This window comes from Papio anubis, chromosome 20 (assembly GCF_008728515.1).
Source record: "Papio anubis isolate 15944 chromosome 20, Panubis1.0, whole genome shotgun sequence".
Taxonomy (NCBI): Eukaryota; Metazoa; Chordata; class Mammalia; order Primates; family Cercopithecidae; genus Papio; species Papio anubis.
This window is the reverse complement of record NC_044995.1, coordinates 11606126-11676679: the sequence shown is the minus strand read 5'-3', so window position 1 is coordinate 11676679 and position 70554 is coordinate 11606126. Positions and strand designations below refer to the sequence as shown.

At 46.0% G+C, this 70554-nt stretch overlaps 4 protein-coding genes across 5 annotated transcripts; 3 read left to right on the top strand and 1 right to left on the bottom strand.

Annotated features, from left to right (window-relative positions):
- Window positions 1-707: 707 nt before the first annotated feature.
- On the top strand, window positions 708-7504 carry DUXA (double homeobox A). The gene is made up of 5 exons (XM_021931483.2): window positions 708-1195; window positions 2054-2165; window positions 3229-3374; window positions 5387-5492; window positions 6476-7504. The coding sequence occupies exons 1-5, from the start codon at window positions 1043-1045 to the stop codon at window positions 6544-6546; spliced, it is 588 nt and encodes a 195-aa protein (XP_021787175.2). The 5' UTR covers window positions 708-1042; the 3' UTR covers window positions 6547-7504.
- Window positions 7505-13087: 5583 nt separating this feature from the next.
- On the top strand, window positions 13088-23666 carry ZIM3 (zinc finger imprinted 3). Its single transcript, XM_021930463.2, has 4 exons — window positions 13088-13106; window positions 19673-19843; window positions 21164-21262; window positions 22043-23666. The coding sequence occupies exons 1-4, from the start codon at window positions 13088-13090 to the stop codon at window positions 23275-23277; spliced, it is 1524 nt and encodes a 507-aa protein (XP_021786155.2). The 3' UTR covers window positions 23278-23666.
- A 1889-nt stretch (window positions 23667-25555) lies between these two features.
- USP29 (ubiquitin specific peptidase 29) lies at window positions 25556-38244 on the bottom strand. Its single transcript, XM_009195438.3, has 3 exons — window positions 37689-38244; window positions 35711-35811; window positions 25556-28793 (listed from the first exon to the last, which is right to left on the bottom strand). Exon 3 carries the CDS (start codon window positions 28775-28777, stop codon window positions 26042-26044), a length of 2736 nt encoding a protein of 911 aa, XP_009193702.2. The 5' UTR covers window positions 28778-28793; window positions 35711-35811; window positions 37689-38244; the 3' UTR covers window positions 25556-26041.
- A 1305-nt stretch (window positions 38245-39549) lies between these two features.
- On the top strand, window positions 39550-45320 carry LOC103880220 (zinc finger protein 551-like). 2 transcript variants are annotated; one of them, XM_009195437.4, is made up of 2 exons: window positions 39550-39916; window positions 45008-45320. In XM_009195437.4, the coding sequence occupies exons 1-2, from the start codon at window positions 39668-39670 to the stop codon at window positions 45242-45244; spliced, it is 486 nt and encodes a 161-aa protein (XP_009193701.1). In that variant the 5' UTR covers window positions 39550-39667; the 3' UTR covers window positions 45245-45320. The 2 variants fall into 2 exon arrangements, 1 of the variants encoding a protein (XP_009193701.1); XR_641121.4 differs by lacking the exon at window positions 39550-39916 and adding an exon at window positions 40314-41070.
- Window positions 45321-70554: the final 25234 nt, after the last annotated feature.

Below are 70554 nucleotides of genomic sequence, written 5' to 3'. Positions count from 1 at the left end.
AGGCCAAGGCTGGGGGATCGCTTGAGCCCAGGAATTTGAGACCAGCCTGGACAATGTGGTGAAACTGTATCAAAAAGTGGAAAAATTAGCTGGGTGTGGAGGTGTGCACCTGCAGTCCCAGCTACTCCGGAGGCTAAGGTAGGAGGATCACCTGAGCCTGTGGAGGTGAAAGCTGCAGTGAGCCATGATTGCGCCACTGCACTCCAGCCTGGGCAACAGAGTGAGATCTGGCCTGAAAAAATAAAAATAAAAAAAAAATAAAATATATGCACCAAGGAATTTTGACCTGAAAAACTGAAAGGGGTTGAAATGGTCCATTGTATCACAAACTCTTCGTTTCTATGACTTCATCACTATGCCATATCACCTGCATTATTGACTTATATTGTTTCTAATCCATATGAACAGAACACATTGTTTTTCTTAAAAAAATTATTGGTATTTTCATGACATACACATTATTTTTTTGTTTTGTTTTGTTTTGCATGCTTTTGTTTTTGTTTTTGTTTTTTTGAGATGGAGTCTCGCTCTGTCACCCAGGCTGGAGTGCAATGGCATGATCTCAGCTCACTGCAACCTCCGCCTCACGGGTTCAAGCAATTCTCCTGCCTCCACCTTCTGAGTAGCTGGGATTACAGGCACATGCCATCACGACTGGCTAATTATTTGTATTTTTAGTATAGATGGCGTTTCACCATGTTGGCCAGGCCGGTCTCGAACTCCTGACCTCATGATCTGCCCACCTTGACCTCCCAAAGTGCTGGGATTACAGGTGCGAACCACCGCGCCCAGCTCACAATGGTTTTTAATGGTTTTACAAAACAGAGGATCCCTGACTTCTTAGGATGGCATTCAGATGAGCTCAAGAAGTTGAAAAATCGCCATCGTGTGTTCAAGAGCTCCACCATTGTACAAGGGCAGTTCTCCCCGAGTGGGTTCCCGTGGATTCGGGAAGAGGAAGTGAGAGACTAGCCTGAACCTGAAGTTCGAATATATAAATTAACCTATTACATGCTGCTTCTTTTATAATCTTCCTACAGAGATGGTAACAACAAATCACAGGCGCAGTCGCACCAAATTCACAGAAGATCAATTGAAAATCCTCATCAATACCTTCAATCAAAAGCCTTACCCAGGTTACGCTACCAAACAAAAACTTGCTTTAGAAATCAATACAGAAGAGTCCAGAATCCAGGTAAGTTTAAGTTCGGTATCTCCACGACTGGAAGTAGAAAGGCAGGAGGGAGAACCATTAACAGAGCCCGTACTATGTACCCATGTGCTGAGGGTTTGGTGGGGAGTCTCTCAACGGACCCTCAATAAACCCACAAAGGTGTTGGTTGATTGACCAGTTAATTTTTTTTTGTATTTTTAGTAGAGACGGAGTTTCACTATGTTGGCCAGGCTGATCTTGAACTCCTGACCTCATGATCTGCTTGCCTCAGCCTCCCAAAGTGCTGGGATTACAGGGATGAGCCACCGCGCCCAGCAGGCTAATCTTTTTTTTTTTTTTTTTTTTTTACTTTTTTGTTTTTAGTAGAGGTGATGTTGTCACACTATGTTGCCCTGGTTGTGAATGCCAAGTCTTGACCTAAGATTAGGTAGATGGGCCAGGCGTGGTAGGTCATGCTTATAATCCCAGTATTTTGGGAAGCCAAGACAGGTGGATCACCTGAGGTCAGGAGTTCGAGACCAGCCTGACCAACATGGAGAAACCCCATCTCTACTAAAAATACAAAAATTAGCCAGGCATGATGGCACACGCCTATAATCCCAGATCCTTGGGAGGCTGAAGCAGGAGAATACTTGAACTCAGGAGGTGGAGGTTGCAGTGAGCCAAGATCATGCCACTGCACTCCAGCCTGGGCCACAGAGTGAGACTCCATCCCCCAAAAAAAAAAAAAAAAAAAGAAGAAGACTTGGCAGAATGTGACAGAAGTGAGTAATAATCCTGGGCTTAGGCCCAATAAGAATTGCTCACTTTGGGAACAGGCAGTGATGTAGCTTAAATGACATTAACATGTAATTCTCTCCTTTTCTTTTCCTGACTTAGATTTGGTTTCAGAATCGAAGAGCTAGGCAGAGATTCCAGAAAAGACCAGAAGCTGACACTTTAGAGTCAAGCCAGAGCCAGGGGCAAGATCAACCTGGTGTAGAGTTTCAAAGTAAATAAGCATCTCAGTTCTGTTCCCCAGCAGAGCTTCTCTATGGTGAAGCCAACTGCTACTTTGAAAAAAGAATGTCTCTTCCCTGACGACCTCCTATTCAGGGTCTTATGGTGGCAAAGGGTTCATCGTACCCTAGAAGTTCTCCCCTGCCCTCTTCCCAGGCCTTCTGAGTGTTTCTCTTGTCTATTTTCTATTTATTTATTTATTTATTTATTTATTTTTTTTTTTTTTTTTGAGACGGAGTCTCGCTCTGTCGCCCAGGCTGGAGTGCAGTGGCTGGATCTCGGCTCACTGCAAGCTCCGCCTCCCGGGTTCACGCCATTCTCCTGCCTCAGCCTCCCGAGTAGCTGGGACTACAGGCGCCTGCCACCTCGCCCGGCTAGTTTTTTGTATTTTTTAGTAGAGACGGGGTTTCACCGTGTTAGCCAGGATGGTCTCGATCTCCTGACCTCGTGATCCGCCCGTCTCGGCCTCCCAAAGTGCTGGGATTACAGGCTTGAGCCACCGCGTCCGGCCTCTATTTATTTATTATTTATTTTATTATTATTATTTTTTGAGACGGAGCCTCACTCTGTCACCCAGGCTGGAGTGCAATGGCTTGATCTTGGCTCCCTGCAACCTCTGCGTCCCGGGTTCAAGCAATTCTCCCGCCTCTGCTTCCCAGGTAGCTGGGATTTACAGGCAGGCGCCACCACGCCCAGCTAATTTTTGTATTTTTAGTAGAGACGAGGTTTTGCCATAATGGTCAGGCTGGTCTCGAACTCCTGACCTCGTGATCTGCCCCCTTCAGCCTCTCAAAGTGCTGGGATTACAGGCGTGAGCCACTGCGCCCGGCCTCTTGCCTACTTTCTACTCGAGTCCAGAAGTCTAGACATATCATCCCGTGTCTCCTCTAGAACTTTCCACCTAGAAGGAACCTGGGACAAGACCCTCTCAGGAGGAGTCAGTGGGATCGAAATTGGATGGAGAGTGACAAGTTTGGGTTGTGTGTTTGAATATGTGAACGGACTCTTGAAATATTCCTTGACCGCCTCCCTCAATCTTTCCATGCCTTCCCTAGGTAGAGAAGCCAGACGGTGTCGTACCACCTACAGCACCTCTCAATTACACACTCTCATCAAGGCGTTTGTGAAAAACCCATACCCTGGGATTGACTCCAGAGAAGAACTTGCTAAAGAAATCGGTGTTCCAGAGTCAAGAGTCCAAGTGAGTGATAAGCGTGGCTGTCCCATCTCCTAGGGATATAGGTATACAGGAAGGGAAGCCACGTGGGCCTCCGGCAGTTCCTCATCATGCGGGGCACAGTTCAGGGTCTTTCACAGCTGGCTGTTCCCTGTCTGCTGGCTTCTACCCCCAGGTGCCCACAGGACTCAATCTCACATCCCCTTCTGGTATTTTCTGTCTGTCCTGAGCAATGTTGTATTCCTTGGGCCCCGAACAGTGCGCGGCACGTGACACTCAGTGAGAATTTGTTGAGTTAGTGAATATTAGTTAACATGGCATAAAGCCAGGCATTTGGCTAAAGCCTTTTTTTTTTTTTTTTTCCACGAGATGGGTACTCACCCTATTACCCAGGCTGGAGTGCAGTGGCGACATCTTGCCTCACTGCTGCCTAGACCTCCTGGGTTCAAGTGGTTTTTGTGCTTCGGCTGCCTGAGTAGCTAGGATTACAGGTGTGTGTCACCACGCCCGGCTAATAATTTTTGTATTTTTAGTAGAGACAGGGTTTCGCCAAGTTGCCCAGGCTGATCTTGAACTCCTGGCCTCAGGTGATCCACCCTCCTTGGCTTCCCAAAGTGCTGGGATTACAGGGTTGAGCCACCGTGCCCAGCCTATTTGACTAAAGTCTTTATGTCTACCATATCCTTTAGATCTTCTAATTATGGCCTGAGGTTAGAATTATGAGATCCAGGCTGGGCGCGGTGGCTCACGTCTGTAATCCCAGCACTTTGGGAGGCTGAGATGGGCAGATCACCTGAGATCAGGAGTTCAATACCAGCCTGGTCAACATGGTGAAACCCCGTCTCTACAAAAATACAAAAATTAGCCGGGCATGGTGGCGCACGCCTGTAGTCCCAGCTACTTGGCAGGCTGAGGGAGGAGAATCACTTGAACCCAGGAGGTGGAGGTTGCAGTGAGTAGAGACTGCGCCACTGCACTCCATCCTGGGCAACAGAGCAAGACTCCATCTTGGAAAAAAATAATTACGAGGTCCACTTTAGACATTTAACATTTAGCTCAGAGAAATGTACCAATCTGTCCGAGGATTCATTCTTGACACATCTTAAAAAGGAATAAAATTGTCAGCCTGCTGTGTAGGGTGTGTGTGCGTTTAAACCAGTGCTGCCTCCTGTAAGCAGGACATGAATGCACATTAGTGGTTCTGATGGTTCTTTCCTTTTACCTCCCTCATCTTATTTTCATTTTTCATTCTCCCCTTTCATTTTGCATTATTTGGAGCATCTACTATGTGCTCAGTACTGTACTAGGTAGTGATTGCTGTGGTTTGAATGTTTGTCTCCTCCAAAACCAATGTTGAAACTTAACTGCCATTGTAACACTATTAAGAGTTGTGGCTGGGCGCAGTGGCTCACACCTGTAATCCCAGCACTTTGGGAGGCCGAGGCGGGTGGATCACCTGAGGTCAGGAGTTCGAGACCAGCCTGACCAATATGGAGATACCCAGTCTCTACTAAAAATACAAAAATATAGCTGGGCATGGTGCTGCATGCCTGTAATCCCAGCTACTCGGGAGGCTAAGGCAGGAGAATTGCTTGAACTCGGGAGGTGGAGGTTGTGGTGAGCAGAGATCACGCCACTGCACTCCAGCCTGGGTGACCGAGAGAGACTCAAAAAAAGAAAAAGAAAAACAGTGTATATACATATATAATATATATAATAATATATATAATATACACACACACACATATATATATATCTTGGGTTGGGCACAGTCAAGTGTGCCTCTAGTCCCAGCTACTTGGGAAGATTGCTTGAGCCCAGAAGTTCAAGATCAGCCTGGAACACATGGTGAAACCTCATCTCTACAAAAAGTTTAAAAATTAGCCTAGTGTGATGATACACACCTGTAGCACTAGCTACTCTGAGACAGACCGCTGTCTCAAAAAAAAAAAAGAAAGAAAGAAAAGAGAAGAAAGCAATCATGAGTTTTACACAACATCCTTTGTTTAAATTGTTTCTTTGTCTTACCCACTTAGATTTGGTTCCAAAATCGAAGATCTAGATTACTTCTCCAGAGAAAAAGGGAACCTGTGGCTTCCTTAGAACAAGAAGAGCAGGACAAGATTCCTGAGGGACTGCAAGGTAACTAGCCTGTTGTTCAAATGCAGTTAACAAGCAGAGCCCTTGGATGTCCGGTACCGTGGGATTGATTGCTCACAGTCCCCAAAGACTCTTCCCAGGTCTGTGGACCTTCTTAATAATCCACTGCCCACTTCTCTCTTTTAAGATGTCTTGCGCTTCTGTTGCTCAGGTGGCGTCTGCTTCATTAAAGTTTCGCCCCGAAATTACGCTATTTTCCACTGCCTGGAGTAGTTGGACTACAGGCTCGGCCAAGGCGCCAAGCGCATTTTAGCAGAGGACGGGAGCCACGATCTGATCTCCTGATCTGTGATCCACCCGCCGCCTGCGTTGGGATATAGGCTGAGCCACTACCGCCTCCACTGCCCATCACTTTCCAACTGGAGTCCAGCAACCCCACGGATACAAATTCTGTTCACCGATGTATCCACAGTGCCTGGTGCAAAGTAGACGCTCAATCCACTTCTGTTGAAGGTGTGATTGAGTGAGCGGAGGAATGAATCCTCCGGTGTGGTCTGCCAGGGACAGCAGGGGCATGGCTTTCTCAGGAGGTAGTAGGTTCCATATCGGATTGAAAAGGTGGGGGCTGGGCGCAGTGGCTCACGCCTGTAATCCCAGCACTTTGGGACTCAAGGTGGGCGGACCACGAGGTCAGGAGATCGAGACCATCCTGGCTAACACGGTGAAACCCCGTCTCTACTAAAAATACAAAAATTTAGCCAGGTGAGGTGGCGGGCACCTGTAGTCCCAGCTACTTGGGAGGCTGAGGCAGGAGAATGGTGTGAACCCGGGAGGCGGAGCTTGCAGTGAGCTGAGATCGCACCACTGCACTCTAGCCTGGGCGACACAGCAAGACTCTGTCTCAAAAAAAAAAAAAAAAAAAGAAAAAGAAAAGAAAAAAGAAAAGGTGGGAAAAGGTTGACTTCCACGTTTGTGAATATAAGCTGACCTCTTATATTCTTTCCCCTATCTTTTTTCCGCCTTAGGTACAGACGATACACAAAATGGCACCAACTTCAGTAACGACTCTCGTTTCTCTGGAGCCAGAACGTGGTGAACATAGTCAAGTTCAGCGTACTCGATATTACCCATTGGGCCCCAAATCTCCCTCACACTCTTCCTGGGAATCTGTCCTTCTGTTGAAACTGCGACCTAAGCCTTCTGAAGATGGTAAAGGACTTGGCCCGATGTGGTGGCTCACACTTGGAATCCCAGTACTTTGGGAGGCCAAGGCAGGAAGATTGCTTGAGCCCAGGAGTTTGAAACCGGCCTGGACAGCATATAGGAAGACTCTGTCTCTATTATTAAAAAAGAAACAAAAGAAATGAAAAGGACTGTAGGAGGCAGAGACAGGTACAGGAGGTACCACACTACCCTGTCGACACAGCCTAGATCCAGAGTTTAGCAGACCTTGAGACAATGAAAATAAACTTGGTAATCATCTTTTTTCAATCATCACAGTAATTATTGATTTAGACAAAAATCACTTGACGTCGGAACCTTAAAGTGACACTGCTCTGTCTGTGGAGTAGTCGTTCTTTTATTCCTTTATTTTCTAACAAATTTACTTTCACTTAAAAAAAAAAAAAACACCTTAAAGTTCGAGGAAGAATGAGATATATACCTCATCTCAAAGAATCTACTCACACACACTTATTCATTGCAAAAGGAAAATCAGTAATACGGCAGCGGAGAAATATGGCCAACTCCACCTTAACCGCATGACTGAAAGTCACAGTAATGGCACAAACCAACGTGAGCGGCTTCCTGATATGATACAGGAAGAAGGCCACAGTCTCTTCTGCATGTTACTGACAAACAGTGGGTGAGCTGAAACTCATAATTAGGCAAAGTCAAGCAAACACAAACTCGGGATGACGGACTGCAAAGTAACATCCATGTACTCTTCAACAACGGATTGATCAGGGCTACTCTGGAGGCTGAGGCGGGAGGATTGCTTGAGGCCAGGAGTTCCAGATCAGCCGGGGCAACATGATGAGACCCTATCTCTACAAACAAGTTTTTAAAAAATGAGCCAGATGTGGTAGTGTGCGTCTGTAGTCTCAGCTACTCAGGAGCCTGAGGCAGGAGAATGGTTTGAACACAGGAGATTGAGGCTGCAGTGAGCTATGATCGTGCTACTGCACTCTGGCCTGGGTGACACAGCAAGTTCCTGTTTCCAAACAATGACAACAACAACAGCAAAACAAAAAACAAACAACAAATGGATAGAATAATGACAATAAACATGGAGAAAAAGTAGGCTGACTCAGGAAATACTTAGAAAGTACAGTCATACTTTGCCGGGCACGGAGGCTCACGCCTGTAATCCCAGTACTTTGGGAGGCAGGTGGATCATGAGGTTAGGAGATTGAGACCATCCTGGCTAACATGGTGAAACCCCGTCTCTACTAACAATATTTTAAAAATTAGCCGGGTGTGGTGGTGGGTGCCTGTAGTCCCAGCTACTCGGGAGGCTGAGGCAGGAGAACGGCGGGAACCCGGGAGGTGGAGGTTGCAGTGAGCTGAGATCGCGCCACTGCACTCCAGCCTGGGCCACAGAGTGAGACTCCGTCTCAAAAAAAAAAAAAAAAAAATTAAAAAAAAGTACAGCCATACCTCAAAGACATTGTGGATTGGGTTCCAGACCACCACAATAAAGCAAATATTGCTATAAAGCGAGTCACACAAATTGTTTTGTTTCCTTATGAGTATAAAGTTACATTGGCCGGGTGTGGTGGCTCATGCCTATAATCCCAGTACTTTAGGACATAGAAGGGGGAGGATCACTTGAGCCTAGGAGTTGTGAGGTCAACCTGGGCAATATGGGGATATCCTGTCTCTACTTAAAAAACTAAGCTACATTTACACTACACTGTAGTCTAATAAAGTGTGAAATGGCTTATATCTAGGAAACAAGGTACATACCTTAATTTTAAAATACCCCATGCCGGCTGGGTGCCGTGGCTCATGCCTGTACTCCAAGCACTTTGGGAGGCTGAGGCAGGTGGATTGCTTGAGCTCAACCTGGACAACATGGCGAAACCCCGTCTCTAAAATAAAACGAAAACAAAAAAGCTTGATGCCCTTATTTGTAGCTCAATTATTTTTTAAAAAGAAAATATATAAAAATACTTTATTGCTAAAAATACTAATTATCTTAGCTTTCAGGGAGTCATAATCTTTTTGCTGGTGAAGAGTTGCCTCGATGTGGTTGGCTGCTGGCTGATAAGGGTGGTGGCTGCTAAATATTGAAGTGGTTGTAACCATTTCTTAAAACAACAATGAAATTTGCCACAGTAACTGACCCTTCCTTTCACGAAAGATTTCTCTGTAGCATGCGATGTTGTTTGATAGCATTTTACCCACCGTAGAACTTCTTTCAAAATTGGAGCCAATCCTCTCAAACCCTGCCACTGCTTTTTTAACTTCCTGCATCAATATTGTCTTAGGACAATTCAGGCCCCTGAATTGTCTTAGGAATTTTCTTTGCTAAGCATTTGTGAAGACACTGGGATGAAGGTTGGGTTAAAATTTTGAATTTGAAGTAGGCCAGGCATGGTGACTCAGGCATGTAATCCCAGAGTTTGGGGAGGCCCTGGCAGGAGTATTGCTTGAGGCTAAGAGTTCAAGACCAGCCTGGGCAACATGGCCAGACTCCATCTCGACAAACAAATTTTTCAAAAAAATTTGCCAGGTGAAGTGGCACATGCCTGTGGTCTCAGCTACTTGGGAGCTGAGGTGGGAGGATTGCTTGAATCCAGGAGGTCGAGGCTGCAATGAGCCGTGATTGCACCACTGCACTCCAGCCTGGGTGACAAAGAGAAACCCTGTCTCAAAAAAAAAAAAAAAAAAAAAGACTTTGAAGGAAAGTGACTTACCGGGAAAGAATGTGAAGAAAACATTGGCGGCCAATGCTGTGGTTCACACCTGTAATCTCAGCACTTTGGGAGGCCGAGGCGCTTGGATCATCTGAGGTCAGGAGTTTGAGACCAGCCTGGCCAACATGGTGAAACCCCATCTCTACTAAAAATACAAAAGATTAGCCGGGCGTGTTGGCGCATGTCATTAATCCCAGCTACTTGGGAGGCTGAGGCAGGAGAATCGCTTGAATTCTCCGGGAAACAGAGCTTGCAGTGAGCCAAGATCACGCCATTGCACTCCAGCCTGGGTGACAGAGCGAGATTCTGTCAAAAAAAAAAAAAGAAAAAAAAAGAAAAAGAAAAAAACGTGGGTAGTTTGGCTAGAGCATAATAGATTTTCTGGTTTTTAAAAGTTTGAATTGCAATGAAGAAGCTCTGTTGTACTGCTTTTGCAATTTTCAGTAGCAAATATGCACATAGAGAAAAAATAAAATTGACACATTTGAGTACCGTTAAAAAAACACTTTATTTGCTTATCCATAGAAGCAATTCCTCATCTGTTCAAGTGTTTTTGTTTTTTTTTTTTAAATTTTAATATTTTCACAGAAGCTGGTCTTTCTTTTTCTTTTTTTTTTTTTTTGAGACAGAGTCTCGCACTGTTGCCCAGGCTGGAGCGCAGTGGCACGATCTCGGCTCACTGCAAGCTCCGCCTCCCGGGTTCACACCATTCTCCTGCCTCAGCCTCCCGGGTAGCTGGGACTACAGGCACCTGCCACCTCGCCTGGCTAATTTTTTTTTTTTTTTTTTTGAGACGGAGTCTCGCTCTGTCACCCAGGCTGGAGTGCAGTGGCCGGATCTCAGCTCACTGCAAGCTCCGCCTCCCAGGTTCACGCCATTCTCCTGCCTCAGCCTCCCGAGTAGCTGGGACTACAGGCGCCCGCCACCTCGCCCGGCTAGTTTTTTGTATTTTTTTAGTAGAGACGGGGTTTCACCGTGTCAGCCAGGATGGTCTCGATCTCCTGACCTCGTGATCCGCCCGTCTCGGCCTCCCAAAGTGCTGGGATTACAGGCTTGAGCCACCGCGCCCGGCCTCGCCTGGCTAATTTTTATATTTTTAGTAGAGAGGGGGTTTCACCGTGTTAGGCAGGATGGTCTCCATCTCCTGACCTTGTGATCCGCCTGCCTCAACGAGGTCTTTAATTTAAAAAAGACTGACCTCGTGATTCTCCTCCCTCGGCCTCCCAAAGTGCTGGGATTACCTGGCCGATACATTTTCAAAGAGCAATGATGTTTTGTGTTTGTGTGGTCTTTCGCTTTTTTCTTATTTTTCTATTGTTGTGTTTAGGTTTGATGAGCAGTAACATATTTTTATTATTTATTTATTTACTTACTTATTGTGTTTGCAGGCTGAACATCTGGGATCTGAAGAGCAGTAATGCTTTGAAGGGAATCTTTTTTTTTTTTTTTTTTGGTCTGAGAAGTAGTTCTCAACAGTGGACTTAAAATATTCAAAATCATACTGTAAACAAATGTGCTATCACCCAGGCTTTGTTGTTCCATTTACAGAGCACAGATAGAGTAGATTTAACATAATTCTTTTCTTTGTTTGTTTTTTTGAGACACAGTCTCACTCTGTCACCCGGGCTGGAATGCAGTGGTGTGATCTTGATCTTGGCTCACTGCAGCCTCCACCTCCCAGGGTTAAGTGATTCTCTTGCCTCAGTCTCCTGAGTATCTGGGCCTACAGGCATGGGCCACCATGCTCAGCTAATTTTTTTGGTATTTTTAGTAGAGATGGGGTTTCACCATGTTGGCCAGGCTGACCTGGAACTCCTGACCTCAAGTGATCTGCCAGCCTTGGCCTCCCAAATTGCTGGGATTAGAGGTGTGAGCCACCACACTCGGCCAGCGCAATTCTTAGAGGCTTTAAAATCTTTTAAATGGTAAGTGAGCATTGGGTTAAACTCAGTCACCAGCTGCATTAATTTCATGTAAAAGAATCATCCTGTCCTTGGAAGCTTTGAGGCCAGGCATTGACTTCTCTCTACCTATAAAAATCCTAGATGGAATCGCCTTCTAATAGAAGGCTTTTTCATCTACATTGAAAATCTGCTTTGAGCCAACTGCAGTGGCTCATGCCTGTAATACCAGCATTTTGGGAGGCTGAGATGGGAGGATTACTTGGGGCCAGGAGTTTGAGACCAGCCTGGCAACATAGTGAGACCTTGTCTCTAAAAAAAATTTAAAAAAAGGCCAGCACAGTGGCTCAGAAAAAAAAAAAAAAGATGTAAATCACTCCACCCCTTTCAGTTCACCCTCAGGCTTGCTCTGTCCCTCAGGCTGGAATGCAGAGGTAAGATCCTTGCTCACTGCATCCTTGACCTCTTGGGCTCAATTGATCCTCCCACCTCAGCCTCCCAAGTATCTGGGACTACAGAAGTCCACCACGGTCGCTGGGATTCAGGTGTGAAGCACCAGGCTGGCTGGGTCATTTTATTTTTCTTTTTTCTTTTCGTTTTTTTCTTTTTTTGAGACGGAGTCTCCCTCTGTCACCCAGGCTGGAGTGCAGTGGCATGATCTCGGCTTACTGCAACCTCCACATTTTGGGTTCAAGCGATTCTCTGGCCTCAGCCTCTTGAGTAGCTGAGTAGCTGGGACTATGGGTGTGCACCACCACGCCTGGCTAAATTTTGTATTTTTAGTAGAGACAGGATTTCACCCTGTTGGCCAGGCTAGTCTCAAACTCCTGACCCCAGGTGATCTGCCTGCCTCAGCCTCCCAAAGTGCTGGGACTACAGGCTTGAGCCACCGCACACTGCCAAGGGTCATTTGCTAATACGATCTTTGGATACCTCTTCTCCTGGGAGGAGGTCTAGTCTGGTGCATCCTGTCCCATGAAGTCTGGTTTAATCTCTCAGAATTCAGCTGGACACTCAATTTTGGAACATCTCCATGTCTGCAGGCAAGGGCAGGTAGCCTGTGTTTAAGTTCAACACCCAGACTAGGGTGGGGCTGGATTGGCATGTTGATCTCATTTTGAGAGTATTAGTACCACTGAAGAGATTTTGCCGGTTGGAGATTGGAGCCTGAATAGTTTCTGCCGGGTGGAGAGCGCTTTAAGACATTATTCCACCTCCGTTGGCCCTATTTCTTTTTTCTTTTCCTTTCTTTTTTGTTTGAAACGGAGTCTTGCTCTGTTGCCTGGGCTGGAGTGCAGTGGCATGATCTTGGTTCACTGTAGCCTCCGTCTCCCAGGTTCAAGCGATTCTCCTGCCTCAGCCTCCCAAGTAGCTGGGATTACTGGCACGTGCCAACATGACCAGCTAATTTTTGTATTTTTAGTAGAGACAGGGTTTCCCAATGTCAGCCAGGCTGGTCTTGAACTCCTGTCCTCCCAAAGTGCTGGGATTACAGGCATGAGCCACCGTGCCCAGGCAATTTTTTGTTGTTTTAATGTATTTTCATCCTCTGACCTTTGGATAATGTTTTCCATGCTTTCTATTTCAAAGTTAAGATAAAAAATTTTCACTTGTAGGAACTTAAAAAAATTTCCATTGGAAACAGATTGGGCAGATTGGAAAATTAAGCTTTCACAATCACAATTTTTGTGAGAGTTCATTTGGTCTTGGAGAAGTCGAGGTAAGAATTGGGAATTGAAAATTCGACGTGGCCTGATAGGACCAGGTGGGGCTTTTGATAGGAAGTGAGTGTTTTGGGTTGTTTCTTGACCGGATTATGATGCGGAATACAGTGGGTAGGGGGCCAATTAAGTTTTAGTCATTCGTCTAGCTTTTCAGTATACATGTGTTGATCCTCCACGGGGCCTTCTGTGCACTGCTCTGACGAGGCGTTCCACCGGGTCAACTGCCTACCGGGAGCTCTCTCAGGATCCGCATCGCTCAAGCTGGCCAGAGTCCCCCGAAGGGATGCTCTACTGGGCAGGCACTTAAGAGCTCTTACGACACGAGTCTGCCGACGCTCCCGGCCGAATAAAAAACCTCTTCCTTCTTTAAGCCGGTGTCTGAGGAGTTTTATCTACGGCTGGTCCTGCTACACATGCCTTTTCATTTTCAGTCCCTTTCAGAATAAAAGACCACAGGCATCAGAAATCAATCAACTTGCTAATTTATGCCAGATTCCAGTGGAGGTAAGCTGATTTTGTTTCTCCCTGAAAAAGCCAAATGTCTGGGTTTTGTTTCTTTCTTTTTCTTTTTCTTTTTTTTTTTTTGCATTTTTACTTAGTTTCATTTTTCTACCTCTCCTAGTTGCTGGAATAAGCCAAATGTTTTACATTGGTACGTTAGATTTTTTTTTTTTTTTTGAGATGGAGTCTCGCTCTGTCACCCAGGCTGGAGTGTAGTGGCGTGATCTCGGCTCACTGCAACCTACACCTCCCAGGTCCAAGCGATTCTCCTGCCTCAGCCTCCCAAGTAGCTGGGATTACAGGCGCCCGCCACCACACCCAGCTAATTTTGTGTATTTTTGGTAGAGTTGGGGTTTCACCATGTTGGCCAGGCTGGTCTTGAACTCCTGACCTCAGGTGATCCACCCACCTCGGCCTCCCAAAGCGCTGGGATTATAGGCGTGAGCCACTGTGCCCGGCCTAGATTTTTTTTTTAATTGTCATATTCAGAAGTGATGCTACCAGGACACCCAAAATTATTTTCGTGGTCCTCCAACCCTCAGCATTATTGGTGGCCCACAGCTACTTCTGAAAACTTTTTTTATTGACAAATAATAATTGTGTTTATTTATGGGGTACAATGTGATGTTTTGATGCATGTTTACATTGGGGGATGATTAAATCAAGCTAATTAGTCTTTTTGTGGTGAAACCATTTACAATTTACTTTTTTAAAAGTATATATATTTTTTGTTTTTTTATATATATGTATAAAAGTATATATATTTTTGAAAGAATATATATAGTTTTTTGTTCCTCAAACTTTAATAAACATTAAAGTTGTGCCCGGCAAGTTCACTCTTTTTTAAAACATATTTACTTATTTAAAACTTTATTCCTGGCTGGGTGTGGTGGGTCATGCATGTAATCCCAGGATTTGGGGAGGCTGAGGGAGGGGGGTTGCTTGAGCCCAGGAGTTTGAGACCAGCTTGGGCGACATAGCAAGATCCCTTCTCTACAAAAAATAAAAAGTTAGCTGATGTGGTAGCATGCGCCCATAGTCTTAGCTATTCAGGAGGCCGAGGTAGGAGGATTGCTTCAGCTGGGGATTTTTACACTGCTGTGAGCCGGGATCACACCACTGCACTCCAGCCTGGGTGACAGAATGAGACCCTGCCTCAGTAAAATAAAATAAAAAATAAAAACTTTATTATTTGGCCGGGCACGGTGGCTCAAGCCTGTAATCCCAGCACTTTGGGAGGCCGAAACGGGCAGATCACGAGGTCAGGAGATCGAGACCACCCTGGCTAACCCAGTGAAACCCGGTCTCTACTAAAAAATACAAAAAAACTAGCCGGGCGAGGTGGCGGTCGCCTGTAGTCCCAGCTACTCGGGAGGCTGAGGCAGGAGAATGGTGTAAACCCGGGAGGCGGAGCTTGCAGTGAGCTGAGATCCGGCCACTGCACTCCAGCCTGGGTGACAGAGCGAGACTCCGTCTCAAAAAAAAAAAAAAAAAATTTATTATTTAAACAGAGACAGGGGTTTCACTATGTTGCATAGGCTGGTCTCAAACTTCTGGGCTTGGCCGGGCGCGGTGGTTCACGCCTATAATCCCAGCACTTTGGGAGGCTGAGGTGGGTGGATCACTTGAGGTCAGGAGTCTAAGACAAGCCTGAACAACGTGGTGAAACCCTGTCTCTACTAAAAATGCAAAAATTAGTTGGGCATGGTGGTGCGTGCCTGTAATCCCAGCTACATGGGAGGTTGAGTCAGGGGAATCCCTTGAACCCGGGTGGCAGAGGTTGCAGTGAGCCCAGACTATGCCACTGCTCTCCAGCCTGGGTGACAGAGCAAAACTTGATCTAAAAAAAAAAAAAAAAGTAACTCCTGGGCTCAAGTGATCCTCCCACGTTGGCCTTCCAAAGTGCTGGGATTATAGGTGTGAGCTACCACGCCTGGCCCAAATCTACTCTTTTAGCAAACAATTACCAATGATCCAGCTATCTCACTTACGGCAAAGCTGAAGGGCTGTCTGCATCCCGTGTTCACTGCGGTGTTATTCATCATGACCACAGCTGCGTCAGGATTCACAGCTTCTGCTCTCAGCCTTCCTCACTGTGCTCTAGCTGATCTGATGCTTGCTACATCGTCTTTGCACAGGCTTGTTTTGTTTTGTTTTGTCTTTTGTTTTGTTTTGTTTAGCTTGAGTCTTGCTCTGTTGCCCAGGCTGGAGTGCAGTGGCACGATCTTGGCTCACTGCAACCTCCGCCTCCTGGGTTCAAGTGATTCTCTTGCCTCAGCCTCCTGAGTAGCTGGGATTACATGCTGGCACCACCAGGCCCGGCTCATTTTTGTATTTTTAGTAGAGATGGGGTTTCATCATGTTGGCTAGGCTGGTCTTGAACTTCTGACCTCAGTCGATCTGCCCGCCTTGGCCTCCCAAATTGCTGGGATTACAGGCGTGAGCCACCACACCTGGTGACAATTTTTTAAAATTTTAAATTAAATTTTCTTTTTTGTAGACATGGGGTCTCACTATGTTGCCCAGGCTGATCTCAAACTCCTAGGCTCAACCAATCCTCCCATCCAGCTGGGATTACAGGTTCGAACCACTGTGCCCAGCCCTGTTTTTTTTTTTATTTCAATAGTTTTTGGGGTATAGGTCGTTTTTAGTGACATGGATGAGTTTTTTTTTGTAGTGAATTCTGAGATTTTCACGCACCCATTACCTGAGCAGTGTACTGTGTACTCAGTATGATATATTTTAATAATATAACTTATTAATGTTGGAAATTCTAAGCAATTTCATTGATAAATAGTCCTGCCTCCTCACCACCTTGCCCTCCAAAAACTTTTGTACGTATAAATTTTAAATAACTGCCTGTATTCAGAGGCAGTTGATTAAATATTCAAATAACTGTTCCTACCTACTATCGTTGTTTTTTGCTTGTGTATGAAAAATCCCCAGACATTGAAAAGGGAGAGAACGGACATTTCAAGGTGTTAAACGTGCTGCGTGTCAGTGAAATCTATGTCAGTGTTACGTTTTCAGTGTTTCTATTTGCCTCACTTTTAGGAGTGATCAGAAAAGATTAAGATCTTTTTTTGCTGTTGTTTATCTGTTTTTCCATTCATTTCTCATAGTGTCTGCTTTATCATTTTGCCATTATCTGGAAGCAAAACCATGTATGACTGATAGATTTTCCTTAAGGATTTCACCTTTTGTCATTATGTTGTACTTAAAAAACACAAAACTCATGCATTTTTTCTTCCTACACTTGATCTTAGCCAAAAGACAGAGAAGTGACTGAAGTCTGTTTTTTTCCGATAATCATATTGTGACTTCTACTTTTTTCTCTGCATTTTTACAGTGTTAGCTGATAATTTTAATATTAACTCAATTTATATTATTTTGTGTGGTTCTATTATATACCACAATACAGTTGTGCTTTACTTTTGCATACTACTGGAGAATACTTTTTTTTTTTTTTTTTTTGAGTTGAAGTCTTGCTTTGTTGCCCAGGCTGAAGTGCAGTGACTCAATCTCAGCTCACGGCAACCTCTGCCTTCCGGGTTCAAGTGGTTCTCCTGCCTCAGCCTCCCGAGTAGCAGGGATCACAGGCGTGTGCCACCACACACAGCTAATTTTTGTATTTTTAGCAGAGACGGGGTTTCTCCATATTGGCCAGGCTGATCTCGAACTTCTGACCTCAGGTGATCCGCCTGCCTCGGCCTCCCAAAGTGCTGGGATGACAGGCGTGAGCCACCACACCTGCCTATGGAGACATTTTTGATTGTCACAACTGGGTGTTTGCCTGTTTACTACTGGCATTTAGTGGGTGTAGGTCAGGATTACTGCTCGACATCCTGCAGTGAACGAGACAGCACCTCACAACAGAATAATCTGGTTCAATATTCCAATAGCCCAGAAGTCGAGAAGCCCTTGCTTATATCAATTGATAATATCTTCCCTTTGATTCCTAAAGTTATAAATTTGTCTTTTTAAAAATATTCTCCCTCCCTCCCTCCCTCCCTCCCTCCCTTCCTTCCTTCCTTCCTTCCTTCCTTCCTTCCTTCTTCCTTCCTTCCTTCCTTCTCTCCCTCCCTCCCTCCCTTCCTTCCTTTCTCTCTCTCTCTCTCTCTCTTTTTTTGAGGTCTCGATACGTAGCCCAGGCTTGTCTTGAACTCCTGGCCTCAAGCAATCCTCTCAGTGTCCCAAAGTGCTGGAGTTTCAGATATGAGTTGATGTGCCCAATATTTGCTTCTATTTTTTAAAAAATAAATTAATAAGTGAAGATGTAGTTAGCCTGGGTGTGGAGCATTCTACATTGGGTGATCCCCAAGTTCCAAAGCAATTCTGCTGTTTCATGGTTCTTTTCTATTTTCCCTCAGATCTGCCTTCCCAAGACTTTACTGACTGGTAAAGAACAGGAAATGAGCAATTCCCAGGTGAGTTTTTCAAACAAATCTAAATGCTCATAATGAACAAACATATGACCCATGGTCCTGTTGCTCAGAATTAACCTCCGCGAACCTTTTGGCATATTTTCCTCCTTCCTTCCATACTTTTATTAAAAGGTAACACACACTCTACTTCCTCCTTTCCTATCAAAGCTAAAACATTTCAAGTAAAGCTCAAGGCCGGGCACGGTTGCTCGCACCTATAATCCAGCATTTTGGGAGGCCGAGGCAGGTGGATCGCTTGAGTTCAGGAGTTTGAAACCAGCCTGGGCAACATGGTGAGATCCCATCTCTACGAAAACTTAGCTGGGTGTGGTGGCATACACCTATAGGCTCAGCTGCGCTAGAGGCCAAGGTGGGAAAATCCCTTGAACCTGGGAGGTCGAGGCTGCAGTGGGCCATGATCGTGCCACTGCACTCGAGCCTAGGCAACAGAGTGAGACCCTGTCTCAAAAACAAACAAACAAACAAACAAACAAAAATCTTGGTTAGAGAAACACCAGGGGTTTGGTCTAGGTCTTGCTACTGGCTGCACAGAAAGGTATTGACTGAGACAATAGGTATTGCCAAGGAAGAAGCTTTAATCAGCTGCCCTAGCTGAAGAAATGGGAGCTCAGGCTCAAATCCATCTCCCAGACTCACTAAAACTAGGGGTTTATACAGCACAGAAGAAATGTAACAATGTGGCCAGGCGCGGTGGCTCACACCTGTAATCCCAGCACTTTGGGAAGCTGAGGCAGACAGATCACAAGGTCAGGAGATTGAGACCATCCTGGCTAACACAGTGAAACCCCATCTCTACTAGCCACCACATCTGGCTAGTTTTTGTATTTTTAGTAGAGATGGGGTTTCACCATGTTGGTCAGGCTGGTCTTGAACTCTTGACCTCAGGTGATCTGCCTGACTTGGCCTCCCAAAATGCTGGGATTACAGGCGTGAGCCACTGTGCCCAGCCTATATTTAAAAAATAATTTCTAATAGAGGCAGGATGTTTTAAGAAAAATAGAAAAAAAAATAAAAATAAAAATTTCTTTTTTTCTTTTTTTTTTTGAGACGGAGTTTTGCTCTTGTCGCCCAGGCTGGAGTGCAGTGGCGTGATCTTGGCTCACTGCAACCTCCCTCTCCTGTGTCAAGCGATTCTTCTGCCTCAGTCTCCTGAGTAGCTGGGATTACAGGTGCACCCCACCACGCCTGGCTATTTTTTTTGTATTTTTAGTAGAGACAGGGTTTCTTCATGTTGGCCAGGCTAGTTCAAACTCCTGACCTCAGGTGATCACTCTCCTCAGCCTCCCAAAGTGTAAGGATTACAGGTGTGAGCCACCACACCTGGCCAAAATAAAATTTTCTTTGAGATTGGGGTTTCACTATGTTGCCCAGATAGCCTCAAACTCCTGGTCTCAAGCAATCCTCCTGCCTTGGCCTTCCAAAATGTTGGGGTGACAGGTGTGATCATATGACACCATACTCGGCCTCTGGCTTACTCTAAGTAAAAGATGACAACGTGGATTAACGAACGGTGGAGAAGATGGAAACTAATGGCTGGGTTTGAGATTCAGGAAGTAAAATTGGTGGGACTAGAGGGTAGGGAAAGATGGCAGTGTCATGAGTAGGTCTAAGGTTTATGGCTCATTGGCAAGATCCTCTGGGCACAATTTATTTTTGTCCAGAGTAGAGAGAATTATGGGCATGCTTAAAGCTTGGTTCAGCAGAAATAAGTTTCTGTATCCCCCGCCGCAGGATTCAATGGCATTTTTATACCGATTGGGAATCTGTTGTTACAGGGAAGAGTGACCTTCGAGGATGTCACTGTGAACTTCACCAAGGGGGAGTGGCAGCGGCTGAATCCCGAACAGAGAAACTTGTACAGGGATGTGATGCTGGAGAATTACAGCAACCTTGTCTTTGTGGGTAAGGACGGCTTCCCGGGCAGGGGGACTCAAAACCTAAAGTGTGAAACACACAGACACCCCATGGCGGGCCGAATAGGGTTGGCACAGAGGTGCTCCTCACTTTGCATATATTTTTGTCGAGCCGGGACTAGGGTGAGGCAAGTGAAATGTACCAAGTGCTGCATTTAAGGAGCCCCCATCCTCAGGGTCGTGCAAGTGCCCGGAGAATGAGTGAGGGTCTCTGTAAGTTTTGTGGGCTGGATGCCCCACCCATCACCCTACCCTGGTCTTGATTTTTGGAAAAGCTTTATCCTCCAAGAAGAAAAATCATTTCCTTCCTTCCTTCCCCCACTCCCTCCTTTCTTTCTTTTCCTTCCTTCCTTCCTTCCTTCCTTCCTTCCTTCCTTCCTTCCTTCCTTCCTTCCTTCCTTCCTTCCTTCCTTCCTTCCTTCCTTTTTCCCTCCCTCCCTCCATCCCTCTCTCCCTTCCTCTCTCTTTCTTTCTCTCCTTTCTCCCAATGCAGTCTGGCTCTGTCACTGAGGCTGGAGTGCAGTGGTGCAATCATAGGTCACTAGTATTTTTTTCTTTATTTTATTTTTGGAGACAAGAGTCTCACCCTGTCGCCCAGGATGGAGTGCAGTGGTGTGATCTCTGCTCACTGCAACTTTTGCCTCCCAGGTTCAAGTGATTTTCCTGCCTTAGCCTCCCAAGTAGCTGGGATTACAGGCGCACACCACCATGCCTGGCTAATTTTTGTATTTTTTGCACAGATGGGGTTTCTCCATGTTGGTCAGGCTAGTCTCGAACTCCTGACCTCAGATGATCTTCCCGCCTCAGCCTCCCGAAGTTCTGGGATTACAGGCACGAGCCACTGTGCCTGGCGTCACTGCAACATTGACTTGGGGACCTGGGCTCAAGCCATCCTCTCACCCCAGCCTCCTGAATAGCTGAGACCACAGACGTGCACCACCACACGTGGCTTTGGTTTTGTAGAGACTGGGTCTTGCTATCTTCATGTAACACGTAACATGTTGGTCTCAAATTCATGCGCTCAAGCAATTCTCCTGTCTCTGCCTCCCAAAGTGCTGGGATTACAGGCATGAACCACCATGCCCAGCCCAGAAAAAGCATTCTTTGTTTAGTTTGACTGCTTGTGTGCATTCCCTCAAACTGTCCATCCACACAACTCCCCCCAACCAATGGCACCTACCTGCACACTGACACACAAATGCTCACACTCACAAATATTCACACATGTATACGCAAGCACTCGTATACACTCACACACTTGCACAAACAACTCACACATCCACAAACACCAAGGTATCTTCCATCACAGGACGAGAGGAAACCACCAAACCCGACGTGATCTTGAGGTTGGAGCAAGGAAAGGAGCTATGGTTGGTGGAAGAGGAAGTGCTGGGAAGTGGCCGTCCAGGTAGGTGACCAGAGCACTGTGTGTCAGTGTTGCATGGAAGCCAATTCAGTGTTTCTAAATGATGAAGTGATTTGGCAGCAAGCAGGGCCGGCTGTGACTTCCTAGGAGTGCTGGAAGAAATCTCCAGATATTTTTCTCCACTCAGAAATGTTCTTTACATTCTTCTCTGAGTTTTCCTTTGCAGGCAAACTTTCTTTTTTTCTTTTCTTGAGACCGAGTCTCACTCTGTCGCCCAGGCTGGAGTGCAGTGGCGCGATCTGGGCTCACTGCAACCTCCGCCTCCTGGGTTCAAACGATTCTCCTGCCTCAGCCTCCTGAGTGGCTGGGATTACAGGCGTGTGCCACCACGCTTGGCTAATCTTTTGTATTTTTAGTAGAGACGGGGTTTCGCCATGTTGGTCAGGCTGGTCTCGAACTCTTGACCTCAGGCGATCCACTCACCTTGGCCTCCCAAAGTGCTGGGATTACAGGTGTGAGCCACCACGCCTGGCCTGGCAAACTCTCTTTCTTAATCTCCCTCTCCAAGGTATCCCTGGGCTCTCACCTGCTCCCCGTGCACTAGGTCTACGTTGCTCAGTCCTTTACTGATAGACATGTGATAGCTTCGTGTAACATTAGTTCACCTAGAACTCTAACAGAGCTGACATTAACTTTGGTTTCTCATAGGCATTAGGTTTGAAGCCAGAATGATCACCACAATAGATTGTTTATGGCATTTTATTCCAAGCATGTGAGTGGAACGTTTTACACGGGACATTTTTTTTTTGTATTCCATTTTAGAAAAAAACAGGGACGTTGGAGGACAGCTTTGGAAGCCCCAGGACGTGAAAGAGAGTCTCGCAAGAGAAGTCCCATCAATCAATAAGGAAATGCTGACTACGCAGAAAGCCGTAGAACCTACCGGATCTAAGAAAATACTTCGACTGGGCATAGATAATGTTTCTTCCAGACTCAGATTCCTCGAATGTGACCCGTTTGAAAGGCATTTGAACCACAATTTACATTTGAAAAGCTATGTACACAATGATTCTCACAACGATAATGGATACAGAAAATTAGTTGGTAAGAATCCATCCAAATTTGTAGGAAACCAGCTTAAATGTGATGCCTGCAGAAAGTTATTCGGTTCAGAGTCGCGCCTTCAGAGTCATCTGAGGCAGCATGCCGGTCAGAAATCCTTTGAATGTCGTCGCTGTGGAAGAGCGTTCGGGAAGAAGTGGAAGCTTGATAAACATCAGAAAACGCATGCAGAGGCCAGGCCCTATAAATGTGAGAAATGTGGAAACGCCTACAAGCAGAAGTCAAATCTCCTTCAACATCAGAAGGTGCACACTAAAGAGAAACCCTATCAATGTAAGACATGTGGAAAAGCCTTTTCTTGGAAATCATCCTGCATTAATCATGAGAAAATTCATAATGCCGAGAAATCCTATCAGTGTCATGAATGTAAGAAATCCTTCAGGCAGAATTCAACCCTCCTTCAACATAAAAAAGTTCACACTGGACAAAAACCCTTTCAATGTCCGGACTGTGGAAAGGCTTTCATTTACAAGTCAGATCTTGTGAAACACCAGAGAACACACACGGGAGAGAAACCCTACAAATGTAGCGTATGTGAGAAGGCCTTTTCCCAGAAATCCAATGTCATCGATCATGAGAAAATTCACACTGGGAAGAGAGCTTACGAGTGTGATCTATGTGGAAATACCTTCATCCAGAAGAAAAACCTCATTCAACATAAAAAAATCCATACTGGGGAAAAGCCCTATGAGTGTAATAGATGTGGAAAAGCCTTTCTTCAGAAGTCAAACCTTCACACCCATCAGAAAACTCACAGCGGAGAGAGGACCTACAGATGTAGTGAATGTGGAAAAACCTTCAACCGGAAATTAAACCTTAGTTTGCATAAAAAAACCCATACTGGACAAAAACCTTATGAATGTTCCGAATGCGGTAAAGCCTTCGCTGACAAGTCATACCTTGTTAGGCACCAGAAAAGAATTCACTCCAGATAGGAGCCCCGTGCACTTGAAAACATGGTTGCCAGGAATTGTCACCCCAGAATTCATGTGGAAATGGCCTGTGATTTGGAGGCTGTTTTTGAAGGTAGCGAGGCTTTATTATGCACAGTGTCCTTTGAACACCGATTTGGAATACTCACTCAGCAAATATTTATGAAGTATAAATATTTACTCAATGCCTTCTGTGTACCAGGGACTCTTAAACACTGAAGATGTAGCAATAAACCAAATGTGCTAAAAAGCCTTTATGGAGTTTTTTTCCAGTGAATAGTGACCAGTGGTATCCATATCTTTAAAAACGTTTAAAAGACTGTACTTTTGGCCAGGCCTGGTGGCTCAAATGCCTGTAATCCCAGTACTTTGGGAGACTGAGGTGGGCGAATCACCTGAGGTCAGGAGTTCAACACCAGCATGACCAACATGGTGAAACCCCGTTTCTACTAAAAATACAAAAATAGCCGGGCATGGTTGTGGGCACCTGTAATCCCAGCTACTCGGGAGGCTGAGATAGGAGAATCGCTTGAACCTGGGAGGCAGAGGTTGCAGTGAGCCGAGATTGCACCCTTGCACTCCTGCCTGGGCCACCGTGTCTGGCCTACATTTCTTTTTTCATAGTACGTTCCTTCTTTTCCTCTTAAATGCTACAAATAATGTATTTTTTAAAAACCTCATACGTGTGTTTCTGGTTGCTCTTCTCTTCTTTCCCACACCTACTCTGCCTAATTTTTTGCCCCGTTCATTATATATCACCAGGCTCTTCTTATCTCTTTGTACACACAAAACCCTCTCAACTTCCATTTATCTACTCACATGGCCATTTTAAAAAATCGTTCTTTACTCCTTGCTGAATTCAGTCTAATACATCACCCACTGATACTGGGTACATCATAGGCTCTTTAAGGCTTGGCCACTGGGAAATGGACATTTATGGGGATAGGTTTATCATCTTATTCATATTAATAACATGAGCAACATCTTACAGTGCTTTTGAATTCACAAAAATCACATGGATTTTAATATACCGCATTTTTCATATAACCCTGATGTTATGCCCTGAAATTATTGGAAAATGGTAAATACAGTTGATTGCTGCATAGCAAATTTTACTAGTAACCAGTCGCAAACACATGTGGAAGCCAGCCAATGTATTGGTGAGGTTATTATTTTCATAACTTTACAAAGGAAAACTATTCCCCCCTGCTTTCTTTTTGTGTCCTGACTGAAAATCATGGAGTGCTTTGACCACTCTCACCAGCCAAGCTGCAGGTTTTTCCCAGAAGGCTTGAATCCAAACCAGAGCCTAAAACAATCCCAGGCACTGATAGAGGTATTTAGGTTTAGGTTGCTGCCCAAAACACTAAAAGAAACTGGTCCCCGCCCTCGACCAAATTCCTTATAAACTTATATAAACCCCATACCCTGACGGTCTCACGGCAGCAGACACACCAAGGTAGACCATCCTCCACCTTTTTTTTTTAGACAGGGTCTTTGTCACCCAGGCTGGAGTGCGATCATAGTTCACTGCAGCCTTGAACTCCCGGACTCGAGTGATCCTCCCACCTCGGCCTCCTGAGTAGCTGAGACATGCCTGGCAAATTTATTTATTTATTTTGAAATGGAGTTTTGCTTTTGTTGCCCCGGCTGAAGTGCAGTGGCGTGATCTCAGCTCACTGCAACCTCCATCTCCTGGGTTCCAGTGATTCTCCTGCCTCAGCCTCCCGAGTAGCTGGGACTACAGGTGCCCGCCACCATGCCCAGCTAATTTTCTATTTTTAGTAGAGATGGGGTTTCACCATGTTGGTCAGGCTGGTCTCGAACTCCTGGCCTCCGGTGATCCGCCTGCCTTGGTTTCCCAAAGTGCTGGGATTACAGGTGTGAGCCACTGTGCCTGGCTGCTAAATTACCTTTTGCAGAGACAGGGTCTTGATATATTGCCCAGGCTGACTTTGAACTCGTCTGCTCAAGCAGTCCTTCCACCTTGGCCTCCCAAAGTGCTGGGATGACAGGCATGAGTGACAGTGCCCAGCCAGTTGGCCATGCTTTTTCTCTCACTGTCCGCCTGAGGATATGCTGCAGCACTCTCTAAGTTCCCCTCATAAATGCTCCGGACAGATCCCTCTGGCGTTTAATGCTTCTTTCTTTGGAATCGCAACTGGCCTGATCTCAGAATGGTTTTGGGCACTCTCTTGTTGGAATTTCCCTGCTGCCACTTTTGGAGTGACTCTTATCTAGTCTTAGGTTCAGTGGGACAAAATAAAGGGAACGCAAAAAATTCAGTGAAAATCATTTATCTAACATAAACAATCCATATCAACAGTAGCAAAATACACCAAGATACTCCACACATTACCAGTGTTCTTCCAACTCTCATGAGCACTAGCATCTCCATCCGATTGCTGGCTCACACCTCCTGTTTCTGCGTCAGTTGGTCCGGAGGGGAACCCAAGAATGTGCTTTTCTAATCAGTCCCTAGCTGCTGCTGTTGCCGGTGGGAGAACAACATTTTGAAAACCATTGTGTCAACACATGAAGAGCACCATTCTAATCTTGTGGGGAAAATATGCATATGCACCTGAGTTCTGGGATTTAGGTGTCTGAAGCAGTTAAAATAGATAGACCCCAAAATGAGTGTTTTTCATTGAGCTTTCATCCTGAGATACTTGTTCCTTCATTCTGAGTGAAGTACAGGATTCTTCTTGCAAGGATGAAGTGAGGCCGAGTGAGTTTGCCAAGCAGCTCTGTACAAAGAGTCGTCTTCTTATTCCCCCTGAGGGATCACTCCTGCCTGTGTGCTAAGTAGCCGAGAGTTCTCTGCCTTTCTTAACAGCTCCTCAAAAACCCCATTGTGCATGTAGAAGAAGATATACCCAGAGTGAAGCCTTGCCTCCTGCATTTTGGTCTCTGAGATTTCTGATACACGTAGATCGTTGTATGTGAACCAGGCCTGCTTCTGAAAGTCATACACATCGCTGATGTAATGACCTGAATTTGGGGAGCTCCCAATGTGGCTGACAACACTGATGAGTCTGTAGGCCTGGAGAGGATCCCCTATCTTCACGTTTCTTGTCAGTTCCTTGGTTTCACCTCTTGTGTTCTCTGTATCTAAAATGTTTTTGTTTCCTGGGTTATCACAACCCAATGCCTCGAGGTGGTTCAGGTCAGCCTGCTGAAGTCTTAATTCTGTAGACTGATTGGGGGTCTCCTCTGCATGTTCCTGGGCATCCAGTTTCCTAACAGCTGGAGGTGGTGCCTGCTGAAGAAATTCCTCTATGATGCTTTCCTCAAAACACTGCTGGAACTGTGCAGTCATTCCTTGAGATCCTTCTGGAATCCTGTTTTCTTTACACTCATAAAAGCCATTGGTAGACTCCATGACACTGTCAAAATCGAACTCTACGAATGTATTGGTTTTCTCATACTTCTGAAGTTCTGGATGTTGAGGCACTTCTTGAAGATGAAGCTCGACAAGCCTTGTGTCTGGGCTGCTGATCGGCTTCCCTCCATCTTCACAGATCACAGGAAGAGAAATGTCTTCCTGGTCCATCGGTGAGTCAGCCACTGGAAGCTCCTGTTCACTTATTGCCCTATCTCTAAAGTGGACCAATTCTGACTCTAGTGCAGAACCATTTTCCAGGTCTCCCTGATGCTGCTCTTGGCTTTCTTCTCCACAGTCTCTCTGGGATCTTTGTAGGTCGGCATTCTTCTCTGGTTCAACGGGTAGAACCAGGGAATCACTGGATTCTGAGGTCAGCTTCATTGATGGTGTCAATAGGCTGGTGATCTCAGAAATCATCTGAGAGACTTCCAGGACTTCACATTTCCCAACAGGTGCATTACTGCTCAAGGGAAGAGGTGGTTTGGTGCTTTCATTGCAATAAGAAGATAAGCTTAAATATTTGGGAATATAAACTTGCTCGTTATTCTTCACCAGCAACCAAGCATTGTTGAAGCTATAGCGTTTCAGATGAACGATAAAGACCCTGGAGAGCCTACTAAATGTATGCCTTGCAACACAACTCTTGTGCTTACACATCTCACAGTTATATTCAAGCTCTTCTTCTCCAAAGAAAAGATCTAAAGAATTCTGAATGGACAAAGGAAGTGGTTTTGTTTCTTGGTGCAGGTTGATGGAGAGATAATTGTTAGGTTCTACCTTGAGAACAGCATGACCACAGGCTTTACAGATAATGGAGAGCTGCAATTCAAACTCAAAATTAGCAACAACAGGACAAACAAACACTTTGGTGGCAGCACTACCAACATGCATTTGTGGAGATGAATTTTCATCCCCGCATTTTTTCCCAGTATTCAAAATGGCATTTAAGTTTTCCATGTCTTCTTTCAGCTGGTCTAAACACTGACCTAAAAACTCATGCGCATCATTCTGCATGTTGCCAGAAAATATTTCTGCAACTGCTGAAATGACTTTTTTAACATTCCCAAGTAATTCTCTCTTGATCTCTGTACTACAGAAATCTTTCAAAGCAAGCAGCTGGGTCAAGGTCATAATAAGAGCCTCAAAGGGAATATATTCCCATGGGACATCTTGAGTGAGTAAGTCATCAGCAAAAGACGGAATTGCAAACAGCGATTGTAAAATTGCATTCATGTAACAGGTGTTTCCCAAATTGGGGAACCCTTGCTGCAGTTGCTCTGAATGAGAGTCAAGAGGCACCTGGGCTTCGTTGCATCTCGGGTCATCCTGGCTGTGCGCTGGTTCTAACGGAAATGTCAAACCATTTTTGGCATCGAGAGTCTGGGTTGCAAGAACAGTCTCATCTAGGTTAGGATGCCCATTAGAGTTGGTCTTGAATGAAGGCCCGAGTTTCAAATCGCTAGCTTTTTCTAAATCCTCTAAACTTGATGGGTTCTTCCTATTGCTTTGTATGTATTTCAAGGAATCTGTCTTATATTTCTTGTTTGGTACAGGGTTATGTTCCTTCAGAATGTCCTCATTCATCTGTAGACCAGATGCTAGTGGGTTTTTCTCCTTCCCACCTTGATTTTCTAATAACCCTTTTTTCACATGTGTTGGTGATTTTGACATAAACAAAGGCATCTTCTGATAACTTGGCTTGTTACAAATGCTGTAAAATGAAGTTTTGTCAATTTCCTTCAGCACATTCCTGCTTTCAAACACACTCCAGTCATCATCAGGTTTCATGGGTTGCTGAAATTTGTTTTGATGGATTATGTCCAGGAACATATTCAACTGTTTAGCATCTCTGTAGGATAATTTGTCAATAAACAAGAACACATTGTTTTTCAAAGTTAAACGCAGGTGACTTTGTCTTTTTTTACAATGTCTAAGGACCACACTTCTAATGTTATTACTCAACTGAAAAATTCTTACAAATTTTCCAGATTTGAAAGTGACCACCAGTTTAATTTCCTTTTTTCTTTGCACTGTTTCAATGAGAGCTTCTTTCAACTTAGTCATCCCAGTCCTCTGGCTCCAAATCTGGATGAATCCACGTACCTTTAGAGATATCATCCTTTCTTTATGTAACCTAAAGAAGAAAAGCACACATGCATTTTAACCAAAAATATATTAACAGTTATATTTTATGAAAAACCTCATCCACATGTAATAATGATTTATTTTTCGTCTTCTTATGCTCTAAGTAAAACACTCTTTTGGGGAACTGCTCGTATTCTGAAGCTACGCCAGTTCTGTAGAAGACATAGACTGAGGGCACACACTCTTTCAAGGGAGCTGTTAGACGAGAAAGAAGATACAAATGGCCAACAGAGACATGAAAAGGTGTTCAACATCACTGCTCATCGAGAAAATACAAATTTGGTTGGACATGGTGGCTCATGCCTGTAATCCTAGCACTCTGGGAGGCCAAGGTGGAAGGATCACTTGAGGCCAGAAGTTCAAAACCAGCATGGCAACACAGGGAGACCTCATCGCTACATAAATTTTTTTAAATTTAAAAAAGGGGAGGGGCCAAGATGGCCAAATAGGAACAGCTCCGGTCTGCAGCTCCCAGCAAGACCAACGCAGAAGGGGGGTGACTTCTGCATTTCCAACTGCGGTACCCAGTTCATCTCACTGGGACTGGTTAGGCAGTGGGTGCAACCCACAGAGGGTGAGCAGAAGCAGGGTGGGGCATTGCCTCACCTGGGACTTGCAAGGAGCCGGGGACCTCCCTCCCCCAGCCAAGGGAAGCCGTGAGGAACTGTGCTACTTGGCCCGGATACTACGCTTTTCCCACAGTTTTTGCAATCTGCAGATCAGGAGATTCCCTGTGTACCTACACCACCAGGGCCCTGGGTTTCAAGCACAAAACTGGCCAGTTGTTTGGGCAGACACCGAGCTAGCTGCAGGAGTTTTTTTTTTTTTTTGTACCCCAGTGGTGCCTGAAACTCCAGTGAGACAGAACCATTCACTCCCCTGGAAAGGGGACTGAAGCCAGGGGTCCAAGTGGTCTCACTCAGCAGGTCCCACTCCCACAGAGCCCAGCAAGCTAAGAACCGCTGGCTTGAAACTCTCACTGCCAGTGCAGCAGTCTGAAGTTGACCTGGAATGATGGAGCTTGGTTGGGGGAGGGGCATCCGTGATTATTGAGGCTTTAGTAGACACTTTTCCCTGGACAGTACTAAGGAGGGTGAGAGGTTTGGACTGGGCAAAATTCACCACAGCGTGGCAAAGCAGCTGTGGCCAGACTGCTTCTCTAGATTCCTACTCACTGGGTGGGGCATCTCTGAAGGAAGGGTAACAGTCCCAGTCAGGGGCTTACAGATAAAATCCCCATCTCCCTGGGATAGAGCAGCTGGGGGACGCGGTGGCTGTGGGCACACAGCTTTAGCAGATTTAATCTTTCCTGCCTGCTGGCTCTGAAGAGAGCAGCTGATCCTGATAAGAGGGATTTCCCAGCACAACAGCTCTGCTAAGGGACAGGCTGCCTCCTCAAGAGGGGCCCTGATGCCCGTGCCTCCTAACTGGGAAGACACCTCCCAACAGGGGTTGACAGACACCTCACACAGGAGAGCTCTGGCTGGCATCAGGCTGGTGCCCCTCTGGGACAAAGCTTCCAGAGGAAGGAACAGGCAGCAATCTTTGCTGTTCTGCAGCCTCCACTGGTGATGCCCAAGTGAACAGAGTCTGGAGTGGACCCCCAGCAAACTGCAGCAGACCTGCAGAAGAGGGGCCTGACTGTTAGAAGAGAAACTAACAAACAGAAAGCAACAACATCATGAACAAAAAAGACCCCCACACAATAACCCCATCCAAAGGTCATCAGCCTCAAAGATCAAAGGTAGATAAATCCATGACGATGAGGAAAAACCAGCACAAAAACGCTGAAAAATCCAAAAAACAGAATGTGTCTTCTCCAAATGATCGCCAATTCCTCTCCAAGGAGGGCACAAAACTGGACGGAGAATGAGATTGACGAATTGACAGAAGTAGGCTTCAGAAGGTGGGTAATAACAAACTCCTCTGAGCTAAAGGAGCATGTTCTAACCCAATGCAAGGAAGCTAAGAACCTTGATAAAATGCTACAGGAATTGTTAATTAGAATAACCAGTTTAGAGAGGAACATAAATGACCTGATGGAGCTGAAAAACACAGCAAGAGAACTTCGTGAAGCATACACAAGTATCAATAGCCAAATCGATCAAGTGGAAGAAAGGATATCAGAGACTGAAGATCAACTTAATGAAATAAAGCATGAAGACAAGACTAGAGAAAAAAAAATGAAAAGGAATGAACAAAGGCTCCAAGAAATATGGGACTACGTGAAAAGACCAAACCTACGATTGACTGGTGTACCTGAAAGTGACGGGGAGAATGGAACCAAGTTGGAAAACACACTTCAGGATGTTATCCAGGAGAACTTCCCCAACATAGCAAGACAGGCCAACATTCAAATTCAGGAAATATAGAGAATATCACAAAGATACTCCTTGAGAAGAGCAACCGTAAGACACATAATCATCAGATTCTCCAAGGTTGAAACAAAGGAAAAAAATGTTAAGAGCAGCCAGAGAGAAAGGTCAGGTTTCCTACAAAGGGAAGCCCATCAGATTAATAGTGGATTGCTGCAGAAACCCTACAAGCCAGAAGAGAGTGGGGGCCAATATTCAACATTCTTAAATAATTTTCAACCCTGAATTTCATATCCAGCCAAACTAAGCTTCATTTTTTTTTTTTTTTTTTTAAACCGAGCCTTACTCCGTCTTGCTCTGTCGCCCAGGCTGGAGTGCAGTGGCGCGATCTCGGCTCACTGCAAGCTCCGCCTCCCGGGTTCACGCCATTCTCCTGCCTCAGCCTCCTGAGTAGCTGGGACTACAGGCGCCCGCCACCGCGCCCGGCTAATTTTTTGTATTTTTAGTAGAGACGGGGTTTCACCGTGGTCTCGATCTCCTGACCTTGTGATCCGCCCGCCTCGGCCTCCCAAAGTGCTGGGATTACAGGCGTGAGCCACCGCGCCCGGCCCCAAACTAAGCTTCATAAGTGAAGAAGAAATAAAATCCTCTACAGACAAGCAAATGCTGAGGGATTTTGTCACCACCAGGCCTGCCTTACAAGAGCTCCTGGAGGAAGCACTAAATATGGAAAGGAAAGCCGGTAGCAGCCACTGCAAAAACACATCAAAATATAAAGACCAATGGGACAGAAGAAACTGCATCAACTAATGTGCAAAATAACCAGCTAGCATCACGACGACAGGATCAAATTCACACATAACAATCTTAACCTTAAATGTAAATGGGCTAAATGCCTCCAATTAAAAGATACACACTGGCAAATTGGATAAAGAGTCAGGACTCATTGGTGTGCTATATTCAGGAGATCTGTCTCATGTGCAAAGACACACATAGGCTCAAAATAAAGGGATGGAAGAATATTTGCCAAGCAAATGGAAAGCAAAAAAAAAAAAGAAAGAAAAAAAAAAAAAAAAGAGGAGGGGCTGCAATCCTTGTCTCTGATAAAACAGACTTTAAACCAACCAAGATAAAAAAGACAGAGGGGCATTACATAATGGTAAAGGGATCAATGCAACAAGAAGAGCTAACTATCCTAAATATATATGCACCCAATACAGGAGTATCCAGATTCATACAGCAAGTTCTCAGGGACCTACAAAGAGGCTTAGACTCCCACACAATAATAGTGGGAGACTTTAACATCCCACTGTCAATAATAGACAGATCAATGAGACAGAAAATTAGCCAGGATATTCAGGACTTAAACTCAGCTCTGGACCAAGCGGATCTAATAGACATCTACATAACTCTCCACCCCAAATCAACAGAATATACATTCTTCTCAGCACCTCATAGCACTGATTCTAAAATCTACCACATAATTGGAAGTAAAACACCCCTCAGCAAATGCAAAAGAACGGAAGTCATAACAAACAAGCTCTAGGCTGGGTGCGGTGGCTCACGCCTGTAATCCTAGCACTTTGGGAGGCCAAGGCTGGGGGATCACGAGGTCAGGAGATCGAGACCATCCTGGCCAACATGGTGAAACCATCTCTACTAAAAATATACAAAAAATTAGCTGGGCGTGGTGGCGGGCACCAGTAGTCCCAGCTACTCGGGAGGCTGAGGCAGGAGAATGGCGTGAACCCGGGAGGCGGAGCTTGCAGTGAACCGAAATCGTGCCACTACACTCCAGCCTGGGGGACAGAGTGAGACTGTTTCACAAGAAAAAAAAAAAATTAGTTAATTAAAAAATAAAAGCTCTCAGACCACAGTGCAATCAAATTAGAACTCAGGATTAAGAAACTCACTAACCCACACAACTACACGGAAATGAACAACCTGACCCTGAATGACTACTGGGTAAATAACGAAATTAAGGCAAAAATAAAGAAGTTCTGTCTGGAAGTGGTGGCTCATGCCTGTAATCCCAGCACTTTGGGAGGCTGGGGCAGGTGGATCACTTGAGGTCAGGAGTTCAAGACTAGCCTGGCCAATATGGTGAAACCCCGTCTCCACTAAAAACACAAAAATTAGCCAGGTGTGGTGGTGCAGGCCTGTAATCCCAGCTACTCTGGAGCCTGAGGCAGGAGGATCACTTGAACCTGGGGGGCGGAGCTTGTAGTGAGCCACGATTGTGCTACTGCACTCCTGCCTGAGTGACAGAGTGAAACTCTGTCTCAGAAAAAAAAAAAAAAAAAAGGAAAAATAAAAATAAAGAAATAAAGAAATTCTTTGAAACCAATGAGAACAAAAGGACAACATACCAGAATCTCTGAGACACATTTAAAGCAGTGTTAAGAGGGACATTTATAGCACTAAATGCCCATATCAGAAAGCTGGAAAGATCTGAATCAACACCCTAACATCACAACTGAAAGCACTAGGGAAGCAAGAGCAAACAAATTCAAAAGCTAGCAGAAGGCAAGAAATAACTAAGATCAGAGCAGAACTGAAGGAGATGGAGACACGAAAACCCTTCAAAAAAATCAATGAATCCAGGAGCTGGATTTTTGAAAAGATTAACAAAATAGACGGTTAGCCAGCCTAATAAAGAAGAAAAGAGAGAAGAATCAAATAGACAATAAAAAATGATAAAGGGGATATCACCACTGATGCCACAGAAATACAAACTACCATCAGAGAATACTACAAACACCTCTGCACAAATAAACTAGAAAATCTAGAAGAAATGGATAAATTCCTGGACACATGTACCCTCCCAAGACTAAATCACGAAGAAGCCGAACCCCTGAACAGACCAATAACAAGTTCTGAAATTGAGGCAGTAATTAATAGCCTAACAACCAAAAAAAGCCCAGGACCAGATGGACTGACAGCCGAATTCTACCAGAGGTACAAAGAGGAGCTGGTACCATTCCTTCTGAAACTATTCCAAACAATAGAAATATAGGGACTCCTCCCTAACTCATTTTATGAGGCCAGGATCATCCTGATACCAAAATCTGACAGAGACACAACAAAATAAGACAATTTCAGGCCAATATCCCTGATAAACATCAATGCAAAAATCCTCAATAAAATACTGGCAAACAGAATCCAGCAGCACATCAAAAAGCTTATCCACCATGATCAAGTCAGCTTCATCCCTGGGATGCAAGGCTGCTTCAACATAAGCAAATCAATAAATGTAATCCAGCATATAAACAGAACTAATGACAAAAACCATATGATTATCTCAATAGATGCAGAAAAGGCCTTCCATAAAATTCAACATCGTTTCATGCTAAAAACTTTCAATAAACTGGGAATTGACGGAACATATCCCAAAATAATAAGAGCTATTTGTAACAAACCCATAGCCAATACCATACTGAATGGGCAAAAACTGGAAGCATTCCCTTTGAAAACCTGCACAAGGGCGGGCACAGTGGCTCACACCTGTAATCCCAGCACTTTAGGAGGCTGAGGTGGGCAGATCACCTGAGGTCAGGAGTTCAAGACCAGCCTGGCCAACATGGTGAAACCGCGTCTCTTCTAAAAAGTACAAAAAGTTAGCCAGGTGTGGTGGCAGGCACCTGTAATATCAGCTACTTGAGGCTGAGGCAGGATAACTGCTTGAACCCCAGAGGCGGAGGTTGCAGTGAGCTGAGATCACGCCACTGCACTCCAGCCTGGGCAACAAGAGTGGAAACTCCGTATCAAAAAGGAAAATGAAAATTAAAACCATACCTGATGAGTTATCATTCGCTGTCATATTTGGACTGGAGTGGATTGCAGAAGTTGGAAAACATGAAGGAAAACTGGAATACTATTAGGAAGAATTGATGGGGCAGAGAGTAAATGCTGGATATGCAACCAGTAGTGTCAACACAGGGAGTACGGGCCGGGTGTGGTGGCTCATGCCTGTAATCCCAGCACTTTGGGAGGTCGAGGCAGACAGATCACCTGAGGTCAGGAGTTTGAGACCAGCCTGGCCAACATGGTGAAACCTGGTCTCTACTAAAAATACAAAAATTAGCCGGGCATGGTGGTGGGCGCCTATAGTGCCAGTTACTTGGGAGGCTGAGGCAGGAGAATTGCTTGAACCCTGGAGGTGGAGGTTGCAGTGAGCCAAGATCTCGCCACTGCACTCCAGCCGGGGCAACAGAGTGAGACTCTGTCTCAAGAAAACACAAAACACACACACACACACACACACACACACAAAACAGGGAGTAAGGAAAGGCAGTAAGATGGCGAGTTGTTGTGCTAGCTAATTAGCAAAACTGAGGTGGGGAGAGAGACAGAGAAAGGGAAATATGAAGAGTGAAAAAAAAAAACATGGAGGGAAAGATATCTCAAAACACAAACAGAGATTTCAGAAAAAACAAAAAATATCTCTGTTAATTTGCTCCCTCCCCTTACTCATTTGCCTATTTCTCTCCAGGCAATCAGGAATGCCTACTTGCTTCTAACGTTCCAATTTCAGGAAAAGCAGTGAAATCCCAATGAAACCAACAGAAAAAATTGCCCTTTGCCTACTCACAGTTGTTTCCGAAGAAACTTGAGTCAATTTACGGAAGTTTAAGCTTTGGAGAGCTGTCCATGGTCACACTGCAGGCAGAGCCCTGACTGCCACGGCTGTTACTAGAAAGAAAGAAAAAGGTCAGAGTCCTGAAACTGAGCTTTATTTAAAAAGTCTGCACATAGTCCCAACCATCTTTCGTGTTAATTTATTGCATTATATCTTAGAAACTGGGAAAACCAACCTTCCTCCAAAATCCTTTACGTTAATTCAATCTGGGAGAAAACCTGGTGTGTTAATGGGATTATCTCTAGATGCATTCCTAAAAGCGCCCCTCCCCAATTACACAGATTAGATTAGTATATCAACCAACCTCACATTCATTGGTTTTCTTGGAACTCTGCCATAACCAGACTTTCTAACATTTGTTGCCTGATAAACCCTATGCTTTATGGGTCTCTACCTTAAAGACTAGTTCTGACTTTGCTCACCTAGAACTTTAAGCATCTTTATTTTTTCCTTGTTACAAAGAGGCACTACAGAGAGGATGCACAGAGATCACACATTGTACATTCCAATTTCCAGGATTCCAAGCCTGGCTTCACCACTTACTGCTTTTATAATATGAAAGCTGAAACTCAACCCTCCTGAGTCTTAGTTTCACATAAGTGAAAATGGGGCAGCAATAATAACAGCGACTTCTTAGGATAAGCCATTGGGCTAAAATGGCTCAAAATCATGTCTGCACATAAGTAATTACCATAATTGTCAACATCATATTCCTATTGCTAATTCTAAGAATATATTAAACTACAGGGATGCCTCATATGGAGAAAATTAAGTCTCCATCATGGGAGGAAAGGGAGTTTAGTGACATTTATTACAGGTTTATTGTTTGTTGTACTATATCAGTCTGTATGATTTATATGCCTTAATACAATTTAATTCTGCAAGTGACCATATGATATTCAATTTTATTACATTTAACATAGTAAGAAAACTGAGGTCCAAATACATTATTAATACATTAAGGGACTTTTAGGAGTCAATTCAGCTAAAGAAACAGGGATGTGCAGTTAGAAATGGCTGCAGTTGATGGGTGTCCACATTTCTTCAATGTAGGGCATGAACTATACTATGCCAAACCCAGCAAACTGTGTGGGAAGCAGAAAATCTTCCATGATTATAATTAATGTGTCCTCCGTTTCCCGAGAGATCCTAACATAATATCTAGAGTGTGAAGAAAAGTCCCTCTATTTCATCCTGTTGCGGCTGATAAATTAGTGCCTCTTTAGGGAAACTTCACCCTCACTGGACCTTAAATTTAATGAAAGGAGGAATCACAAAAATTAGAGTGATCTCTAATTTTAACTCAGCTTTTCCCTGAGCTGAGTTCAAAAGACAGATAGCCTTCATCATTTTCTTTTTTTTTTTTTTTTTTTTTTTGAGTCGGAGTCTCGCTGTGTCGCCCAGGCTGGAGTGCAGTGGCCGGATCTCAGCTCACTGCAAGCTCCGCCTCCCGGATTCACGCCATTCTCCTGCCTCAGCCTCCCGAGTAGCTGGGACTACAGGCACCCACCACCTCGCCCGGCTAGTTTTTTGTATTTTTTAGTAGAGACGGGGTTTCACCGTGTTAGCCAGGATGGTCTCGATCTCCTGACTTCGTGATCCGCCCGTCTCGGCCTCCCAAAGTGCTGGGATTACAGGCTTGAGCCACCGCGCCCGGCCGCCTTCATCATTTTCATTTTGAATGCATGCTCTTTTCTGAAGATGCCAGTATCCAATGCCACAGACAACAGAAAACTATCCCTCAAAATAAAAACCTGGAATCAGGATTTTCTAATTTACAATTCAGCCTCATAAAGGGTAGGAGATGAAATTCCCCTCATCACAGTATCTGACGATATCTTTAGGGCATTAAGTTTAGAAAAACCCTCCTTCCAACACACATACACACACATCCCATCACCCAAACAAGCAAACCTTGAATGAAACTTACAGTTCGGAGAGCTGTTCTGGGTGAGAGTGGACGATAATTCTTTTTTCAGAAATGAGATCTTGCTATGTTGCCCAGGGTGGTCCCAAACTCCTGGCCTCAAGAGATCCTCCAGCCTCAGCCTTCCAAAGTGCCTGGATTAGACTCCATAGTGCCTGGATGAGAATGGATGAAAGTTGAGTCTGACAGGGATTACGATGTTCCAACCTTTTATTCCCAGGTGGCTCCACCCATATCATGGGTTTTTCCAGGACATACGTTTCTTGATTAACTCATCTCTGTGTAAGAGTTTAAAACATTTGTCTAGAAAAGGCTAGCTAGGTCTACTATATTTCTAGACATTCTACTACATTTCTAGACAAATGTTTTAAACTTTATTTATTTCAATTTGTAAGTTAAAACTTTTATTTAGAAATCATTGCAAATATACATAAGAATTACAAGAGTAGTAGAAATAACTCATATTCCCTTCACCCAAATTTACCAATTGTGTATATTTTGCCACATCTGTCTTTCTCTCTCCCTCTTTTGATGTTTTTTCTATCTATCTATCTATCTATCTATCTATCTATCTATCTACCTATCTATCTATTTTTTAATAAAGACGAGGTCTTGCTATGTTGCCCAGGTCTGGAACTCCTGACCTCCAGTAATCCACCCCTCTGGGCCTCCCAAAGTGCTGGGATTATAGGCGTGAGCCACCGTGCCCAGTTAGATGTTCAAGTCCCTTATATAAAATGATATTCTTTTACTCCAATTAATGTTTACCTGTTTTCCTTGTAGTAACCATCCTTTTTGTTTTATATATATATATGAGTATGTATATATTAAACATATATATATCTCCTACATTTTCAACACGTGTAACAGATGTGGATAGTTTCAAAAAGATCATTTTACGTTCTAGTGGTTACCCTGCTTGACCAGAGTGTACTACTTTTATTTTTCTATTGCAGTTCGTTTTCTTTTTCTTTTCTTTTCTTTTTTTTTTTTTTTTGGCCGGGGGCAGAGCAGGGGCGGGGACGGAGTCTCACTCTGTCACCCAGGCTGGAGTTTAATGGCGCAATCTCGGCTCACTTTTGCAGCCTCTGCTTCCCGGGTTCAAGTGATTCTCCTGCCTAAGCCTCCCAAGTAGCTGGGATTACAGGCACCCGCCACCACACCTGGCTATTTTTTTGTATTTTTAGTAGAGACGGGGTTTCGCTATGTTGCCCAGACTGGTCTCAAACTCCTGACCTCAGGTGATCTGCCCGCCTTGGCCTCCCAAAGTACTGGAGTTACAGGCGTGAGTCACCGTGCCCGGCCTTTTTTATTTTTGAGACGGAGTCTCTCGCTCTGTTGCCCAGGTTGGAGTGCAGTGATGTGATCTCGGCTCACTGCAACCTCCACCTCCCGGGTTCAAGCAGTTCTGTCTCAGCCTCCCGAGTAGCTGGGATGACAGGCACCCACCATCATGCTCAGCTAATTTTTGTATTTTTAATAGAGACTGGGTTTCACCTTGTTGGTCAGGCTGGTCTCTAACCCCTGACCTCAGGTGATCCACCCGCCTCGGCCTCCCAAAGTGCTGGGATGACAGGAGTGAGCCACCGACCCAGCCCTTTTTTTCTTTTATATACTTTTTGAGACAGGGTCTTGCTCTGTTTCCCAGGCTGGAATGCAGGGGTGCGATCATACCTCACTACAGCCTTGATCCCCGAGGCTCAAGTCATCCTCCAACCTCTGCCTCCCGACTATCTGACACTACAGGCGTGGGGTAATTTTTAAAGTTTTTTGAGACATAGTCTCACTTTGCCGCCCAGGCTGGAGTGCAGTGGCGCGATCTCAGTTAGCTAATTTTTAAATTTTTTGTAGAGATGGGGGGGGAGGGTCTCACTATGTTGCCCAGGCTGGTCTCCAACTCCTGGGCGCAGGCGATCCTCCCGCCTCGGCCTCCCAAAGTGCTGGGATTACAGGCATGAGCCTGGCCAGCATTTTCTGTTTGGATGTTTTTACGTAACCGGAGTCGTCATGATGGAGGTACAGTTCCTCGGACTTCCGGCTCCCGGGCTCTGGAAATCTCAGCTCGGACCCGCCCCTTCCGGCGCCGCCTCCCCCGAGTCTCCCGGCAACACAAGAGTTCCGGGCTCCACACGCTGCGTCTGCGCAGTGCCGGGCTGAGGCCTCCAGAAATGTGGGAGTCGGTGCGGGGCTCCAGCGTGGCCAGGAAACATGGAGTTGCTGGCCTAGAGCGGGTGGGGCCTAAAGGCAGGAGTTAGGGTTCAGAGAAAACCAGCCCAGGGGCGGGTTCCCTCCGCTACCCATTCAGCCTCAAGCGAGGTGGGGTGTGGTAGGCGGGCTGGTGCCAGAAACCACGCCAGCCATTGTTAATAACAGTCATCCCCGCCGGGCGCGGTGGCTCACTCCTGTCATCCCAGCACTTTGGGAGGCCGAGGAGGGCGGATCACCTGAGGTCAGGAGTTTGAGACCAGCCTGACCAACGTGGCGAAACCCCGTCTGTACTAAAAATACAAAAATTAGCTGGGCATTGTGGTGCGTGCCTGTAGTCCCAGCTACTCGGGAGGCTGAGGCAGGAGAATCGCTTGAACCCGGGAGGCGGAGCTTGCAGTGAGCCGAGATGGCGCCATTGCACTCCAGCCTGGGCGACAGAGAGAGGCTCTGTCTCAAAACAACAACAACAAAACCCAAAAAACAGTCATCCTCCAGGTAGAAGAGACAGAAAAGAGGGTGCGGAAGAGACTTAAAAGTCTCAGGCCTTCAAGCGTATTTGCCTCAGCCACCCAGGAATCGTGCAGGAAAACTAAAACAACATGGCGACAAGCCCCTCAGTCTTGGGGAAGCGGACGGTTTCCCAGCCGAGCTTTAGGAGGAGGCGCCGCGGGGCCTCACGGGTGACGTTGTCCCCCGGGGGTGGTTTGCGCGGAGGGTGGCTTTGGGCGCGCGTAGAGCCGCGCGGCGCCTGGGCCGGCGAATCCCAGGCACAGTCATTTGCGGCCCTGTCCCGGCGCACGAGGGGCCAAGGCTGGCGGGGGGCTGGGTCCGCGCGGTGGCGACTGCGTCCTGCCAGCTTCCATCTCTCCGCCTGAGGCGGTTGCCAGAGTCAGGTCTCCAGGCCGGGCGCTCACGCGTCTGTGCCCAGGGAGGCCCCAAGATGCTGGTGAGGCCTCCACCTGGACTGGTGTCCAGGCTCTTGACGCTGTCGTAAGAAGGAATTCATGGAGGAGCAGAGCAAAGTGTGGAGATTCATTGCAAAGGGAATAAATACATACTGAAGAAAGAAAAGTGCAACCATACCACAGAGCATCACGCCCAACGGGGTTTGGGGCTGCTACCTGTAAATATTTATTTAACCAAGGGGTGGAATATTCATGAAGGTTCTTGGAAAAAGGTAAACACTTATTTGTACTGTGGTGCCACCCGTTTTTATACTAAATATGGGTGTTCCCCAGAACTGTCACAGTGGGTGTGTGACTTAGTATGTAAATGAGCACATAATGAGAGGTCCTAGCTGAGACGGGTCAAATCCAGCACCATGTTGGGTCCAGTTGGCTTTAGCCAGCTTGGCCCACACCCTGGTTTTCAGGGTCTTATCCGCCGCTAACTTATGCAGCTATTTCAACGATTTCCTTTGCTAGTCATGCGAAACTGTTGCCTGGAATTTTCCGTTCTCCTGCGACCACCTTTATTATTCCTGTCTCAAGGGGCACCCCATTTGTGCCTGTAGGGAGATTGCGTTGCGACCCGGCTTCTGGCTGCTCATGCAGCCTCAGCCAGATGGTTGTGTGTTTGAGTCCTGTGTTCATTCCACAAACATGCAGCGAGGCTGCGTGGGTTCCAGCCCTTCCTACGCACTTCCCTGCTGCGTGACACTGGCAAGTTGCTTAAGCTCTCTGTACCCCATTTCCTCCTCAATAAGGCAGGGATGGTGATAGTACTAGTTCCAAAGGATTATTGTGAGAATTAACGTAATACATGAGTTAACATGTATAAAATGCCTAGAACCTTGTCTTTGGATTCCCTCAAATATCCAAGGTGTTTGTACACTAAAGGAAGACACCCAACTTAATTTTGGATCTACAGACCTTGCATTATCTGCAAAATACCACTGGCTTCTTGACACTGAAGTTATACAAATGTGCCATAATTTCCTTCACGAATTTCTGGTGTATGTTGATGTTGCTTGAATTAAAACAACCCTGTGACAAGTGGCCTCGTGGAAGGCTTTGCACATGGTTATGCTTGTTTTCTGTGGCTGAACTTGTGGGATTTACCTGAATCACCTGTAGGCAAGTTTGTCCCTGCCTCAACATGGTCTCCTGTCTTTCACAAGACTTCAGTGTGGCCCCATGTCAGCTAAGGCTGAGACTTGGGGCTACATAATTGGGTAGGGCATAGAGCCAGCCTGGATTCTCACATCTGTTTGTCCTTCCCATAATCTGTTCCTCAGCCCTATGCCCTTCCTCAGGAGGTGCAGGAAATGACCAAAACCCTGATGAGTTTGCATTACTTTTTGTTGTTGTGATTGAGATGGAGTTTTGCTCTTGTTGCCCAGGCTGGCGTGCAATGGCAGGGATCTTGGCTCAGTGCAACCTCCACCTCCCAGGTTCAAGTGATTCTCCTGCCTCAGCCTCCCTTGTACAATGCCAGCAACAAAACCCAAAAAACAGTCATCCTCCAGGTAGAAGAGACAGAAAAGAGGGTGCGGAAGAGACTTAAAAGTCTCAGGCCTTCAAGCGTATTTGCCTCAGCCACCCAGGAATCGTGCAGGAAAACTAAAACAACATGGCGACAAGCCCCTCAGTCTTGGGGAAGCGGACGGTTTCCCAGCCGAGCTTTAGGAGGAGGCGCCGCGGGGCCTCACGGGTGACGTCGTAGCTGGCATTACAGGAGCCTGTCACTACGCCTGGCTAATTTTTGTATTTTTAGTAGAGATGGGGTTTCACTATGTTAGCCAGGCTGGCCTCGAACTCTCAACTCAGGTGATCTGCCTGCCTCGGCCTTCAAAGTGTTGGGATTACAGGCATGAGCCACTATGCCCGGCCAGTTTGTGTTACTTTTTAACTTGCCCCTACATCATTTTCCAGCTGTGTAATAAATTTAACAAGCATTTATTGTGTGTTGAACGCTCACTTTTCTGGGTTAGTGATTCTCACTTGGTGGCAGTTTCGCCCCCTAGAGGACAATTGGCAACGTCTGGAGACAGTTTTGGTTGTCACATGGATGCTTCTGCCTGGGTAGAGGCCAAAGACACTACTCAGCATCCTACAGTGCAGTGGATGGCAGCCTCCCCACCCACCCCAGTCTCCTACAGAAACAGTTATCCAGCCCAAATGTCAGTAGTGCCCAAACTGAAAAAAATACAAAAAATTAGCCGGGCTTGGTGGCGGGTGCCTGTAGTCCCAGTTACTCAGGAGGCTGAGGCAGGAGAATGGCGTGAACCCAGGAGGTGAAGGTTACAGTGCACCGAGATCGTGCCACTGCATTCCAGCCTGGGCAAAAGAGCAAGACTCCATCTCAAAAAAAAAAAAAAAAAAAGAAAAAAAGAAAAGAAAAGAAAAGAAAAAAACCTTGAAGTCTAGAGCTAAGATCTTGGTCTCTAACGTGCCTGCACTTAATGAAAGTCAGATGTAAAAACTAATAAGTAAAAAAAAATTTGATATATAGAACAAAATAAGAGTATATACCCAACAAGGGGTATGTGTAAAAAAGTTTAATTCCACAGTGTGATAATGGAAAGATTCACAAGTGATAAATTTTAGGAAATGACTAGGAAGTTGGTAACCAAATAGAGATGCACCAAGAAAACAAGGAGACACTTTTCTTTTCTTTTCTTTCTTTCTTTTTTTGAGGTGGAGTTTTGCTCTTGTTGCCCAAGCTGGAGTGCAATGGTGCGATCTCGGCTCACTGCAACCTCTGCCTCCTGGGTTCAAGTGATTCTCCTGCCTCAACCTCCTGAGTAGCTAGGATTACAGGTGTGCGCCACGATGCCCAGCTAATTTTTTTTTTTTTTTTTTTTTTTTTGAGACAGAGTCTTGCTCTGTCACCTAGGCTGGAGTGCAGTGGTGCAATCTTGGCTCACCTCAAGCTCTGCCTCCCGGGTTCATGCCATTCTCCTGCTTCAGCCTCCCGAGTAGCTGGGACTACGGGTGACCGCCACCACACTTGGCTAATTTTTTTGTATTTTTAGTAGTGGCAGGGTTTCACCATATTAGCCAGGATGGTCTCGATCTCCTGACCTCGTGATCTGCCCACCTCAGCCTCCCAAAGTGCTGGGATTACAAGTGTGAGCCACTGCGCCCAGCCTAATTTTGTATTTTTAGTGGAGATGGAGTTTCACCATGTTGACCAGGCTGGTCTCAAATTCCTCACCTCAAGTGATCCACCCACCTTGACTTCCCACAGTGTTGGGACCACAGGTGTGAGCCACCATGCCTGGTCGAGGAGAGACTTCTGAATCAAGTTAATTTCATCTGTGAGAAAACATGTACTGAGCAGAAAGTCTATGAATGTGAGGCTTTTGTCAACAGTATCCCCTCAAGACAAAACTCCATGAACATGTCTTAAGTGGAAGGGGCTTGAAGCATAATTTTGATTTACTTAATTATAGAAGAAATAACCTTTATCAATTTAATGGAGATGAAAAATCATTTGTTCAGTTATAACTCACCTTAAATGAAGCATGAAAAAATTCATGCGGCCGGGCGCGGTGGCTCAAGCCTGTAATCCCAGCACTTTGGGAGGCCGAGGCGGGTGGATCACGAGGTCAGGAGATCGAGACTATCCTGGCTAACATGGTGAAACCCCGTCTCTACTAAAAATACAAAAAATTAGCCTGGCACGGTGGCGGGCGCCTGTAGTCCCAGCTACTTGGGAGGCTGAGGCGGGAGAATGGCGTGAACCCGGGAGGCGGAGCTTGCAGTGAGCCGAGATCGCGCCACTGCACTCCAGCCTGGGAGATACAGTGAGACTCCGTCTCACAAAAAAAAAAAAAAAAAAAAAAAAAAAAAAATTCATACAAGGCAGAATGTAGTGAATGTAAGGAGGTATTCAGGCAGAAGTTATACCTAATTGGACATCAAAGAATACATACTAAAGACAAACTCTGTGGATGCAATGAGTATGAGAAACCCTTTACTGATTGCCCATCCTGTGCTAGACACATAAGAATCCACACAGGTGAGGAACCCTAAGAATGCAGTCTCTGCCTGAAAGCCTGAAGCAGAAAAGCACACCTCCTTATACAATGGAAAATTCACACTGGGGAGAAACTTTATAATTATAGTCAATGTAGGAAAGGCTTTACTGATAGTTCATCTCTTTTTCAGCATATGAGAACTCATATGGGAGAGAAGCCCTGTGAAGGCAATCAATGGGAAGAAGCCGTCAAATGCAGCTCAGCTTCCTTGCAGCATGACAGAACCGATACAGGAAAGAAAACCTGTGATTGTAAAGAATGTGATAAAGCAACAAGAAACAAGACCTCCCAGCTCATCCTGCATCAAAAAACTGATTCTGGGGGAAGCCCTGTGAATGTACTGAACGTGGGAAAGCTTTTAGTGTGAGTTTTCCTCCTTAAGGCAACGTACTAGAACTCACACTGAAGAGACACCCGACAAACATAATACATGTGGAAAAGCATTCTGTTGCATGACTGACATTATTCAACACTAGGAAATCCTTCGTGGAGAGAAACTGTTATGTCTCTAATGCACATGAGGAAGCCTTCCAAAATAGCTCAGCCGTTACTCGACTTGAGAGAACTCATACTGAAGAGAAGCCCTATACATTTAATAAGTGTGGAAAAGCCTTTGCTCACAGTTCATCCCTTAGTGAATGTGCAAGAACTCATATGGGCAAAAAAATGTTGTGAATCAAGCCTTCAAAATTAGCTCAATATTTATTAGAAACTAAAGAGTTCATACTATATGTTAGTAATTTTTTTTTTTTGAAATGGAGTCTCACTCTTGTCGCCCAGGTTGGAGTGCAGTGGCACGATATCAACTCACTGCAACATCTGCCTCCCTGGTTCAAGTGATTCTCCTGCCTCAGCCTCCCAACTGGCTGGATTACAGGTGCCCACCACCATGTCCAGCTAATTTTTTTTTTTTTTCTTTTTTTTTTTTTTTGAGACGGAGTCTTGCTCTGTCGCCCAGGCTGGAGCACAGTGGCCGGATCTCGGCTCACTGCAAGCTCCGCCTCCCGGGTTCATGCCATTCTCCTGCCTCAGCCTCCCGAGTAGCTGGGACTACAGGCGCCCGCCACCTCGCCCGGCTAGTTTTTTGTAATTTTTAGTAGAGATGGGGTTTCACCGTGTTCGCCAGGATGGTCTCGATCTCCTGACCTCGTGATCCGCCCGTCTCGGCCTCCCAAAGTGCTGGGATTACAGGCTTGAGCCACCGCGCCCAGCCGTCCAGCTACTTTTGTATTTTTAGTAGAGACAGGGTTTTGCCATGTTGGCCAGGCTGGTCTTGAATACCTGATCTCAGGTGATCTGCCTGCCTTGGCCTCCCAAAGTGCTGGGATTACAGATGTGAGCCACCACACCCAGCCTATATATTAGTAATCTAATGAGCTTAATAGAACTTGTATATTTTCAAACTCTGTTATATTAGAAATTACTTTCTAGACCTAAAAGCCAACTTATTATTAAAGGTTTATGGAAAAAACTGGGTGGGTGCAGTGGCGCACACCTGTAATCCCTGCACTTTGGGAGGCTGTGGTGGGCTGATCACTTGATCCCAGGAGTTCAAGACTAGCCTGGACAACATAGCAAAATCCCATCTCCACAAAAAATACAAAAAATTTAGGCAGACATGGTGGCATGTGCCTGTGGTCCCAGCTACTTGGGAGGTTGAGGTGAGAGGCTCACATGAGCCTGGGAAGTGGAGGTTGCAGTGAGCCATGATCATGCCACTGCACTCCAGCCTGGATGGCACAGCAAGACTGTCTCAAATAAATAAATAAATAAATAAATAAATAAATAAATAAAAGGCCAGGTGTGGTGGCTCATGCCTGTAATCCCAGCACTTTTGGAGGCTGAGGCTAATGGTCAGGAGATCGAGACCATCCTGGCTAACATGGTGAAACCCTGTCTCTACTAAAAAATACAAAAAATTAGCCAGGCATGGTGGCAGGCACCTGTAGTCCCAGCTACTCGGAAGGCTGAGGCAGGAGAATGGCGTGAACCCAGGAGGCGGAGCTTGCAGTGAGCCAAGATCACACCACTGCACTCCAGCCTGGGCGACAGAGCGAGACTCTGTCTCAAAAAAAAAAAAAAAAAGAGATGAGAAAAAACTTACGTTAGGCCTGTGTTTTGTATAATATAAAAGTTTAAACATAAAAAAGAAAAAACAAAACAAAAAATCCAAATAATATATGCAGTTAAATGGTGTATCTCATATTGTATACAACTTACATAAGGTCAATTATGACATCTTTTTAGTCTTTTCTAGCAGTTATATGAGTATCTACCTTTATTTTTATTAAAACTTTTTTTCAAAGACAGGGTCTCTCTACGTTGCTCAGGCTGGTTTCAAGCTCCTGGGCTCAAGCTATCCTCCTGCCTTGGCCTTCCACAGTGCTGGGGTTACAGGCATGAGCCACCACACCTGACCGATGAATACTTATGTTGATTTTTAAGAAATCAGAAGGAAATGTGTATATTTTTATAATTATTTATTTAGAACATTACACACAAAGGTGATTCAGTGGAGAAATGCAGATGTTTTGCATTCCTGTTAGCAGTTGTGTGAGTATCTCATTTAAAAATGCCTAATCCAACACAAACTAAAATGCTAATTGCTTTCTTACTACAGTGTCACTTGATATTATGTAAAAGCAGAATCGAATCTTCATAAGCAGAGATCACGAGGAAGCACCGAAGCATACTACACTGACTGATCAGTTTTCTCAAGTACATTTCATTCGTTAAAAACGTTAATTGCATTCATGTTCTAGATATTTATTTTAAATGCCGTTTGGGGTCATAAGTTGAAATGACCATAAAAGTCATTTCACAGGTCATCCTTCAGAGTTGTCATCTTCTGTATCTATATCATTTTATTCAAGCACAACAGGAATTTTTAATATTCATTTTACGTTTTATTTATTTATTTATTTATTTATTTATTTATTTATTTATTGAGACAGAGTCTCCCTCTGTTGCTCAGGCTGGAGTGCGGTGGCGTGATCTCGGCTCACTGCAACCTCCACCTCTCAAGTTGAAGCGATTCTCCTGTCTCAGCCTCCCGAGTAGCTGGGAGTATGGGCATGCACCACCACGCCAGGCTGATTTTTGTATTTTTAGTAGAGATGGGGTTTCATCTTGTGGATCAGGCTGGTCTCGAACTAACCTCAGGTGATCCACCCGCCTCAGCCTCCCAAAGTGAATATTGTTTTTTTTTTGAGTGATATTCAGAACAATGAACACTAGTTCATGGTCACGGAACTTCCTTACTAAGTTATCTTTTCCGTCTCATCTGCATTGCTTTTCTCTTCTTTTTCCCTCCCTACATCTGCAGTGTCATCTCAGGAACTGCCATGTTTCTGCCTTGGCACTGAGGCTCTAAGAAGAAAGCTAATATATGTCAGGTTCAGGGGAATCATTTCATGAGCTATACTGATGTGTTTAAAGTTTTACTCTGACTTATAAAAAATTGTAAAAGTAAGTAAGAGTCATTCGTTTTAGTGAATAAATACTTTTCTAGGGACAATTTCTTTGGCAAGAATGCTTCTAAAACTTGCTTTTTTTGAGACAGGGTCTCACTCTGTCACCCAGGCTGGTGGGTAGTAGTGCAATCATGCTCACTGCAGCCCTGACTCCTGGGCTCAAGTGATCCTCTCACTACAGTCGCTCAAGCAGCTGGGGCTACAGGCACACACCCACACCCAGCTGTCATAGAGCTGTCAATCAAAGCATGTGCTTGCTGAAACTCCTAGATACTGCTGTTCTTTCTGCCCAAACTGTGCACTCATTGGTCAGTCAGTATAAGTAATAATAACACTGAACACTTACATAGTTGTCAGCCTATTCTAAGTACTTTACATAAGCTGAGTTAATTTATTAAATCCTTCTAAGACTACATGAGATAGATTTCATGCTTAAGCCATTTTATATATATATACACTTTTTTTTTTTTTGAGACAGAGTTTCACTCTTGTTGCCCAGGCTGGAGCACAACGCTGCCCTCTGGCTCACTGAAACCCCCACCTCCCGGGTTCAAGCAATTCTCCTGCCTCAGCCTCCCAAGTAGCTGGGATTACAGGTGCATACCACTGCACCTGGCTAATTTTTTGTATTATAGTAGAGACAGGGTTTCACCATGTTGGCCAGGCTGGCCTTGAACTCCTGACCTCAGGTGATCCACCTGCCTCATTCTCCCAAAGTGTTGGGATTACAGGCGTGAGCCACTGCGCCTGGCCTCATCTTAAATTTGATATATGAGAACATTAAGTAATTTACCCTCAGTCACCAAGATTGGAACACAGGCAGTCTGAACAAGACAAGATTCTTATCCTTGTGGCACTCTTTAAAAGATTATTTTAATTCATGCAGAAACATGCTATGTTCATGGATGAGTGACTCTAAGACTGTAAAGGCTGAAGTTCTTTCAAAATAATTCACAGAGCTGTGAATTTACCCCAGGACTTTGTTTTTACCCAGAGCTTGACCCCCAGAAGCTTCCTGTGGGCAAAGGAGGTCAAGTTCAAGTTAGGTCAAGGTCTCTGGTGGGATGGCCACTGTCCTCCTTGCTGCTTCTGGGAGGGGCTGGCTCAGTGTTTCACTTATAGCTGGTGGGAAGAACACAGTTTTCTTAGACTGATGGTTCTGAGGGCTTCCAATCAGACCTGTTGTTCAGAATGTATTAATATTTATTCTTCTGTAGATCTGCCTTCTTTTTTTTTTTTTTTTTTTTATTTGAGACGGACTGTCGCTCTGTCACCAGGCTGCAGGCTGGAGTGCAATGGCGAGATCTCGGCTCTGCAACCTCCACCTCCCAGGTTCAAGCGATTCTCCTGCCTCAGCCTCCCAAGTAGCTGGGACTACAGGTGCGTGCCACCACCACGCCCAGCTACTTTTTGTATTTTTAGTAGAGACGGGGTTTCACCCTGTTGGCCAGGATGGTCTATTATCTCTTGACCTCATGATCCGCCCATCTCAGCCTCCCAAAGTGCTGGGATTACAGGTGTGAGCCACTGCACCCGGCCTAGATCTGCCTTCTTAAAGCTCAATCTGTACCTGAGAAGACAGCGCTACTAAGGTAGTATTATTACTCACCGTATTCATTTTCTATTGCTGAATAGCAAATTGCCACAAACTTAGCATCTTAAAACCACACTCGTTTATTTGCCCACAGTTCTGTAGGTCATAAGTCTAGACAAAATTGGTTGTGCTGTCTGCTCCAATTCTCCCAAAGTGGAAATCAAGATATCAGCCAGGGCTGAATTCTCATCAGGAGCTCAGAGTCCTCTTCCAAGTTCATCCAGCTTGTTGGAAGAATTTGATCCTTTGCAGGCTGTTGGGCAAAGATAACTCAACTTCTAGAAGCTACTCTCTGCATGGCCTCCTTGGTTTTCAAAGTTAGTAACAGCAAATTTCTCATGTGTCAAATTCAAATCCCCCTTCATGCTTCATGTCTCCGGGACTACAGGAAGGGACTCATCCCTTTTATGGGCTAACATGATTAGATCAGGACCACAGACGAATCCCCCTTTCTTAAAGTCAACTGTGCCCTTTTACACAACTTAATCAGAGGAGTAAACTAAATTATAGTCACAGTCCCAGGAATTTTACCAGGAATCTATACCAGGGGCTGGGATTTATTTATGTATTTTTATTTTTTAATTTTTAAACTTTTTTTGAGACGGAGTCTCGCTCTGTCGCCAGGCTGGAGTGCGATGGCACGATCTCGGTTCACTGCAACCTCCGCCTCCTGGGTTCAAGCGATTCTCTTGCCTCAGCCTCCAGAGTAGTTAGGATTACAGGCAAGCACCACCACAACCTGGTTAATTTTGTGTTTTTAGTGGAGATGGGGTTTTAGCATATTGGCCAGGCTGGTGTCAAACTCCCGACCTTAGGTGATCCACCTGCCTTGGCCTCCCAAAGTGTTGGGATTACAGGCGGACCTGTATTTGTGGACCTAAACACGGGAAAGGTGTAGTAGTGTGGGGTGCCGTGGCTCATGCCTGTAATCCTAGCACTTTGGGAAGCTGAGGTGAAGAGATTCCTTGAGCCCAGGAGCTGCAGACCAGCCAGGGGGCATGGAGATACCCCATGTCTGCATACACACACACCCCAACGTCCCCCACCCCTTGCCAATATTAGCCTGGCGTGGTAGTGCATGCCTGTAGTCCCAGCTACTTACTCCGGAGACTGAGGTGGGAGGATCGATTGAGCCCGAGAGGTCGAGGCTGCAGTGAGCTGTGATTGTGCCCCTCCACTCCAACCTGGGGATCAGAGTGATATCCTGTCTCAAAAAAAAAAAAAAAAAAAAAAAAAAAATAGTACAATAAGCATGTGGTATGAAGGATTAAAAAAAAAGGTCCACCTGCGTAGGGCACTTACCATGAATGCAGCTTGCAGGATGGGAAGTTGCTCTGGGTGTTGTGAGTGAGTGAATGTGAAGGCCTGGGACATTGCTGTAGACTTTATAACACTCTACGCTTAGGCTACACTGAAGTTATATTTTAAAAATATAGTAATTGTGCTATGATGTTACTTTGGCTACCGAATCACTGGGCGGTAAGGGCTTTTCCAGCTCCATTATGATCTGACGGGACCACCATCACGTATGCGGCTCATTGTTGACCAAAACATGGCTACGCGGCGCATGACTGTACAGAAACTACTCAAGTAATAGCAGTGATGAATTTGAGAGAAAAGATAAAATAAAAATAAAGTATCTTTGAAAATTGCTCAGAGTAGATTTTATGTTCTCACCACAAAGAAAAGCTATGTAGAAATTACATGGCTACATTTCACCCTTCTACAATGTATATGAATATGGAAACATCATGTTGCATGCCATAAATATATACAACTTTTGCTTGTCAATTTTAAAATAAATAAAGATCTAAAAACCGAAAAAGGCCGGGCGCAGTGGTTCATGCCCGTAATCCCAGCACTTTGGGAGGCCAAGCTGGGCAGATCACCTGAGGTCAGGAGCTCGAGACCAGCCTGACCTCGAACATGGTGAAACCCCGTCTCTAGTAAAAATACAAAAATTAGCTGGGCGTGATGAAGGCCCCTGTAATCCCAGCTGCTTGGGAGGCTGAGGCAGGAGAATCGCTTGAACTCAGGAGGCAGAGGTTGCAGTGAGCCGAGATGGCGCCACTGCTCTCCAGCCTGGCGACAGCAAAACTACAAAACAAAACAAAACAAAACACAAAACAATCCCTCAAAACCAAAAACAACAACAAAAGGCCCCAAACTACTGTATGACTTGGCTTCCACCGCCACCTAATGGCAGCAGGTAGCAACTGCTCCGGAAACTCAGGCTCACTCCTGCAAGGCAGATAATGAAATCGTGGAAGGAGGCATTTGTGCAGTTACTGTTCTCTCATAAATCACAGGGACATTAATGGCTTAGTAAAATGCAAATGCCCTGATGGGCTTTTAAACTCACCTTCCTATGTGGATGACTTTAGTATTTCTCCGCATAAGGGGAGAAATCATTATTATTTAGAGTGGGGTGGTGGAAGGGGTCTCAACCAGTGGTGGTTCTTTCCCTAACCAGTGGACCTTTGGCAATGTCTGGAGGCACTTTGGTCACAGCTGGGTGAGGGGTTGCTCCTGGCCTCTAGTTGGTGAGACCAGAGATGCTGCTCAACACCCTACAATGCACAGGACAGAATCCCCCCACCCCCACCCCACCACAACCAGCAAAGAATCCTCCAACCCCAAATGCTGAGGGTACCAGAGCTGGGTATCCCTGATTTAGAGTGACAGTGGAGGGAAGGAGCACTGGTGAGCTCACAAGCACCCCGACAGGACGCCGGCTCTGCTCCCTATTCAAGTCCAGCTTTGACAGTTTCAGGAGCTGGGAGGAGTTTGAATCTTGCTGTGGGCACATCAAATGATCCCTGGGTGAGGAGAGGCAGTTTGGGGCAGGGATGAGGGTATTTAGAACTTTCCGCAGCCCAGGAGGTGACGGCGGTGGCTTGGTTTTCAGTGGCAGCAGAGGAGATGGGGGGAAATGGGCAGGTTGATCAGTGTCAAACGGCAGGATGTGGTGACTGATGGGAGGGGTGACGAGAAGGGCGTCATTGGCCTCTGGTCAGTGTAACCAGGTGGATAATGGTGCCATTGGGGGAGATGGGCAACTCTGGAAGGTGAGCAGGTGAGGGGAAGATGTCGTAAGCTTCGTTTGGGACAGGTTGAGGCATCTCCCACAAAACATTAAGTAATTAGCTTGTTACAGGCTCAATTTTGTCCCCACAAATTCATGTTGAAGTCTTAACTCCCAGCACCTAGAAATGTGACTGTATTTGGTAATAGGGTCTTTAGACAGGCAATTAAGGCAAGCCAAGGCCATTAGGGTAGACCCTAATCCAATATGACTGATTTTTTTTTTTTTTTTTTTTTTGAGATGGAGTCTCATTCTTGTCGCCCAGGCACTGGAGGGCAATGGCGTGATCTCAGCTCACCGCAACCTCCGCCTCCCCAGTTCAAGCGATTTTCTTGCCTCAGCCTACCGAGTAGCTGGAATTACAGGCATGGGCCACCACACCTGGCTAATTTTTGTATTTTTAGTAGAGACGGGGTTTTGCCATGTTAGCCAAGCTGGTCTTGAACTCCTGACCTCAGGTGATCCACCTGCCTCGGTCCCCCAAAGTGCTGGGATTACAGGCCTGAGCCACTGTGCCCAGCTGATGTTCTTACAAGAGGAGTTTACGGCACACACACACAGAGGGAAGAACACATGAGGACACAAGAAGACACCATCCACAAGCCAAGGAGAGACACCATCGCAAAATATGGTCCATCCACACAACGGAATATTATTTATCCTTAAATAGGAAGGAAACTCTGATACATGCCCAACATGGCTGAACTTTAAGGCATTATGCTAAGTGAAATAAGCCAGTCACAAGAGGACAAATACTATATGGTTCAACTTACATGGATGGGGTACCTGGAGTAGTCAAATTCATAGAGACAGAAAGTGCAATGATGTTTGCTGGGGGCTGGGGCCAGGGTAATGGAGGGTCAGTGTTTAATGGGTACAGAGTTTCAGTTTTACAAGATGAAAAGGGTTCCAGAGATGGATGGTGGTGATGGCCATACAACATTATTAGTGTGTTTAATATTCCTGAAAGGTACACTTGAAAATGGTTAAGATGGTAAGTTTTGTTATGTGAATTTTACTACAATAAAAAATAACTGGAGAAAGAAAAGGTGTTTTTGTTTTGTTTTGCTTTTTGAGATGAAGTCTCACTCTGTCATCCAGGCTGCAGTGCAATGGTGCAATCTCAGCTCACTGCAACCTTTGCCTCCCAGGTTCAAGCGATTCTCCTGCCTCAGCCTTCCGAGCAGCTGGGATTACAGGCATCCGCCACCACGCCCAGCTGATTTTTGTATTTTTAGTGGAGACGGGGGTTTCAGCATGTTGGCCAGGCTGTCCTCAAACTCCTGACCTCAAACTCCTGACCCGCCTTGGCCTCCCAAAATGCTGGGATTACAGGCGTGAGCCACTGCGCCCAGCCAAGAAAAGTTTTTTAATCATTAAGAACGTAAAGTTAAGTTTCTATGGCCAATTTTGTTTCTGCAGAGCAAATTCAGGCCACTATCCCCAACTCAGCTGAATGTATAAACCAGGAGGCATTCAAGCTACATCTCAGAGAACAAGTTCTCAAGTTTTTCTTTTTCTTTTTTTTGTTTCTGAATGGTGTTTCCCCTTGCAGAGTAGGACTAACTCATGGGCAGTAGGTCCGGAGTCTGCCCCACGTTCTTCTGTTGAAAACAAGGAACACAGGCTGGGCATGGTGGCTCACAGCTCTAATCACAGCACTTTGGGAGGCCGAGGCAGGAGGATTGCTTGAGCCCAGGAGTTTGAGATCAGCCTGGGCAACAAAGCAAGACCCTGTCTCTAAAAAATATTTTTAAAAAACTAGCCAGGTGTGGTGCTGCACACCTGTAGTTTCAGCTATTCAGGAGGCTGAAGTGGGAGGATTGCCAGAGCCCAGAAGATCAAGGCTGAAGTGAACTGTGATCATTCCACTGCACTCCATCCTGGGTGACAAAGCAAGAGTCTCTCCAAAAAACAAGGGACATGACACCTATTTCAAAACATCATGTTTTACACAATACATATATACAATGCTTATTTGTCTATTAAAAACATGTTTTTTTTGAGACAGAATCTTGCTCTGTTGCCCAGGCTGGAGTGCAGTGGCACAATCTTGGTTCACTGCAACCTCCTAGGTTCAAGTGATTCTCCTGCCTCAGCCTCCCGAGTAGCTGGGATTACAGGCACCTGCCCGTGCACCTGGCTAATTTTTGTATTTTTAGTAGAGATGTGGTTTCACCACATTGGCCAAGTTGGTCTCGAACTCCTGACCTCAGGTGATCTGCCCTCTTCGGCCTCCCAAAGTGCTGGGATTACAGGCGTGAACCACCGCGCCCAGCCTAAAAATAACTAATTTTTAAAAAGAAAACAAGGGACATGAAGGCAGGAGCAGGTTGGAGATAAGAGAAGATGGTTTGATTTAGCCGACAGCTTGGCAGAAGGAGAGCCTGCGGTTAAGGTTAGAACCTGAGTTTGATAAAGTTAAAGGAGTCAGCGTGACATGACGTCACAGCTGTGGAGACAGTGGGATTAGCGTGGCCCTTCCATTCAAGGAAGACAATTTATGGTAGAAAATAGCATGTGGAGAGAAACGCAGGTAAAAACGCTTAGAAAGAGGCAGCCTCGTGTAGCAGTTAACACCCGAGAATCTAGGTTCAGGTTTCCTGAGCCTAAATCCTGGCTCTGCCTCACACAGCTGGGTCTCCACGGACTTCACCTTTTGTACTCACTTTTCTCACTTTTGAAACGGGACAGTAGCAGCGTCTTCGTCGTAGATGCTCTGTGAGGATGAAATAAGTTAATGCATACAAAGTATCTAGAAGGGTGGGTAAATATTTTCAGTAAATGCCCCCAGGAAAGGGCCAGAATAGCAAATTTTTTGTTGTTCTTTTTGAGACAGAGTCTCGCTCTGTTGCCCAGGCTGGAGTGCAGTGGTGTGATCTCGGCTCACTGACACCCCCCACCTCCCAGGTTCAAGCAATTCTCTTGCCTCTGCCTCCTGAGTAGCTGGGATTACAGGCACCTGCTGGCACACCCAGCTAATTTTTTTTTTTGGGGGGGCGGTATTTGGTAGAGTCAGGGTTTCAGCGTGTTGGCTGAAACCCCTCTCCTTCCCTCTTCCGTCTCCCTCCCCCATCTGCCCCATCCTCCATTCATCCATCTGAGGTGCCCGACCCTGGTAGACAAGGAAGATATTAAACATATTTAACAAGGGTGGGGCAGTAGCTGATTCTGATGAGGCCCTGGCCAATGATACACAAGCCCCAGCTGGGAGCCATTGGTGCCATCCGAAGCTCCTGTGGACAGTGACATTTAAATTGATTTAAACAACTCCTCCTCCTCCTCCTCCTCCTCCTCCTCCTCCTCCCTCTCCTCCCTCTTCTCCTTCCTCTTCTCCTCCTCCTTCCCCTTCCTCTTCCCCTTCCTCTTCCTCTTCTCCTCCTCCTCCTCCTCCTCCTCCTCCTCCTCCTCCTCCTCTTTCTTCTTCTTCGTTTTTTGAAAGGAAGCCTCACTCCGCTGCCCAGGCTGGAGATCTCAGCTCACTGCAACCGCTGCTTCCTGGGTTCAAGCGATTCTCCTGCCTCAGCCTCCCAAGTAGCTGGGGTTACAGGAGCACACCACCATGCGCGGCTAATTTTTGTATTTTTAGTAGAGATGGGGGAGGGGGGGTTTCACCATGTTGGCCAGGCTGGTCTCGAACTCCTCACCTCGAGTGATACACCCACCTCGACTTCCCAAAGTGCTGGGATTACAGGCCTGAGCCACGTGCCCGACCAGATTTGTAATCTTAAAAAGGAAAAACCAGGGGCACCCCACCGCCTGGGGATCGAGGGGAGCCCCGCATAGGGAGGGAGGGGGAGCCAGGGTTATAACGTCCACATTCATACAACCTCAGCCTTGACCCCTACGTGCGGATCATGGCGGTACCGACCCGGCAGGAAACACAGCGAGCGAGCTGATTTGTGATCGTGGTCAGTGCTCTGAAGAACAGACAACGAGGCGTGGAGCGCGTGCCCGGTGCGATCCTGGAAGGCTCCTCAGAGGAGGTGACATCTCGCCGGGCCTGGGCGGCCCTGACGTCCAGCGGCGATGGCAGCCCACGGCCACCAGGTGGCGCCGCGAGAACGTGGCTGCAGCGGCTGGACTGCGCTCCCGCGATCTGACCGTGCAGACAGCTGTGGCTCCGGGTTGATCGCAAACCGTTTTTCTCAGCGGGTGAACTTAGGGAGGGAGGGAGGCAGGAGAGCAAATTCCCCTCACTGCCCGTGTATCGGTTTTATTTTACCTTAATGGTAGTCAGTGCTGCAGCAGCCCAGAGCCCGGGCTCCCAAATTAGGGTTCACAGGCTGGCTCCAACCCAAACCAGCATGTGTGTGTCCCTGCCGTGAGGCGTTTTATGTATTTATTGTGTATTTGTTTTTCTATTGAGACAGGCTCTCACTCTGTGGCTCAGGCTGGAGTACGGTGGCACTATCCTGGCTCACTGCAGCCTCCCCAGCTTGAGCAATCCTCCTGCCTCAGCCTCCCAAGTAGCTGGGACCACAGGCCCGCACCACCATACCCAGCTAATTTTTGTATTTTTTTTTTTTTTGTAGAGAAGCGTTTTTACCATGATGCCCAGGCTGGTCTTGAACTCCTGGGCTCAAGTGATCTGCTCACCTCTGCCTCCCAAAATGCTGGGATTATAGATAGGCATGAACCACCACACTTAGGAATTATTTATTTTTATTTTTACATTTTTTTAGAGTCAGGGTCTCTCGCTCGTTGCCCAGTCTGGAGTGCAATGGCACAATCACTGGCTCACTGTAACCTCCGCCTCTTGGGTTCAAGCAATTCTCGTAGCTGGGACTACAGGTGCTTACCACCACGCCTGGCTAATTTTTGTATTTTTTGGTAGAGACGGGGTTTTGCCATGTTGGCCAGGCTGGTCTTGAACTCCTGACCTCAAGTGATCCATCTGCCTCAGCTTCTGAAAGTGCTGGGCTTACAGGCGTGCGCCACCGTGCCTGGCCAGTTCATTAATACTGAAACAAATCATATTCATGTAAGATGCTACTAACAGGGGAAGCCGGTGCAGGAACAAGGAAAACCTTCTAGTGTCTTTGCAACTTTTCTCCAAATCTAAGTCGATTCTCAAATAAAAGTAGATTCTTTTCTGTTGTTTATCTGAAATCCACATTTAATGGGGCAACCTGTATTTTTATTTATTAAATTGGGCAACGCCAGTGCAGAGCTAAGGGAGACAGGTGGATTCTCCAACCCAGACACGCGATTTTGAGCCATCAGCGTTTGTGATCCAAGCCGGGAGCCAGCATGAGATCCCGAGTGAGGGAGAGTGACGCAGACCCTGGTGTCTGGAGGCGGAGATGCAGGGAGGCGAGTGGGAGCTGTCTGAGCAGTGGCTGAGGGTGTTCACTGCTGGGCAACTTAGGCTCTCCTCCTCTGTAAAATGGACACTAGAATCACGCCTGCCTCGCGGGTTTTTGGGAAATGCGATGCCTTTGATAGATCATTTATTGCTGCATCGGGTGCACAGGGCACAGACAGAGTTAACTGACTCCTGAGTTCTTCCCATCCAATCTCTTCATGGACGTGTGTCCACATATACACATACAGACATGTGCCCAGGGAGACATAAATAGAATGTATGATGCAAATCTATATTCATAATTATAATTTAATGTTCAAATATATTCATACACTTATATAAAGTATAGATGCACAGTTAATTAATTATGTATTTAAATATATCTTTATATAATTTTATCAATACAGCTTTTTTTTTTTTTTCCGAGACAGGGTCTGGCTCTGTCCCCCAGGCTGGAGTACAGTGGTGCGATCTCGGCTCACTGCAACCTCTGCCTCCCGGGTTCATGCCATTCTCTTGCCTCAGCCTCCCAAGTAGCTGGGACTACAGGTGCCCGCCACCACGCCTGGCTAGTTTTTTGTATTTTTAGTAGAGATGGGGTTTCACTGTGTTAGCCAGGATGGTCTCGATCTCCTGACCTCGTGATCCTTCCACCTCGGCCTCCCAAAGTGCTGGGATTACAGGCATGAGCCACCACGTGCCCAGCCTGTTTTTTTTTTTTTTTTTTTTTTTGAGACAGGGTCTCATTCTGTCACCCAGGCTGGAGTGCAGTGGGCAATCACGGCTCACTACAACCTCCACTTCATGGGCTCCAGTGATCCTCTCACCTTAGCCTCCCGAGTAGCTGGGACTACAGGTGTGTGCCACCACACCTGGCTACTTTTTGTATTTTTTGTAGAGACCGGGTCTTGCTATGTCAGCCAGGCTGCTCTCAAACTCCTGGGCTCAAACCTTCCACCCTCCTCAGCCTCCCGAAGTGCTGAGATTACAGGCATGATCCACCATGCCCAGTACATTTTTACATATAATACATTTAATGTCTTTTTATATTTAATACATAAGTTACATAATATATAATGTTTAAATTTATAATTTATAAATTTAATTTATATAATTGTAATACATCTCTATATTTTTTAAGAAGAGAGTACAAATTAGGTAATGTGAAATGTTTTGTTCCTTTATTGACTATGTCAGGAAGCAGGATTTCACAGTAATTCCACTGAGCCCTTATTGTGTGCCAGACTCTACGCTAAAAACTTGTAAAGACACGAAACCTGCAGATTATAAAATTAAATGTTGTCAGCTCTCAAAATTTGACTGAAAATTGTGGAGGATCGAATCCAGGAATAATCTGTGAAACAGATGGCTATTTAGAGAAATGTGATTTTAAACAGACGTCTCTGCAACACTGTCCACATTGTTTAGTGTCTAAGAGAAAAACCTTCCCATCCTTAATTACATGGTGATGTATATAATTCTTGGAATTCCTCCTGGCCTTTAGCTTGGTGGAAAATTCCGCTGCGGACTCGAGAGCTGAGGTTTTATCTGGCCGCTGGAGAGATGGTAAACATCCCAGCTGCTCTTTCTCCTTGAGCACAAGCTCTCTGTACTTGTATTCTTTCCACGTCGCCTCTCACCAATTCCTCTCCTGCTCCTTCTCCTTTCCCAGTGCCTCCATCACATACCCTGCAGATGGTTACAGGAACCACCTCAATTTCTCTCTCTTGCCTTTCAGGCTGGCCCGTCTCATCAAATGTTGTCAAGGTCCATTTAGTTGCTTGAGACAAAAACCTACAAGTAATTCTTCACGTACTTCCCTCCCTGCAAGTCCCGTGGAGTCAACTTTATCTTCCCCTGTTGCCTACATATATCTCAAAAATATGGTGTACATATTTATATTTATCTGCCCAAGACCAGATCACTGTTAACTTAGGCCTGTGTCATCAGTCAGGGTTCTCCAGAGAAACAGAACCAATAGGTTCTCTCTCTCTCTCTCTCTCAGAGAGACAGGGCTCAAAAATATGGTCTACATACTTATCTTTCTTTCTGAATAGGTTTTCTGTCTATATTAATGGTGACCTGGCAAGCAAGCCTCACCAAGGATGTTGGTCTCCCTTGGAGAAGGAAATGTACATGTCTCTATATATCTATATCTATAGAAAGATAATTATCCATCTATCCATCTATCAACATTTATTTTAAGAAATTGGCTCTTGTGGGCCAGGTGTGGTAGCTCATGCCTGTAATCCCAGCACTTTGGGAGGCCGAGGCAGGCGGATCACGAGGTCAGGAGATCGAGACCATCCTGGCTAATGCGGTGAAACTGTCTCTACTAAAAATTCAAAAAATTAGCCAGGCATGGTGGCGGGCACCTGTAGTCCCAGCTACTCGGGAGGCTGAGGCAGGAGAATGGTGTGAACCCAGGAGGTGGAGCTTGCAGTGAGCAGAGATCGCGCCACTGCACTCCAGCCTGGAGGACAGAGTGAGACTCCATCTCAAAAAAAAAAAAAAAAGAAACGGGCTCCTGTGATTGTGGGGCTGGTATGTCTAACATCTGTAGAGCAGGCTAGAAGTTCAGTCAGGATTTCTCTGTGACTACAGCCTTCAGGCAGAATTTCTTTCTTTCCAGGAAGCCATAGGTTTCACTCTTTCAGCCTTCAGCTGACTGAATGAGGCCCACTACATTGTGGAGGCCACACTCTCTTACTTGATTTACTTGATTTAAGTGATTGTAAATGTGAATCTCATCTGAAAAATACCTTCACAGCGACACTGAGGCTGGGGCTGGACAAAAGAACAGGACACGCTGGTGAACACCTGAAGTCAGGCTTCACAGCCTGAGGCACTGCAGAGACTCCCGATCCACCTCCTTCCACCCCGGAAAACCGGAGCAGGGCTTCCACCCTTGGGATACATCCCCCTTGTATTCCCTAAAAGGACTTTATTTGTTTCAGACAGAGTCTTGTTCTGTTGCCCAGGCTGGGGTGCAGTGGTGCGATCTCGGCTCACTGCAACCTCTGCCTCCTGGGTCCAAGCGATTCTCCTATCTCAGCCTCCCGAGTAGCTGGGACTACAGGTGCAAACCACCATGCCCGGCCAATTTTGTATTTTCAGTAGAGACGGAGTTTCACCATGTTACTCGGGCTGGTCTTGAACTCCTGACCTCAGGTGATCCACCCACCTCGGCCTCCCAAAGTGCTGGGATTACAGGTGTGAGCCACCGTCCCCAGCCCCTAAAAGTCCTTTAGAGCAGGGTTCAACAAACTCTTGCCCACTGGCCAAATCTGATGGCCACCTGATGTCGTAAATATCACAATGTGGGCACACGTCCACAACCATTTGATTGCATCATGTCTATGGCTGCTTTTGGCCTACCCTGGCAGAGGTAAGAAGTTGCAACAAATACCTTAAATGTTTGCTTTGTTACCTTGTACAGGATAAGCTTGCCATTCCCGGTGCAGATTGTGGTTCTTAACGGAAATGTCACTTCCTCTATGGGGCGATTCTGAAAACTCTGGAGGCATCTTTGATTGCCACACAGACTAGGGGTGTGCATGAAGCTCTCAGGATCCCTGGATGCGAGGGCTCTGTAACCTTGAAACCATCTCTCCTGGCCAAGCATCGTGAGTCCTCTGGAACTCATCAGCCTCCTGCTAGACACGGGTGTAAGTGAAAACCCTGCTTCTAATCAGCTACATTATGTTATAATCAGCAATTCACTTTGCATGCACATAGAAAGGATTCTTTGCCAACTTTAATACATGCAGAACTTCTCAAAACTTCGATACTGCAATAGATCAGGAGGAGACATCTCTTTGTTTAGTTCAGGATTTTGGCAAGAGCAGTTCACATGGTAAAAATCACAACACGTGCGGCAAGCCTGCTGGTGGGTGTTGGAGTCATTGACCTCATGCCTGTAACAGATGGATCACGTGTCACATTCACAGTGATCCTACATGCAGATAAAAAATATATGCACATGTGTCCCCACATACACATAAACGAATTCTAAAGCATGTAAGAATGTATGTGTGCATATACGTATAGTGTATGTGCAGTGTATGTTTCCACTTACAGGAAGTCCTGGAACAGACAGAGCAATCAATGACGACAGAAATCAGAAAAACGTTGCATCTGGGGCTGAGGGAGCACAGGGCTACAGCACGGGGAGGGGTAGGTGGAAATTGGTGGTGTGCCGGGATGTTCTGTATCCTTATCAACTGGTCGTGACACAGGTGTATAAAATGTAAAAAATCAACACTGTGGACTTGAGATCACTAGTCCTCAAAAGAGTATCTGTGACATAGAACACATAAATACATGGAAAATACATTCATGCCAGGGAAAATTACACAACAATGAAGCAAACGGTCCCAACAACGTGGAACAATCCCACAGGCACACACGCTCACGTGCGTCAATTTATTTTTTTTTTGTTTTGAGATGGAGTTTCACTCTTGTTGCCCAGGCTGGAGTGCAGTGGCACAATCTCTGCTCACTGCAACCTCTGCCTCCCGGGTTCAAGCAATTCTCCCACCTCAGCCTCCCGAGTAGCTGGGATTACAGGCGTCCACCACCACGCCTGGCTAATTTTGTATTTTTAATAGAGACAGGGTTTCTCCATATTGGTCAGGCTGGTCTCGAACTCCCGACCTCAGGTGACCTGCCCACCTTCGCCTCCCAAGGCCAGGTGACTCACCACGCCCGGCCACATGCATCGATTTCACAAACATGATTGTGAGCGCAAGGCACCTGGGCTCAACAGAGTACACTCCGCGTGATTTTGTTGCTGGAGAAAGGGGTCTTGATCCAGACCCCAAGAAAGGGTTCGTGGATCTGTTATGGGAAGGAGTTCAAGGTGAACCTCAAGAATGCAGTGAGCAGAGATTGTTTATTGCAAGCTGCTCAGTTACAGGGCAGGGCGTCCTCAGAAAACAAGAGAAGGAGCTCGCCGTCTTGGTTTTAAACTCTTCTGTAGGAGCCTTGTCTAAAGGCTGAGCTATGTCTGCATGCGGGTGGGCTGACAGCGGGACAAAATGTTTTATTAAATACTTTGCTGATGGAAAGAAAGCTATCCTTGGCATTTTAGTGTGAAAGTGCATCAAAACATAACTATAATCATCTTTTTTTTTTAAAGCCCAGGTCTCACCATTTAATCATCTTAAAAGCAAATACTGTTATGTGATATCAGGACATCTGGACATTTTGTTGTGGTAGACGTTTGTCTTGCAGGTGTTATTAAGCTGCTAGCTGCTCCCTTAGCTGTAAACATCTGAGGACTGTGGCGCATGACTGGCAAGGAAGGTACCTTGCTAGTTTTAAGGTGGAGTTGATTTTAAAATGGTGTCACCCTGGCTCTCCTGTGCTCCTGTTTCCCTAACAATCAATCTTTCTTTTCTCTTTCTTTCCTCTTTCTTTCCTTCCTTCCTTCCTTCCTTCCCTTCCTTCCCTTCCTTCCATATTCCTTCCTTCCTTCCTTCTTCCATTCCTTCCTTCCTTCCTCCACTCCTCCCTCCCTCCCTCCTTTCCTTTCCTTCATTTATTTATTTATTGTTTATTTGGGACCAGGTTCTCACTCTGTCCACTGGGCTAAGGTCAGTGCATAAGTCTCACTCCACCTTCCGCCCATCCAGATTCAAGTGATTCTCCTGCCTCAGCCTCCCTAGGTAGCTCCATTCCTAGGGCACTGTGCGATTAGCCCGTGTTTTTTTGTACTTTTTGGTAGAGACAGGTTTCACCATGTTGGCTAGGCTAGTCTCCAACTCCTGACCTCAGGTGATCCACCCACCTGGGCCACCCAAAGTGCATGGATTACAGGTGTGAACCACTGCACCTGGCCCGTATTTCAGAACACCTATCTGTGTGGGTTTTTGTCATTCTCTTTTAATTCTTCAGCCTGTATTCATTCTGCTAGGAGTAATGACATAAACTCTCTCTGAAGACAAACGCCTTAAGTTTATTCTCCATGGCCTTCTGCACAAACTCTTCCCTCTAAACTGCCACCATCTATTGAGGACCATGATATTTTAGAGCCAGAATGGGCATGCTTTTGGAAAAAAGTAATCTGTGAAAAGGCCCATAATCATTAGAAGAAAACATTGACAGTTTATGCAGTTTCATGGAAGAGAAAAAAGAAACAAACATTAGCTCATAAGCTGCGCGTTCCACAGACCATCTGCTTGTTTTTCTGCCGTGTGCAATTATTGAGAATCTCTCCAGCCATCAAGCGTTCAACTGGGAAGCACCTGTCCTGAGATTTTTGAGTTGGGATGAATCATCGCGGCGTCTTGCAATCGACAGCAGTTCATTTCTGAATGCGTCTCCCCTAATAGTCTCCACCGGCCACTTGCCCCCACTCCGCCGATCTCAGAAGTAATGTAAACTGGGTCCTGGGTGATGGTTGAGTCTTCGGTTTCGTTCATTTCCTCCTAGTTCCTCAAGGTGTTTGGGGTTCCCAGGTGCCAGAAAACAGGGGACCCACGTCTTTTGAAGTGAGAATAAGAGGGCCCCATGCATTTGTGTTTTTTTGAGGGGGGAGATACTTGAGTCTTTTACAGACCAATTTTTATTCGTCATAGCAGGTTTTTGAAATTGTGCTCAAGCGCCTAACATCGTCCCTGGCACCTAACACGCTCTCTGTCAAGTTGTGTTGAAGGAGGAATGAGGCGCGGCTGAAAGGTGGGCATAGGTGCTGGGGGAGTCACAGGCGTCTGTGGCAGCTGCTCCACGGAAAACCCGGGATTTCTATTTGTTTTTTTTTTTTTTTGAGCCAGCAGCTGCTTGCATGCCCAGGTCCTTTTTTGTTCTTCTACGAAAACCCCATTTGAGGAGACCTTGAACGAACCCTAAAGGCTTGAGTGAACTGGGAACACGGGGTGGGGTGGGAATCGCAGAATTCAATCCTTCCCCTCGTCCCACCACCCTCAGCCCAGCCTATTCCAACATCAACTACTCCTCCTTCCTTTCAGGGGGCTCAAGGGATGTTTGCGACCAAGACTGTTGCTATGGAAACCACTGCAGTGTGGGGGACGGGACGGGGCAAGCAAGGCTTGCAGGCTGGAATTTTCCATGCCCTTGAGCACACGATGAGTGGATGTGAAAGCCCTGTGTGGGCACAGAGCAGGCGTTCAATAAACACCTGTATTTATTATTTGGGAAGAGATGGAGAGGCACAATCTGATCTTTGGTCATTGCTTTCCCCTCTGACGTCTCGGTCCACTCTTCTGCAGTGGGTATGATCACCATCCCTAGCTAGCAGGGCTGTTGGGAGGATCCCAGGACTCCCTGCCTGCCTGCCTGGGGTCTACCACCAAGGTGGTCACCTGGTTCAGACGGGGGCTTGTCGAAATGTCAATTCCTGGCTACGACGGGGACGTCCAGAAAGAAAATATTTTGTGCAAAGTATTCCATTCACTGTCACAATCTGCCACTCTTTTTCTTTTTACCCTGATATATTTTTTTCTTAGTAGTTTTTAGAGCTGTGCTTTCCGATGTCAAAAGACAAAACTACAGAAAATTTTGTTCTGCATGATACTATCTATGTACAAGTAGATTATGGTAAAATACGTATGCACGTGTGTGTCTCTATCCCTATCTCTATCCTTTCAACCTAAAAGGAAGAAGATGAGGCAAAATTAATTTCAGAGTTTATTTGGGCCAAGCTTGAGGATTACAGCTTAAGAGCACAGATTTGACTTCCCCTGATTACACACTCAGATTAGCAGCAGTTACAAGTGAATTTTAATTTTTATTATTTATTTATTTTGAGACCGAGTCTTGCCCTGTTGCCTCGACTCACTGCAACCTCTGCCTCCTGGGTTTGAGGAATTCTCCTGTCTCAGCCTCCCAAGCAGCTGGGACTGCAGGTGCATGCTGCCATGCTGGCTAATTTTTGAATTTTTAGTAGAGATGGGTACTACCATATTGGTAAGGCTGGTCTGGAACTCAACCTCAAATGATCCACCTGCCTCAACCTCCCAAAGTGCTGGGATTATAGGCATGAGCCACCGCACCTAGCCACAAGTGGATTTTTTTTTTTTTTTTGAGATGGAGTCTCGCTCTGTCACTCAGGCTGGAGTGCAGTGGCGTGATCTCAGCTTTCTGCAACCTTCGCCTCCTGAGTTCAAGTGATTCTCCTGCCTCAGCCTCCCAAGTAGCTGGGACTACAGGTGCCCGCCACTATGCCCAGCTAATTTTTGTATTTTTAGTACAGACAAGGTTTCACCATGTTGGCCAGGCTGGTCTCGAACTCCTGACCTCAGGTTGATCTACCCATCTGAGCCTCCCAAAGTGCTGGGATTACAGTGATGAGCCACCATGCCCGGCCAAGATACAGCCTTCAAATTATTTTTACCTGTTTCTTTTTTACTTTATTAACATAGATACCAGAAAACTTTAAATATGTGTGGCTCATATAACATTTCTTTATTTCTCCCTGCTTTAGACTGTTATAAATGTGATGTACACATACCAGGGATTCACAGACTCGGCACTATTGGCACGTGGGGCTGGGTGACTCTTGGTAACGGCTCTGCGCTGTGCATTTGTGGGATGTTGAGCAGCTACCCTGGCTTCTACCCATGAAATGCGAGTGTCAATGCCTCCCACCCAATTGTGACAACCAAAAATGCCTCCAGGCATTGCCAAATGTCCCCTGGGGCACAACATCACTCCCAATCTAGAATCATTGAAATGTATATGTACATGAAGAAGATATGTTGATGAAATGAAAAACCATGAACTCTAAGTATTTTGACTCTTACCGAGAACCATCTCGTGTGAGCTCCCTGTTGCGTGCTCACCCGTGTTTCCCTCTCAGTCCTCATAATGACCCTACAGGGTGGACATTATTGTTATGCCCATTTTACAGATGAGGAAACTGAGGCACGGGGTGGTTACGTGACTGGCCCTGAGACGCACTGCTAATGGGTGGCCCAGCGCAGACCCAAATCCAGGCCGTGTCACCTGTGTAAGAGAGGCGAGCGTGTGCCCAGCACCTGCAGACCCACAGTGAGAACCCAGATCTCCACTGAGTGCCCCATCCCTGACCTGAAGCCTGAGTCCTCCCTTCGAGGAGGAAGGTGAAGAAGTGGGTAGGAGTCAGGATTAATTTTACCTCCCTTGGTGACCAAAAGAAACCAGAAAATAGGCTCCATTCCAACCTCCTCCTGTGAAATTATGATAGAACACCACGCAGAGCACGGTGGCTCACATCTGTAATCCCAGCACTTTCGGAGGCCGAGGCGGGTGGATCACTTGAGGTCAGGAGTTCGAGACCAGCCTGGCCAACACGATGAAACCCCATCTCTACTAAAAACAAAAAAATTAGCCCGGCATGGTGGCAGGCGCCTGTAATCCCAGCTACAGGTGGGAGAACAGCTTGAACCCGGGAGGTGGAGGCTGTAGTGAGCCGAGATTGAGACCCTGCACTCCAGCTGGGGAGACAGAGCAAGACTCCATCTCAAAAAAAAAAAAAAGAGCACAGGAACGCCGGAATCCATTCATTCATTCACTGCAGTCAGGTCATGTGCACTGAGGCCCTGCCTGTGCCAAGGTCTGTTGAAGGCAGTGAGAGTGCAGCCATGAAGACCGACACAGCTCTGCTCAGGAAACTCACCAACAGTCAGCAAGGATGGGGAACCACAGATAAAGGAATTAAAAAAAAAAAAAAAAAGGATTTCAGGCCCAGACAAGTTATTTGGAGAAAATAAGAGAGAAATGACTGGCGTGAGGACACACGTGAAAGACTCCAGAAACGTTTTTCTAAGGTGTCGCCCGGGAGCCGCGTGTTTAATCCGCCTTGCGGGTGATTCTGCAGTGAGGGCGGGGGCTTAGGGCCGCCTTGGCAAACCCTGCCTTGGACCCAGCCTGGGTTAGCCCCTAGGCCCATGGAGGGTTCAGGGTGGAGGAGAAGAGGCCTCCCCCAGCCCGTCTTCTGCGTACCCAGCCCCCAAGTCTTTAGGGAGCCCCCGCGGTGAGGCCTGGGATCTGAACCCGCAGGCATGCACAGGCTAAGCCCTGAGCCTAGAAAAGTCCAGGCCCCGCATCCCTCCCGCACTGGCGCAGCCCCTCCGCTGCCCCGCGGTTTCCATGGCAACAGCTGTCGCCAGGTGAGATCTCTGAGGGGGCCGAGCCTCCCAGGAACCAGGTGGGAATGGGGTGGGGGGTGGGTGCATTCGTAGTCCACTCACGACTTTGATGCAGTTAAAACGCATCCTCAGACAGGGGTCTTTACGGAACAGGGCAGGGAAACAGGCCTATGCGGGGTGGGGGGGGTCTCTGCAGCCTCTGGTAGAAACCTCAGCTCGCCAGAAACGACCGGTGACAGAAATGATATCTGTCCTCCCTTTTATTCCTTCGTTCATTAAACCATTTAACTTTTGCACAAAGATCAATTCGATCAATATAGATGATTCACATAGATAGTTTTATGAATATATTAATGCTATATCTATTTCGAGCTGCTGGCATTGTTCTAGGGAGACAGTACTGATGAAGAAAACACCTGCAGTGCCTCTTTAATAGGGTTGGCTTAGATGGGGCTGCCACACAAAACACCCGGGGAGCCCCCATATGTAATAGGATGACAGGCTTTGATAAGTTCTGCGGAGAGAAGTAAAGCAACCCATATTGTTTTGGATTTAATTTCCTTCATTTTGAAGTGGTGACACATTCGCAGAGTCAAAATTACATTTTAAGATGTGATTTTCACTCTGCGACTGAAATAATTTTGGGGGGAAACATTGTGTAATGAAAATTAAACATCATGCCCTCACCCCAAGGCAGCCGACACCCCTCCCGGAAGCCACATCTGTTACGCATTCCTTCATGAATAATTCTAAGCATATCGTAGTGTCAGTTGCCCTCCCCACCATTTTATTTTTTATTAAAAAAATTTTCTTTTTTTGAGATAGAGTTTTGCTCTGGTCATCCAGGCTGGGGTGCAATGGTGTAATCTAGGCTCACTGCAACCTCTTCCTCCCAGGTTCAAGAGATTATCCTGCCTCAGCCTCCCGAGTAACTGAGATTACAGGCCCCACCACCATGCCCAGCTAATTCCTGTATTTTTAGTAGAGACGGGTTTTCACCACGTTGGCCAGGCTGGTCTTGAACTCCTGACCTCAGGTGATCCTCCTGCCGCGGCTTCCCAAAGTGCTGAGATTACAGGTGTGACTCACCATGCCCAGCCGTATTTTCATTCACTCTCCTCACACTCTCTCTCACACACACACACACACACACACACACAGTTATGGGGACTCATTTGTATGGCAGCTTGGGACTCTAACCCACATGCAGCCTGGAAAGTTCCATCCTCTGAGTGCCTCTCGGCCTCCTCCCCATCTCTTGGATGCAGTTTCCATGGCAACAGGCAGAGTCTGCCTGCATCTCAGACCCCCAGCGAAGGCTGCTAAGGACCAGCATAGGGCAATGGGAGAGGAGTCCAGCAGGCGGAGGACGCAGGCCTGCTGTACCCCATCGGGGATTCAGGTTGGGCGCATCCTTAGGGCATATTAAAACTTAAAATGTGTACATTTAAAATGATGTCCCTGAAGAAAAACCAGCCATGTGTGCCTTTGCCAACAGGCGTGGAAATCACAGGTTTCTGTTCTGTGGCAGCCGCCAGCACTGATGATACAAACAGCCTTTGTTGTCTGAAGATTAGTCATTTGATTGACTGATTATACCAACAGATATTTGTTGATTGCCTCCTGTTTGCCAGACCTTTTGCGAGGCGGCAGCATCCAACACAGATGTAGTCTTTGTTCTCATTGGAGTTGACAACTTACGGAGACAGATAATAATAGATATTGAAGTGGATATAGCTGTAGAGACAGGGCTGGAGATTAAGGAAAGGAAAGAACTTCTGTCTGAGGAATGCAAGGGCTTTCAAAGGATCAGGGCCCCAAGAAGCATTAAAATGACGCAGCAATCACACACTCCTCCCGGCTTTGAGAATCTCTTGAAACTGCTTGCTATTGCCATAAGTAGTTGCACTTTAAACGATCCCCAGTGGGACACTAACACCCATACCTATAGCTTGACAATTGTCGGCAGTAAGCACCACATTCCGCCAAATGTTTAAAGAGGTTTATTGTGAACCAGGATGAGTGACCGAAGCCTGGGATTACACAGTCTCCAGAGGTCCTGAGGAGGCGCACCTGAGGTGGTCGGGTTCCACTTTGGTTCTACACATTTCCAGGAGTCAGGAATT

Coding starts and splice junctions, on each gene's coding strand:
- USP29 (XM_009195438.3), bottom strand. CDS start 28,777: ATGATATCTCTAAAGGTACGTGGATTCATCCAGATTTGGAGCCAGAGG.
- LOC103880220 (XM_009195437.4), top strand. CDS start 39,668: ATGTTTTTACGTAACCGGAGTCGTCATGATGGAGGTACAGTTCCTCGG. Junction 39,917..45,007: donor GAGTTGCTGGCCTAGAGCGG/GTGGGGCCTAAA, acceptor TCTCTTTTTCAG/CATATGAGAACTCATATGGG.
- ZIM3 (XM_021930463.2), top strand. Junction 19,844..21,163: donor CAGCAACCTTGTCTTTGTGG/GTAAGGACGGCT, acceptor CTTCCATCACAG/GACGAGAGGAAACCACCAAA. Junction 21,263..22,042: donor GCTGGGAAGTGGCCGTCCAG/GTAGGTGACCAG, acceptor ATTCCATTTTAG/AAAAAAACAGGGACGTTGGA.
- DUXA (XM_021931483.2), top strand. CDS start 1,043: ATGGTAACAACAAATCACAGGCGCAGTCGCACCAAATTCACAGAAGAT. Junction 1,196..2,053: donor CAGAAGAGTCCAGAATCCAG/GTAAGTTTAAGT, acceptor TTCCTGACTTAG/ATTTGGTTTCAGAATCGAAG. Junction 2,166..3,228: donor ACCTGGTGTAGAGTTTCAAA/GTAAATAAGCAT, acceptor TGCCTTCCCTAG/GTAGAGAAGCCAGACGGTGT.